The sequence below is a fragment of the Pecten maximus genome, chromosome 12 (genome assembly GCF_902652985.1).
Source record: "Pecten maximus chromosome 12, xPecMax1.1, whole genome shotgun sequence".
Classification (NCBI taxonomy): Eukaryota; Metazoa; Mollusca; class Bivalvia; order Pectinida; family Pectinidae; genus Pecten; species Pecten maximus.
The window spans coordinates 30,587,783-30,655,879 of record NC_047026.1 but is presented as its reverse complement, the minus strand read 5'-3'; the positions used below and the strand labels follow the sequence as shown (position 1 = coordinate 30,655,879).

The 68,097-nt window shown below is 36.3% G+C and overlaps 3 protein-coding genes across 3 annotated transcripts; 1 reads left to right on the top strand and 2 right to left on the bottom strand.

Moving 5' to 3' along the window:
* Positions 1–14,529: 14,529 nt before the first annotated feature.
* LOC117339786 lies at positions 14,530–40,533 on the bottom strand. Its single transcript, XM_033901496.1, has 11 exons — positions 40,286–40,533; positions 39,510–39,909; positions 25,578–26,812; positions 24,491–24,564; positions 24,158–24,251; positions 22,867–23,085; positions 21,940–22,130; positions 21,604–21,751; positions 19,211–19,402; positions 16,635–16,792; positions 14,530–16,167 (listed from the first exon to the last, which is right to left on the bottom strand). The coding sequence occupies exons 2-11, from the start codon at positions 39,893–39,895 to the stop codon at positions 16,015–16,017; spliced, it is 2,850 nt and encodes a 949-aa protein (XP_033757387.1). The 5' UTR covers positions 39,896–39,909; positions 40,286–40,533; the 3' UTR covers positions 14,530–16,014.
* Positions 40,534–44,758: 4,225 nt separating this feature from the next.
* Positions 44,759–52,056, top strand: LOC117339163. The gene is made up of 4 exons (XM_033900597.1): positions 44,759–45,098; positions 45,912–46,148; positions 46,692–46,820; positions 47,206–52,056. Exons 1-4 carry the CDS (start codon positions 45,083–45,085, stop codon positions 47,307–47,309), a joined length of 486 nt encoding a protein of 161 aa, XP_033756488.1. The 5' UTR covers positions 44,759–45,082; the 3' UTR covers positions 47,310–52,056.
* Positions 52,057–61,583: 9,527 nt separating this feature from the next.
* On the bottom strand, positions 61,584–66,527 carry LOC117339859 (cytochrome P450 26A1-like). The gene is made up of 5 exons (XM_033901566.1): positions 66,254–66,527; positions 64,489–64,687; positions 63,732–64,229; positions 62,996–63,418; positions 61,584–62,847 (listed from the first exon to the last, which is right to left on the bottom strand). Exons 1-5 carry the CDS (start codon positions 66,376–66,378, stop codon positions 62,479–62,481), a joined length of 1,614 nt encoding a protein of 537 aa, XP_033757457.1. The 5' UTR covers positions 66,379–66,527; the 3' UTR covers positions 61,584–62,478.
* Positions 66,528–68,097: the final 1,570 nt, after the last annotated feature.

The window sequence follows — 68,097 nt, the reverse complement described above, 5'->3', positions numbered from 1 at the left end:
GCATATAAAAAAATCGTCCCCAATGTATTGGCAACAACAGTCACACAATATTTATATCATCTCTTTGAATGTTGTTCCTTTTTCAATGGAGAATTTTATATTTGGAATGCAGAGTTTTATAATGGGGTTCTATTCTGGGCACATTTTAGTTAAATAAATTTCAAAAGCAAATTGTTTTAAATATAAAATAGAGTTGACCATTTGAAGGCATTTCCAGGTCTGAAAACCATTTTTGTATAAAGTTAACATATCGCGTAGACGTTGTTTAACCTTTCAAGCTTATAAACATTTATTTACTTAAAGTATTTGTAATTCGTTCTAAAATGCAAAGTTCAATCCATATCATTAAACATCTGTTTGACTCCGTTTCGGAGGATTTACCAGATAGTCGAATACCATCAGCTATTTATCTTTCTAAAGAAAGTTTGTGCCTATTCGACAAGCCTGTACTTAGCACTTGAAAAAAAAATCCGTTGAACTTGAGTGATTCAAGAATATGTGGAATAGTCAACAATATATAATTATTCATTTGGAACAAAAGTGTGTTCCCGTTTACATTTTCTTTTACTAAAGATAATTATAGTGTATTTCATTTTAATTGGCTTCCAATTTCCATGTCTCACAGTACTGCTGGAAAACAAATGTTATTTTTGCATACTCTCTGCAGTTTTCAAAAATATAGCTGTATCATCAGCATACAGTAATCGACTTTATAAAAGTTTGAATTTCACTAGTTCTTTTACCTAATGACTATAAATTCTTAGAACTTCACTGAAAAAGTTATAAAAGATAAAAATGGACAGATGTTTTCCCGCATGCCGAACCCTAGCTAAACAACAGAACTTGCGTAAGAATCGATATTGTGATGCATATTGTATGTTACTTTAAAACATTTAGGCCTACCTTTTATTCCGCTGTTTAGTTTGAGTCATAGCTCTCTCTTCAAACAGTGCCTAACGGAAGTCAACAAATCTACAGTGAAGCTTTTTACTGGATGATAGATATACAGATATCAACGACAACATTATGAAAATATAAAACATTGTAGAATGTATCTGATGGAATACTGACTGTTTTTAAATACGCTGTATCTGGCCAATTGCATCAGAGAAAGTGTTAAATCTATTACCAAGAACACGCGAAAAGTTTTACGAGACAGCTAATTCAAGTAAATGCTCTATTGTTATCGGAGATCTTCGCCTTTCGTTTTTGTTACTTTTTGTTTTATTAAGTAATGAAATTGGGAAAAAAATATGGTCTGGGTATAATGAACGTATATTCCGTGATGTAGATAATAATTTCAAATGTGAATAAGTCCGAATATTCTGTGCAATCTACCTGTATTGAACTACATTTTGTGAAAACTTAGTTGTACTCTTCTTCTTCTTCTTCTTTCTTCCTTCCGTCAATAGTGACGATTATGTGGAGTGTTTTGGGTGTTGGATGCACAGGGGCGCTAATTAAAAAAGAGAGGTTGGGGGGTTTTTTTGTTTTTTTTTAGTATGGTTAAAAGGATAAAAAAACTGTTTTGACCTAGTGTTTGTTTATGAGGGGTTCAAGGACTGAGTGTGGTATGTGTGCCTTGAAGCCCTCCAGTGTGGTGCACTGTACTGCTGCTAGAACGAATATTCATACCCTGCCTGCACTGCTCTCCGGCAGGGTATGAAGTCCCTCCCATTGCCGATAGTGTAGCAAGTCCCGATGTGATTCACATCGGGCAGTATTAGCAGTGGTAAAAATTTTCTCGGATAAAAAAACACATGTAAATTGATGATTCTGGTATCTATTATGAATATTCAAGCAACAAACCTGCACATTACTTCAAATGTTTGACAATAAATAGTAAAATCCAAAACGAGCAAGATACACGGAGATATCAGTTCAAACATACCGCCATCTTTGATACAAGTGTAAAGGTCAATTTCCTTATAAGGAAATCAAAATAAATCGGTGTACCTAATGAGTGACCAGGGAGTGTCCAGGGACATTTTGCACGCCCAGGAATTCGTTAATGAAGATTTTTTAATAATTTTTTCTGTAACATACTTATGAGACCATTATCTAACACCATGCAAAATTTCACTTCGATCGAATGATTACGTAATATGGAAATGCACCTCTGAAGTTGCAGTGCAGCGTGCACTCGGGTGTCGGGCGCGCCCAGGAATTCGTTAATGAAGATTTTTTAATTTTTTTTTCTGTAACATATTAATAACATCATTATCTAACACCATGCAAAATTTCACTTCGATCAAATGATTTTATAATACGGAAATGCACCACTGAAGGTGCATTAAAGCGTGCATTTGAGTGTCCGGGGCGTATTTGACACGCCCAGGAAGCCGTTATTGAAGATTTTTTTATTTTTTTTTCGGTAACATACAGATTATACCTATATCTAACATCGTGTAAAATTTCACTTCGATCAGACGATCGCATAATACTAAATTTTGCCATTAAATCTTACGAAGTTACGATGAAGATGGCCTGTATTACGGCTGCGCTCGGCACATGAGTACCAGGGAGGTTTGTACAAGCCCAGGAAGTCGTTGATTTATATTTCTTTATTATTTTTTCTGTAACATACAGATTATACTTTTATCTAACATCGTGCAAAATTTCACTTCGATCAGACGAGTGCATAATACTAATTTTTACCATTAAATCTTACGAAGTTACATGGAAGTTGCCCTGTATTACGGCTGCGGTTGGCACATGAGTGTCCAGGGAGGTTTTTACACGCCCAGGAAGCCGTTAATTTATATTTCTTTATTATTTTTTCTGTAACATACAGATTATATATTTATCTAACACCATGCAAAATTTCACTTCGATCGGACGAGTGTATATTATTGTATTTTGTTACTGAATCCAGCCTTAGGTGATCACTTCATTGTCCAGGCCATTTTATATCTACCTGTGATCTGACAAATTAATCCCGGAGCGCCGCCCACCTGCGGTGTGACCGGTAATTGTATTGGTTTACATAACAACTTGACATGTCCCTGTTAATTGATATATAACATATTGCAACCCGGAATAAAATACAAATAAAAACTTACTATTTCATCAGTTACGATTATTCCTTCAGTTACAGTTTCAGTTCCGTAATTAGAACGTTTAATAACATCGTAAACTTTGAGTTCTAAAATACATTATTTTTTTACAATATAAATAGTTTTAATGAGTGACAAACCCGCGTGTTCGGCTAATCTAGCTAGACACTCGCTAGATAACGTACAATCAGAGGCAAACATATATTGTTTTAGTATTCTAGTACAATTAACGACTTAAAAATAAATATAGCAATTATTTATCAATCTCCTGCAAATCAAATAGAATATAACGCATTATGACAGAATTAATTGTAACGTTATAACTCCGTTGCCATACCTGATAAATGTATTAAAATCGGCTATAGACTTATTTAACATGCCCGTATTCTGGTTCGCCCAATAGGAGAAAGTCGGAGGTTTGATTTTTGCGGAAAGGTTATAACAATGTAAATTGTAAATAGAAAAACAACCAAGGACCTTTAAGGGTCGTTCAAGGATTACCACACATATAATCAGGAGAATTGATTTTAAAATTTGCTCTGAAAAGGTCATAGTTAAGAGAGCTAGCACGGTTCTTCAAACGGCTATGCAGTATTTTTAACATGCGGGAGCCACACACCAAGATGCCTTTATTATTGGACACTTCCTAGGTATATTTCTTTTAATGAACTTCTAAGTAGACGAATCCTTTAATATCTGGATCGTTCCAGTTTGATGGACGACGGAAAGAAGGAAATACGCATATTTTCTAATCGAAAGTTAGGTTGTCTCAGATGATGGGAATCTAAAATATTACGGATTTCTGCTAATCTTTCTGGCATGATGTCACAAAGAATATTTATATCTATACCATTTTTGGTAGAGAAGAATAAAGACATTCTCTGCGTTTCTTCTATAAATCGGCAAAAGTTCCAGCCTATCACAAGGAGACTTAACACGAACACACCACAGCCTCCCAAAACACACATACGCACTCACCACACGCATTTATGTCGCACGCACGGGAGGCTGTCCTTAAATCACCTTAGCTGTTAATAGGACGTTAAACAAAATAAATCAAACCAAATGATGTACACGTCTCTAATATGTCAATTGTGGAATTCCAAATCTGATACCTGAAATAAAATAATTCTAAAAACGTATTTTTCATCAAAACCATGAATACATTCTTACAATTTCGAAGTGATCAATAAATGCATTAATATTTTATAAAACAATAATTGACCGAGTCAAGTGAAAAAGATCATCTATCGGTGACTCCGCCCACCTGCGGTGTAGTCTAATTGGATTAGTTTATATAACTTTGGCGCCTGTCTAGCTGTCAACTAACCCGCGTCTCCGCCTCACTTGTGTTCAATGGAAGACGAGTGACAGGTAACGAAAGCCATCAGTAGGCGGAGTCACGTAACTAACAAATTAGGTGTCGTGCTGTTTGTCCCTCACCATCAGTTTGCTTATTTCTATTCTAATATAAAAAGAATATTTTGTTGCTACCAGAAACATGAAAAAAACAAGTCATTTTATTACCAAATGTAATTTTCTGCATCTTGTACTGCTGCAACAACACGTGTACAAAAATGACCGTTTGTTGCCCGAGTGAATAATCATCAATTACTGTTATTGATGACTACGTAATACCACCAATTGGCTTTTTGAAGTGTAATTCTATCGATTTAAGTTGTGCATTTTCGAGATTTTTTAACACATTTCGTGAAGAGGTCGGCTTTGAAAAGGGCCGTTTTTAGAGGTACTGATCGTTTATTGTCGGAACAATGTGGTAGGGTAGGGTTTATCTAGATCCCATGAAGATGGTTCTAATCACACTAGGTATCAGCCCAATATGGTCGGATAAAAAATAAAATCAGTGGCCTTTTTATTTTGGATATAAGGGACTTAAGATTTTTAATTGATCTGTCCTTGGTTAAACAAATGTAGGAGTATAGTATGTCCCTGCATGTACAAACTTGTACACATTTATCTTCCCGAAATGGCACGAATTATCACCTTTTATTTCAGTTAAAATCCATCGACCGTTTTTTCTATTATTTGATACGAATCTCGTATCATGATTCACAATTTGGTTGCAGACTCTAACTTTAAAATACTGCAATACATTTTGACAGATTATAATATTTTTTACAGCGGACTCCTCTGTACACTCCATGTAAAACATTTATTTCATACAGTTTTCAATACCATTTCACATTCTTATCCCATATGCACGTTCTTTTTATCATTATATCATTATATCAACAAGTTTTTATCAGTATTTCATTTCAAGTTTCAAACTTTGAAATAGATTTTGAAGAACTGTTTATTGGATATAGGACAGTTTCCAATGCCAGTTGACTGTTTTATTTGTATTTCATTTCAGATTTCAAACTCTCTAATTTATATGATTATAATATACACGCATTTCAAAAGAATCATTTGTTAGATATGATTTTTTTTCTTCCTTTAATTTCTCTTAAAAGTCTGTTGTCTAATACCTTTATTTAATACATTAATGTATCATTTTCTATGTTGTACTACTTGTACTTATACTTCCTTGCTGTGTTAACAATCAATGTTTGAAATGAGAAAAAAAAAAAATATACTTACACGAAAGAAACATCTACATATGTGTACATGTATTTGTTTTAATTTACTTGTATACTTTAATTCTTACGACGTTGAAACAGAATCCAATTTTTTAGGCAAATATATCTTTTATAACCAAGAACATCAAAAACTTTATAATCATGACAAAACAGTGAATGCTGACTTTCTAAATTACTGTTATGATTCTAAATTTTAGTTCTTAATGACAAAGGAGGAAGTTAAGAGGAACTCTTATTGCTGATTTAACCTGGTACGGTCCTGTTAATGTAAATATACTTTGCAATGGTGACACGAATATCGCCTCAACTGACAATGTAAAAATCGCCAAAGTTGTGCAAAACTTCTTGAGTAGGTCGGGAAGATTCGACTAATCATCACTTCCTATCCCCCACCCCCTTCTTTTCATACTATTTTCCTATAATAAAAAAACTTAATCCAAAATGCTCCATTTATCCATATAATATAAAAATGTTTTTTCTTCTAATCGATCAAGTATATTTGAATTCATTCCAAACATTTATATGTCGTGATCTTTCCTGATGCAGTCATTTAACTTTATATGTACCTATCTCCTCTTCCCTCCTGCCCCCCTCTCTCTCTGTCTCTCTCTCTCTCTGTCTCTCATTATATTTTCGTTTCTTTATCGAATTTCTGAATATTTGTATATGCCATCATGTGACTATGTTATTGTTAATTATTTTGTTATTATTATGGGAGAAGTCGTCCATAAGTTGGAAAAACTTGCTGACTAATCCCTTTGTCATTATTATATGTCAATAAAATATGTTTAAACTAAAAAGGAAGAAGTACAGCCGGTTTTAGCTAGCACAATATTTAACCTTTTAAAGAAGAGACAGGACAGGAAAAAGGGTAAGAAATTCCAAGACAACTGCCAAAAAAATGAAAGTTTAGGATACTCTAAAAGTAAAATTTGTTTTTTTTCAAAAGGTTTCATACAAAGTTTAAACACTCTAAAGGGAATATTGCAATAGAAAAAATATATACAAAATAAATTGATTGTAAGCTCTTATAAGATTTGTAATTATACTGTTAAAAGAAATAATGCTACATATTAAAAACAAAAATCACACTGTACATAGCATTATTATCAGGCAATCCTGTCAGAATTTTTCACATCAGAATAGTTTTACAGCAGTTTATTAAAAAATGTAATTATATAAATATCCAATTGAACAATTTATCAATAACTAAGTAACTAACAACAACAAAAATTAACTAAAAGTCTAAAACAGTTAGTATATATAACTCATGTAAAGGCATTCAATAAATAAATATCATAAAAAATAATACATTAATAAAGATGAATAGATCATGACTTACAATAATTACTATGCAAATTAAAATGCATGAATTGGTTAAGATATTAAGTTATTATCAAACATTTAATAAATAAATATCATAAAAAATAATACCGGTACATGAATATAGATGAATCAATTATGAGTTACAACAATAACTATTATGCAAAGTACAATGCAGAAATTGGTTAAGATATTAAATCATCATCAAACATTGTGACATTATTCAGTACAAAATACACATAATATAAGTTTTATAATAAATTACATCTTCATCTATAATCAAATAAATAATGTTTTAATGCAAAGTGAGGAAATTATTCCAAATAGTATATTCTGATTTTATACTTGAAAAACTTTATCATAAACAATATCTTAGTGTTAAGAAATAAAATAAAATTATGGAGAGTCAAAAAAATAAAGTAAATGTGTTACATATAGCCAATATATTAGTTATACTCGTTATAAAATAAATAAATAATGGACTCTTTGTAGAACCGCGTCCTCATCGCAGTCTGGTAACATTCTTATTTTAACAATAGAGTTACTTCCCTTCCAATCTTTGGAGTACACTACTTCGTAAGATTTAATGGTAAAATTTAGTATTATGCACTCGTCCGATCGCAATGACATTTTGCATGGTGTTATATAAAGGTATAATCTGTATGTTACAGAAATAATAATAAAAAATATAAATCAACGGCTTCCTGGGCGTGTAAAAACCTCCCTGGACACTCATGTGCCAACCGCAGCCGTAATACAGGGCAACTTCATCGTAACATCGTAAGATTTAATGGTAAAATTTAGTATTATGCACTCGTCCGATCGAAGTTAAATTTTGCACGATGTTAGATAAAGGTATAATATGTATGTTTCAGAAAAAATAATCAAAAAATATAAATCGACGACTTCCTGGGCGTGAAAAATACGCCCTGGACACTCACGTGCTGACCGCAGCCGAAATACAGGGCAATTTCATCGTAACTTCGTAAGATTAATGGTAAAATTTAGTATTATGCACACGTCCGATCGAAGTGAAATTTTGCATGATGTTAGATAAAGGTTTAATCTGTATGTTTCAGAAAAAATAATCAAAAAATTTAAATCAACGACTTCCTGGGCGTGTAAAATACGCCCGGGACACCCGAGTGCACGCTGCACTGCAACTTCATCGGTGCATTTTAATAATATGCACTGGTCCGATCGAAGTGAGATTTTGCATGGTGGTAGATAATGGGACAATATGTACGTTACAGAAAAAAATTTCAAAAAATCTTCATTAACGAATTCCTGGGCGTGAAAAGTATCTCCCTGGACACTCATTACTCCCTGGTCACTCATTAGGTACACCCAAATAAATTGATGCTAATGAGGTTTCCCGCGAGATTTCAACAGAAAAACAGATTCGGAGTAATATATCTCGGTAAGGAAAGTCAATTCATTCTGAAATTATTTAATTACGCAAAGTAAGATTCGCTTTCTTCACAAGAGTTACAAAAGAGTGGTTAAATATCTCTGATTATGTATTTATTTATCGTAGTAGCTTCATCCATATATGGATCACGGGTTCCATATTTGGGTTAGAATCCTCGCGAGAGTTCTTCGAGAAGTATCATGGCGGATCACGGAGACAACTCCGAGCAGTATGATATCAGAATATGCGAATTAAAGATTTCTAGATTAGACGGTAGGCTAATACATTGCAAAATTGTATTAGAAATGTTTAATTATACGAACTATTACTCCAAAGTTAAACGATATCCGCTATTTGTAGCATTTTCGAGGTTCACTTTTTTGCTACATTACGAGCAATGGGAGGGAATCGTAGCTCTGACGACGACCATCTGTCAGAAATTTCTGTCCGTCGTCCAGAGCTACGTTATCGCAGCTATACTGCTGCTACCGGGAGGAGGTTCCATTGTGTAATTGTGTGAGGAAAGAAGGAGAGTTCTCAGTCGAGATCGAACAACGCCGTCACACTGCCATGCTTACATAGGTTAGCTCGATCTAAAGCAGCAGATAATGTGTTTACCTTAGTTTAGTTCCAATTTGATGATCTTAGTTTGACACTGCAGATTACAAATAAAATGGCTTTACTTACATCAGTAAACATGGGATTGAATTCAAACTATTCTGACGCCATTAGTAGGTAATCTACCACATCAATACCTTTATATGTAGCATTCGCCCATTGCAATCGCAAACGTTATTCAATCAATTCTGTGCCGTGTCTATTCGAGCGTACTTTTCCCTCACTCCCTTAGTGGGCAATATTTTGTCTGATTAGTATTCGATTGATCCTCAATATCTAATTTGTTCAGTAATTAAGTATTCATCTAGGGCAGTGGAATCCGATAAATTACCGGTTATTTCATTTAATTCTCCGACCATAATAACGTTTTGTCTATTTCTTGAAAACCATCTTCTGATGAATATTTACTACCTTTGGGTTTTGATAAGATTTTATGATAAATTTATATTACGTACCTCGCCTGATCTACATTTTTTTATGTTTAATACACATATTAATTTACTGAAGAAACAAGTTACGATCGTAATATTTGGAAACTGGTTAATTTGGTACCCTCTCGTTGTACTTAGAAGAAAACATGGTTATACAATTCTACAAGATCGTTCAATCATGGTCAGTGTCCTTCCTTCCTTTCTTATTATTTCCCTCCTTGTCATGCTGATCTACGTTCTCATACAACCAACAGCGTCTGTCAAATAAACTGTCGAAACAATTCGTTTCAAGACTGTTCTCCATTCCTATACTGTCGTGTTCCCGGGTGCCTGTACTAACACCATACACGGTTAGCTAGTGTAGTGGTATCACGAGCCCGGTTGCCTGTCCTAACACCACACAAGGATAGCCAGTGCCGTGGTCCCACGAGCCCGGTTGCCTGTCCTAACACCTCACACTGTCAGCCCGTGTCATGGTCCCACGAGGCTAGGGATCTGTCCTAATACCACACACGGTTAGCTAGTGTCGTGGTCCCACGAGGCTAGGGACCTGTCCTAACACCACACACCCTTCAGGACGACAACTTCTGTAGCCGGGCGGATTTTCCACATATGACCATTCCCATTAAGAGCTCATTCAACGGCCCAGCAATCTTGTCTTTGATGAACTTCCTGTAATATCCAGCAAAGCCTAAAAAGGCACGTATCTGCACCGGAGTAGTGGACTTCGGTCAGTTACGGACCTTCTCAATCTTATACGGGTCAGGTGAAAATGCCTCCTCAAAAATCATATGCACAAGTTGTTCATAAAAGGAATCTAAAAAAAAAATTAGATCTAAATATTTCAAACAGGTATAAAGTTTGAAGTCTTCTATGCAACCTCCATCAATCGTTTGTACAATGCAGGTGCGTTCCACAGTCCATAAAATCCTAGAGACCCCCAGAGTAATAACTGTACGTACCTTATGAGAGTTATCCGCCTCTATCGGTGACACGCCGACGTCATTGTCAAGACCAACCTGTTTTACTCCAGACAAGTTTTCTAGGGTGTTCTCAATTCTTGGTAGATTATAGGAATCTTATTAATATCCCGGAAGTCATCACAAATACATCCTTCCTCTTCCATCAAGCATATCTAGCCTTTGTCTCATTGCATTGCATTAGTCATTCTGGGAGAAGATATCATGAAATGACATGATGATTTGTCTCCCCTACTCAAATGCTGCAGACGAGTCTTCGTCTGTCTTAATATTTGCCATCACCTTCCCCTTCTCCTCAACAATCTGATCGTCTTTGTCCAGAATGGTTACTGGAGTGACTTCATAAAGTAAGGCTCTTGGTGACAAAGGTATGCACCTGATGTAAGTTCCACATCAACATTCTGCATGATTACGTTTGTAGTGGTAAAAACACAATCCGGGAGTAATGCCTAGACCTTCTGGTGTAATACTGTCATTTACTGGCTGGGTTTTCCAAAAGTCGAATTTTACATACACCTTGGTAATAGGCTTCAAGTCGATCACTTTTATCCTCTGCACATTCAGAACACCATATCTTCAGGTCCTTTTCCCTCAACCTGGCTGGATTTTGCAAAAGTCGGATTTTTCATTCACGATCGTTTCCATTTGAAGCATCTGGAGAATCAGTAGGATGTTATATTATTATTCATTTTCCCCTGCTTACTGAAACGTTTTTTTTCTGTGAATTTTTCTGGTGATGCAGATTAGAATACCATGACTTCACAACATAAGTAATAGCTTTATCATTTCGTCGACATCCAATCGACTTCTATCTGATGCATTGCCACTTTATTTTTGAAGTTGCAGCTTTGGTGCTGCTACTCACTACCTTCTCAGCCTTCAATTCTCTTTCTAACCTTCCCAATTACACTTTCAGTTCGTTGTAGTTCTTAATTAGCTGATACTTACTGCAGTAGAAGATATTTCCCTCAAAGGTGACCAAAGTCCTTTCCACATACGGATATATAATATCTGGTTCCGAAAGATAAATGGGTAACAGAAAACAGCAGGGCTAGCTGCGTTCACCAGAACTTGATATCAGACGTAGGACTCTTATAAAAGTGGACACAGCAACTCGTCCATTTTAAGATATATGTACAACTTCATACCATATCAATGGTAAGCGTACAATCTTTGAAGATTTTGTTGTGACGTGAAATTGTCAACACGTGTGCATATTTTAAGTCACAGCTAGGGGGGCCATATAACTATCGTTAAAATTTACGTAACTATTCAGTTTTGCAATTTTTGCATTTTACATCATGGCAGTGGCACATGTGAAATCCTAAATATTGAAAAATGTAGGACTAGCTTCAGTCACCAGAATCCAGTGACAGATGTACCAATAATTTAAATCACAAAAGGCAAATTACTTCTATAAAACTTGACACAGCAACTCTATTTTAGTAAATACTAAAAGTATATGGGCTACTTCCACACTCATGTGAAATCACAAACGCTTAGGTTGAAAACTAGGACTAGTTACGGTCATCAGAAATTGTTGAGGGATGGGCAGACTGATATAAGCATTAAGCAGTTTAAAGGGGAAATAATTTATCAAATGCAATTTGCTCCAAATCAAGTTAGCAGGTTAAACTAGGCAAGAACTACCAGTTATTTTCAACACCTTTTCCTTTCAACAAAATTTAAATCTTAAACCTAAATCAGAATTGATATGCATGGAATGGTAAATTATTATAACCTTCGGATTCTTTCTTATTCAAGTAAAGTATTTTTTAAAGCTCTTATCCGATTTTTTTAAATGACACACACATATATAATGTAAAACAATGTACATGCAATATTATAATTCACCTTGCCCATTTTACAAATATTTAAATTCAGGTGCACATTTTCATAACCATAATTGGGTAACATTTAATTTGGAAAATGATAAGATATGACTGGTTCACAGTTTCAGCGATATTTGGCTATTGGTGGAAGAAATCATATTAGAAGGTGAAAAGACCGACTGTATATATCATATCTACAATAGTTTCGTGTCAAGCCGATGACACATGTGCTGTCATTGTATTAGACCAGTTGATCGCCATGAGACTGGAGTCTGCGCTGACTTGTCCCGAAAGTGTTTGTTAGTCATGATCAGCAATTTGTCAACAAACGTTTAACATTTTTTTTAGTCTTTACTTCTTGCAAAACATAGCGGGGGCATAAAAATAACAAGAGCTGTTGGAGAACAGCAAAGCTCGTCTCGCAAATGTTTGTCAATAAACAATTAAATATATTATGGTTTCGCAAATTGCATTAATAATATTTATATTGTTTACTTGATCAGATGTGTTTTGTGAATTCATGCAATTTTCAAAACCATACCAATTTACATAAACATATATTATTTATTGACAAACATTAGGGAGACAAGCTATGCTGTTGTAGATTGAATGAATATATTAAATACAAATGTAATTGCCTTTGGACATATTTCCTCAATTTTTTTTATAAAATATTATCCTTATGAGAGTTGTCTCCCTTGAAAAATGTGGACCGGTATAAATTGTCTAATGTGAGCATTTTCACATTGTTTTATTTTCAGTTTCACTTCAAGAAGGGATAGTGTAGTGTAACTCCAGAGGGACTCTTTTACCAAATATCAGCACCCTAGTACAATCATAAAATCATAAATGATGTGTTAACAGCTTTCAACATTTGCACAAAAATTTTAAAAATCTGTTTTTTTCCCCAAAGAAATCTTTCAGTTAAACTCCGGCAAGGGATAGTTTAACCCCCAAAGGGAACCTATTACCATGTATTACTATGCCGTTCTACACCCGCAACATAAACTTAACACAAAGTCCAAAGATTTAAAAAAAAAAAAACAAAAAAAAAACAGATTTAAAAAGAAACAAGAGCTGTTGGAGAACAGCATAGCTCGTCTCGCAAATGTTTGTCAATAAATGATTAAAATATATTAATTGGAATGGTTTTGCAAATTGCATCAATAATATTTATATTGTTTACTTGATCAGATTGTGTTTTGTGAATTCATGCAATTTTCAAAACCATATCAATTTATATATATATCAATTATTTATTGACAAACATTCGGGAAACAAGCTATGCTGTTGTAGATTAAATGAATATATTAAATACACATGTAATTGCTTTTGGACATATTTCTTCAATTTTTTTATAAAATTTTATCCTTATGAGAGATGTCTCCCTTGAAAATGTGGACAGGTATAAATTGTCTAATGTGAGCATTTTCACATTGTTTTATTTTCAGTTTCACCCCAAGAAGGGATAGTGTAACTCCATAGGGACTCTTTTACTAAATATCAACACCCTAGTACAATCATAAAGTGATATGTTAATAGCTTTTAACATTTGCACAAAAATTTTAAAAATCTGTTTTTTCCCAAAAGAAATCTTTCAGTTTAACTCCGGTAAGGGATAGTTTAACCCCCAGAGGGAACCTAATACCGTGTATTACTATGCCTGCAACACTCACAACATAAACTTAACACAAAGTCCAAAGATTTAAAAACAAAAACAAAAAAACACAGAATTAAAAAGAAAAAATCCATTTTTTTTTTAAGTTTTACTCCAGGAAGGGATTGTCTTACTCCAGAGGGACTCTATTGCGAATTATCAGCACCCTAGTACAATTATAAAGTGATGTATTAATACTTTTCAACACTTGCACCAAAAACTTAACGCAGAAATATTCCAAGTCCAAAAATTTGAAAATTCTGGGTTTTTCCCAAAAAATCTTTTAGTTTAACTCCGACAGGGGATAATTTAACCCCCACAAGGACCATATTACCATAAATTACTATGCCTTTCAACACTTGCACCAAAAACTTAACATTTGAAAAACCAACGCCAAAGCCGCAGTGACAACATAAGCTCTCATTCTTCTTCGAAGAGACGAGCTAAAAATTAAAGGGTAGGTGAGGATTTTTTTCCGATTTTTTAAATAGTTTTATCAAGGAATCGTACCTTGAATATTCCTTCTTTGAAAATAGCCAAAAACAGTAAGGTATTTTTCCTTATGCCTAAATCACAAAGTATCACTATTTTGATAATATATAATAATATCACAAACAATGGTTCAACATTACATATATTTAATCAACCTTGAACAATAGAACAAACAATCACTTTCCTTGTGGTTCAACACAACAAAATATTTCAACAGATTTTGAAATATCAAATCTATATACAAGTCTATAAATCAACCTTTGAAATAGAACATTGTATAAACCTAGTTAAGGAATGCAGGTGTTTTTTTTCTGTGATCAAAAATTCTTTATACTCGTTAACAACTTCTGGCGGGTGTCATGAACATGCAGTTTTCATACCTAAAAACAGATCCAGTTCTGGTAGATAAGATATCGTTAGGACTTCTGACCAAATTCTGACCTTTGACCCTTTAATCTAAACTGATGAATGAATTCTAATCGGTTGTAAAAACTGATGTTAGGATACTACACAGCGAATATAACTCAATTCATTGAGGGGTTTATGAAATACAATACCTTTTTCTCATAATGATATTTGCTCTGTGGAACAGACACTCACACAAGGACATATATTGCAATATATTACCACCTTTACTAAGAGTGCATGTATGCAGGGATCTGGAGCTCGAGATATAATGAATTATTAAAGCTAAATCAACATAAAAGAAGAAATGCACTACTTTCTTGTTGAACAAACAAATGAAATTCAATGAAAGATAATAATAGTATGCCAGTAAATCTTACTAAACACACATTAGTGTTTGCATGTCAAATTATTTCTCCCTTGTTGAATCTTGTGAAAGGACCAGAGTTGTACAAGTAAAGATAATCATGCCTCTTCTGGATTAGTACAATTATTTAATATTGTTCGCTCTGACTTTTCCATCACATAATCATCTTAATATTGTTCGCTCTGACTTTTCCATCACATAATTATCTAACTGCATGGTCATTTTGTTTGTAATCTATTCCTCCTATCAATGAACACTGACTGATACTCTACACTGACCCCGATACATTTTAACCGACCATTTTGCATGTATTCTGTTCCTCACTCATACACACAGATTGACTCCAATACAGAGTTGACTGTTCCTCCTATTACTGAATACAGACAGACATAGATATTAACTGGCCATATTGCCAGTAATTCCATCATTGAACACTGACTCCTGAACACCAGTCATTATTCCTTTAATATGTTCCTCACTTATATCACTTCATGCTCCAATATCTTTTCGCTGTATTGACACTGCACATTGTCTCAAATACATTTTAATTAATAACTGATCATTATACCTGTAACTTGTTCCTCGGTCAGTCATATCACTGGCTCAAATACATTTCAATTATATCACTTCACACAGATTTCAATCGGGTACCCAGTAAACTGTTCCTCCTATGGTTGAATGGAGACAGGCATATTACTGGTCATATTGCCAGTGATTCCAACACTGTATCATTGCACACTGACTCAAATACATTATAGCTGGCCAGTTAGCCTGTAATCAGATCCGCCTATCATTGAATACTGATAGATATATATTTACTGGATATACTGCCTTTAATTCCATCACTGAACACAGAGCCTGTAAACTCTGACCTCATGATTTGTAAAGTTTACTACAACAAGTCCTCTATCCCTTGTCAGGTGGATGCCGGAGGGACGAATATGTGGGTCACTCAGTGCTAGAACACCCAGGAATCTTCCATTAGGTCTAAAAATCTGGAAAACAGCACCAAATGCAATCTATTAGATCGCAATATATGGTTTTTATAGTCCTGGAGCAACATAATGATTTGTATTAATTACCAAACCATGTTTTTTTTAAGAAATCCAATCGCTAACATGGTCCCAATTAGCAACAAACATTATGTAGTAGAAACAATTGGGGAAAATTGAAGTCACACCACAGATCGATAGTGTTAATTTACTAACTTAATCTTATTTTACTATTGATACACAACAGTGAAATGATGCTGTCATCATCTTACACAACAACCAACACCTTAGGTTTAGTAATCATATACCAGCGCTCTGATATTTTGCGAGTTATATTATTCATCAATTATCTATCCCATTTTTGCATTCAATAATTCAAATGCACAACATTAATTAACACAGAATTACTGAAGATTGCAAAATGAAACAACAAATTTACTTAAAATCTGAAAAGATAATTAGTATGTTACCTGGATCCGTTCATTTCTGCTATCTGCAACAATGATATGACCATCTTTGTCCAATGCAATGCCAGCTGCTTGTGAGAAGAGGCCAAGTCTATGGCCGGAATGACCAATGGTTTGGAGCAGCCGGCCAAAAAGGTCAGTGATGTAAACACAGTTTAAACCTGTATACAGAAGAGTAAAATGAGACACTTAACCGTGTTAATGATTTAGAAGTTGATGAATGAAGCATCCTAACCAGCATCAAGAAACTTCAATCTTCACACTGCATCATCTCAATCAACTTCCTATTACGTTATAAGGTCTTCTTCAAAAAGGTTAAGGTTCTGAGATCTTTCAGAATTAACATATACAGTGCTCTCCTCAATCTATCACCACCTGATAATATCGCCACCCTCTCCTACGCCACCTAAACTCCCAGAACAGATTTCCTCGCTATATATAATTCCTTCAATAAGTTTGTAACCCTTGTATACTGTCATTCGCCATATGATAAAATATATAAAAGCTCCATATTGGCATTGTTATTGCCAATATTGGTTGTTGTGGAACTCCCTGAATGTTCTATTATCAGAGAGTGGAAATATTCCGTTTCTTCTGGCACAGGTAAATAGTAAGCTGAACAGATCAATAAGTATTTAGAGATATGTGCACAATGTTTTTGTAATAAAACAATTTGTGATTTCTACTCATATTGTGTCCATTTGTGTCATAATTGTCAATACTAGTCTCAGTATGTTATAATTATGTGTCTTTAAAAAGACTTACCGCTGCTCAATTTGTAATTTTTCTATGTATTTTACCCAAATAAATTAGGGAGTCAGATTATCACATTTTGATTGTATTTCATCAAATTTCGATACTACACATTTTGATTGTATTTCATCAAATTTCGATACTACAGTCACTTTTGTTATACTGCCAAAATTGCTGTGAACAAAAGATTACAGGATAATGACGGTAGACTGTATATATTCAATTCATACCGAACAGTTGCCTCTAAGGTTTCATGGACATCCATTGGCTATCACCCAGTGAAGAGACATGGTCATGTTAATGTGGTGTCTGTTTGTAGTAGCTGGTGGCTACCTCACTGTCAATTTTACAAGAGATCCCATAGGGATTTTTTTACACCCTCCATTGGATGAACTTCATTTTTAATTTGAACTCTGAGTACTTCAAGTACAACCAATCACTGCCACTGTAACACTAGTGGGATGCAGATTACTGGTTGTACATTCCAATATAATCAACACTCGTCCAGGTAGGGAAGTACTTTTGGCATCCACAGACAGAAGTAAACTGCCGCAATTGAAGTGAGTCAAAACCCAAGAATTCAAGCAATCGCAATAACAAGAATTGTTACAGACAGAAGACAGACCTCGGATGCAGGGTGATTTGAATAGCCAACCATCTGATGATGGTAGGCTAAAAAATACCTTACATATTGACAATTATTTTTTGCCTCATTGTTATGTAAAACGTAAACTTGATTCATTTTACAATAATTGAGAAACAAGTTATATCACTTATATTAATCCCGCTTGTTAGCCCCGATGGAAGTGCAGGACAGGTCTTACTGTGGGAGGAAGCCGGAATACCTGAGGAAAACCCCCGTGGTCGGGCAGGTGACGCCATATACCTTTTCCCGTCCGATCGGGGAATCGAACCCTGGCCGCCTAGGTGAAAGGCAAGTGTGTTACCACTGTGCCACCGGACCATGACTTATCATTACCATATTGATAATAATTATCGTCTACCGATTTTCAACATACAATAATAATTACATGTATTTATGTTTGTATGTTGCACATGTCCTAATTTTCAGTAAATTAAGTTTTAAGGAAATTCCAAAATTCACTAAAATTTCAATACATTTTCCAAAAACAACCAAAATGGAATATAAATATAAATTTTCATTTTTACCCCGAAACTAATTCTTTCTGAAATGTGAAAAATATCAAAATATTAGCCCCACTCGTGAAATATATTTGGTATTACTGAAAACACTGTTAGATATCCTCTATATATTTTACTTCAATGTATTAAAATGCAAGGTTTTTAACTAAAAAATAAAGCAAAAAATTGAAATTCATGTAATCTGTAGGGTGTGTTTTACGTCCATACTACTACTTATCTATATTCCAGGTTTGGTTTTTGAGAAACTGAGCTAAACATAATACTTTAAAAGTCCAGAATCCCAGCAAGCTTAATTTCTAGACACTAGACCGTAATTTCTGAAAAACATTCTGTAAAAGAAGGCTGTGTTGAGACGTCCACTATGTGATCTAACCATAAGCCAAGTTTGGTTAAAGTATGACTTTTACATTTTGAGCAACGAATCTGAAAGCAAAACTTCAAAGTGAACTGTTGGTAGCAATGATGATAATGGGGCAGTCACTGCCAAAAACAGTAACACTTTACACTATCGTCAGGCATTTCTTACGTAATATTCAAGGTAAAAGAAAGTTTCATGCCATCTTTCATTTCGCATTATAATATTTAACAGATGATGCTTTTCTGAAGAAAAAACGAAGATCCTATGGCTCATTTTAAAACTGTTAAATGTGAAATGGACTTACCAAGGTCAGACACATACAAAGTGTCATTGTGTACAGCTAAGAACCTGCATTTACTTTCATAGTTACAGTTCATGAGGGGTTCAAATGGATAACTGGTTCCATAGAATCCATCAGGAGAGATGACGAAAATCCGTGAGTTTCCTGGACATACGTCCAATGTTACAAGGTCCCCTTTCGAAGTCAGAGCCAATCCTGTTAATGAGCATTAATACTGTCTCAATATAAGTAAATTGTCAAATATTTTGTTAAGAACAGTACATATTTTAAGTGAAACACTTACTGCATTAATCAAATTCAGATTTCAGGTAAATATTTAAGATACATAGGACAAATACTACAAGAGATCCCAGAGGGATCTTGGTGCCCACCATTGAGTGATCTTTACTGGTTCTATGTCAGCCTGACATTCTTTTTGGTTTTCTGATCAAAAATCTAAATCAAATTGGCACAACTAGGGACCAAGGGGGACCTACACCTGAAGATTGATGAATATCTCTCCAGTACTTTTCAAGAAATAGCGATAACAAACTTCAACTCTCAAATTCAAGATGGCCACCAGTAGGCCATTTTGTTTTTCTGATCAAAAATCTAAACTGAAGTTGTACAACTAGGGACTAAGGGGAGCCCACACATGAAGTTTGAGGAATATCCCTCCAGTGCTTTACAAGAAATAGTGATACCAAGCTTCCACTATTCAAAATCCAAAATGGCTGCCTGTCAGCCATTTTGTTTTTCTGATCAAAAATATAAACAAAAATATTGATTTTGTTTATTTCGCTTAACTCCTATTACAGCCAGGGTCATTTAAGGAGATGCCAGGTTTTGGAGGTGGAGAAAAGCAGGAGTACCCGGAGAAAAACCACTGGCCTACAGTTAGTACCAGGCAACTGCCCCACGTGGGTTTCTAACTCTCGACCTAGAGGTGGAGGGCTGAGTGATAAAATGTTGGGACACCTTAACCACTCGGCAACCGCAGAACTATATTGAATTGGCACAATAAGGGACCAAGGGGAACATACACATGAAGGTTAAGAAATATCCCTTCAGTGCTTTTTCGAGAAAAAGCAATACTGTACCAAGGTTTACAGATGGATGACAAAAGGACAACTGACGGATTTCAGACGTACCACAGACGTGGCATCAGAGAAATTTGAATAGCCCACCATCTGATGGTTGGCTAAAACAATCCCAGGGGTAGAATTTAACTTTTTTAGTAACTCGCACGTTGTTGCGAGTGGATAAAATTTTAACTCGCAAAATTACAAGCTTACTCGCAATTTTGAAATTATGTGTTAACATTAAATATAACAGATGTTTTATGATAAATAATCTTTACTTGCTTCAAATAAAGTTTTTATTTGAGACAAAATACAATTAATCTTTTTGTTTTTTGTTTCCAATGAATATTAAAGGATTTTGATTCTATATATTTTTTTAATTACATGTTAATAATTTATTTTCAAGAAAAAAAAAATCAGTCATTTCATTTGATTTAATCATGTATGATTTGTCATAAAATCTTTGACTAATAATGAAATAAGTATTAATAAAATTCTATCTAATTAAAATGCTATTCCCTGTCCATCATGATTTTACAACATAGTCTACACGTGATTCGGAAAAAAAACGAATTTTTCGTTTAAAAATTTCATTTTGTTTTTGTCATATCTGAAGTTGACTTGTTAAATTAGAAAATGGACAAAACAGTAAGTACTGATAGAATTTCAAGTAAGAACAAAACATTTACCGATGATGTTGTATTTTCAAAGCGAAACGTGCTTTGTTTCTCGGAAACTCTTTCTTTTCCATTACAATATATTCATGTATATCGTAGTCTTTGAGACGCTTGAAACTAACGAGTGCTGTGTACAAGCGTCACCAAGATAATGCATTGTCTGTGTGTCGGTTTTTGTTTCAAGTTTTCGTCGATGTTTTATTATGTGTGTCGGTTTTACCAGGATTTATATGCACTCGCAGAAAAATGCAAGTACCACAATTTTCTACTCGCAAAATGAAAAATCAGCTCGCATTTAGCGAGTGTGCGAGCGTTAAATTCGAACGCTGAATCCAAAACAAACATTTAGAAAGTAGTCTACGAAGTAAATTCAATTCAAGCAACAAGAGCTCACATGTTTATTTTGCAGAAACAAGACTTCGTACAGACAGGTGTATCAATAATTATAGGGCTATATTTTCTAAATACTATACATTTCCATTATGGCACATTACTAAATTTAATCATATTAGCGCAATGATCAATCGGTGCAGAGCAACAATTTAGGGAATGTAATCAGCTGGTCATAATAGCGCAGTACTTCCAGCACAAAATGCACTGGTTTTTTTAACAGGCTGGTGAACCTTAAGCTGTTGGGTACCAATTCTGTAACACGTACCATACGGCATGCTGAACTTCCTTGCTCCAAGTCTACACAGGTACTTGCCAGTGGAGGTAAACTTATGGATACAAATATCATCCTTCACAAATATCTTTCCTTCAGCATTTACCACAATAGCAGAGGGACGTGTAAAAGCAGGTACCATCTGTCCAAAGTAAAAGCTATATGATTACCAATTATAAATACATTACAATGAATTTATTTTTGCAGTAATAATTCACAAGATACAATACATACAAGGATTCAGGAAAGTATTCAAATTTTTCTTTTTTTTTTTCATTTTTGCGTATGTACTTATGGTATGTATTTGCAGGCAGTGGCACCAATACTCACCGCATCGCCGATGGTATATTTGAAGATGCCATCTTTATCAAAAACTTTGACCAAATGGTTTCCAGTGTCTGTTACAAGAATGTTGCCTTCTAAATCTGTGGTCACTCCAATTGGGAAATGAAGGCAGTCTCCAGACCCTCTTCCTGGGTGACCAAGCCTTACTTCCAGCTTGGCTGGAACTGCAGCTCCACCTAGAGGTATAGGAACAATTAACTTCATAATTCATATATTCATTCACATCATCTTTTATTATACATATACATTCAAATACCAAGGTTTACTTTGAAATTTATGGATAGCAGGATACAATATATTTGACCTTAAAAACAACAGGACATACATGTATGTGATTTATTCAATTATGAGACTTTCCTTTAATACAATTTATTGCCACTTATTTAGATTTTTCAAATAATCAATGTAAGCTGGAGGTTATTCTGGGAAAAATGGATAGATTACATATGTACTAAATGTAGTATGAAATGAATGAAATTTTGCTGGGAACATCATTAACTGTATTCATACTACTTTCAAGACTGATCACTTACATTATGGATTTGTATACCAATCTTAAATACCCCTTCAAATTAATCACATTTACTATCTTAATAACAAGCCAAGACTGTAGGATATTCAGTGACATAAATGTATCTTGATACATTTGACTATCACTCCACTTCTTGACCTTTAATGTGGGTCAAGGGTATTATACTGAACAAACTTAACTCCCCTTCAACCCAGCATGCTACTGATAAAATATCATGACTTCAAGCTGACTATCCCTTTAAGCAGATAAGCTCAAATTAATGGCCAACATTGTACCGAATAAGTATAAAAACTTTAAACTTTATTGTAAAACATTTAATATTTGCAGTTCAGAAATACATGACTTTGCTATGTAGTAGTTTCTTTTGTGCTAGTAAATACCTCGATTTTCCACATTCTTCTGAATGAACTCTTTGATGGTTGGAATATAATGTGTGGATTCTATTTTTGGGTCACGTTTACTTTCCTGGACAATTTTTGGCTGATCGTACACTTTCTGTATTGGCTTGGAACCTGTTGGTGATGTTTCCTTCTCATTATTTCTCAGAGCATACTCAGAGTTGTCATGGACATCTGATATATGGAGAGAAAAGTCCACAGCTATAAAGATAAAGATAAAGTATAGTCACTGGTCTTACAGTAGCTATATTATGCATTTATGGCCCTGGATGCAGGGTAATATGAAGGTTTGTTTACCCGAAGGTATCATATTTCCTGAGGGCTTGCCCGAGGGAAATATGAGAGCTGAGGGTCCCTAAGTTGAGAGCTAGGAACCATCCAATATTTAACACAACATACCATGGGCAGGGTCCTTAAGTAGAGTTAGAAAACACCCAATATTTAACACAATATACCATGGGCAGGATCCTTAGGTTGAGAGTTAGGAACCACCCAATATTTAACACAACCTACCATGGGCAGGATCCTTAAGTTGAGAGTTAGGAACCACCCAATATTCAACACAACCTACCATGGGCAGGACCCTTAAGTTAAGAGTTAGGAACCACCCAATATTCAACACAACATACCATGGGCAGGACCCTTAAGTTAAGAGTTAGGAACCACCCAATATTCAACACAACATACCATTGGCAGGATCCTAAGTTGAGAGTTAGGAACCGTCCAATATTTAACACAACCTACCATGGGCAGGATCCTTAAGTTGAGAGTTAGGAACCACCCAATATTTAACACAACATACCATGGGCAGGATCCTTAAGTTAAGAGTTAGGAACCATCCAATATTTAACTCAACCTACCATGGGCAGGATCCTTAAGTTGAGAGTTAGGAACCATCCAATATTTAACACAACCTACCATGGGCAGGATCCTTAAGTTGAGAGTTAGGAACCACCCAATATTTAACACAACATACCATGGGCAGGATCCTTTAGTTGAAAGTTAGGAACCATCCAATATTTAACACAACATACCATGGGCAGGATCCTTTGGTTGAGAGTTGGGAACCACCCAATATTCAACACAACATACCATGGGCAGGGTCCTTTAGTTGAGAGTTAGGAACCATCCGATATTTAACACAACATACCATTGGCAGGATCCTTAAGCTGAGAGTTAGGAACCACCCAATATTTAACACAACATACCATTGGCATTTGGCAGGATCCTTAAGTTGAGAGTTAGGAACCACCCAATATTCAACACAACATACCATGGGCAGGGTCCTTTAGTTGAGAGTCGGGAACCACCTGATCAGTTACTGTTTCATTCATCTCCTCTTCCCAAACCATATCCTCCATTACAACCTAAAACATGAGTAATATTTAAATATTTTTGTTTTCATTTCAAAATAATTCATTATCATTTTTAATTTCAATTTGCAATTTGTTGATATTGTAGCTATGTTGTAATTAATAATCAGGGTGTTATTAGTAAACCAGAAACATTTTAGTATAAATTTCACAAGAATTACTTTATATGGAAATGCATTCATGGACACACTATGCCAGATTTTATAATAGACGTTACTGTTATAACTCCATACGTTTTCATCATGTGCAAGCATGATCTCCTTGTTTGGAAGGACAGACTGCATACTGGATTTGTCATTGATCTCTTCTAGAAAAAACAACAGCATTTTCTAATATTATGTATAAAAACTGGTGTCTGTTCAGAAGTCCTGATCATCATTCTCAATTTTCAAAACTGATAATTTGACAATATCTAAACAGTAGTAAAAGGATACTGTTAAATACAATCATTATTTTATATGATATATCCTATGCATTATATATACTGTATATATATAAAAAAAAAACAAAAAAAAAAACAGAGGGCCTGTATTGCTCACCTGGATATTTCAGTGAGGATGGCAAACACTTCCCATTGGACCCAAATGACCTTGACATTTGACTAGTGATCTTGATCTTTGGTCAGTTGACTCATTATTCGATTCCAACCAACAAAATATTCATCAGTGAAGACACAAAATTTACCTTGACCTTTTGGTTTAATGACCTTGGCCTTTGACCTTGGTTTTTGACCTCAGTATGTATTTTTGAGAATTTAAATATCTTGACTGAATTTTATGTAAATTGGTCAATAAATACTTAGTTTACATCAAGGAACCTAGGGATGCTTCAATCAAATATGAACGATATCCTGTGCAATAGTTCTAGAGAAGAAGTTGTTTATAGCTATAGACAATTGTTCGCTTTTGGTCAGCCCCACCATTTGTAGCTTTTTGAATCCCTCACCACTAAGAGATGTTCTAGTCAAATCAGGTTAAATTCCGAATCAGTAATTAAGAAGATGTTTTTGTTAAATTGTTGACAGAAGGACGGATGGATGACCGACGGACCAGGTGAACTAGTAACTAAACAAGATTTAGTGTTTTTCCTGGCCATTTTTGGAAAATTGCCAACTGAGAGAAATTGGGGATTTTGTGACATGTGTAGTTAGTGTTTGATGGGAAAATGGAGAACATTATGTTGCTGAATGTCATTCCCTTACAGATTGTACAGATTTCTGGAATTTTGATAATTTCATTGCGGAAAAACAACATTGCATACATGTATAATTGCCAGGATGAGGCCTAAATCTTATACTGGGAGAGAAAAACAATTCCATACCTTTGGCTTCTTTGGACAGGCAAATATTTGCAGTCTGTACCAAGAAGAGTTCTACATCAGAAGTTTTAGTAGCCTCCTGTTGCTGCTCCTCTCCCTCCTCTTCTTCTTCTTCCTCCTCCACCTCTTTATTTTTCTCATCAGCCTCCTGTGTCAACAGATCAGATGACTCCTTGCTATCTTTACTGATATTCATTAACAGCTCTGCAGCTACTTTGAAAGCTGGTTTTGGGACATTAGTCAACATATCATCCAGAGACTTTCTCCATCGCTTCCTGTCTTCTGAGCTGACATATTGTACTTCTTGTTCAGTCTCTTTGAGTTGAGAAGTTACAATTGGTTTTTTCATATTAAATTCTTCAACTTCAGTGTTATTCACATGGTCTTTATTGCTTACACCAGACACAACTTGAGCATTCTCACACTTGACCACAGACGAATATGTTAAAGGTTGACTAACTTCAATTTTGTCCTGTTCATCTGAAATAATCAAATCCTTTGGTCCCTCTGAGGATTTTTTTATATCTATAGTAGGCCTACCAAGATTTTTTAACTTTTTTCCAGCAAGTTTGAATTTTCTTTCTGGTATTTGTTCACCTTTTTCTTGTTTATCTGATATAACCATGTCTCTCTCCAATGATTTTTTCATATCTGTAGTACCAAGATTCTTTAACTTTTTACCAGTATGTTTTAATTTTCTTTCTGAAAATTGTTCAACTTTTTCTGGCCCGTCTGACATAACCATGTCTCTAGACACCTCTGATGATTTTTTCATATCTGTAGTGACAAGATTCTTTAACTTTTTATCAGTAAGTTTTAATTTTCTTTCTGAAAATTGTTCAACTTTTTCTTGTTCATCTGATAAAACAATGTCTCTGGATGATTTTTCACTATGAAGATTCTTCAATCTTTTACCTGCAAGTTTAAATTTTCTTTCTGTTAACTGCTCTGTCTTGGTTGTTACTGGATCAGTTAAACATGTAACATTTGGGCTCTTCTGATCACTTTCTGATTTGTTTGTTGTATTGGATAAGTCTAGATCGTCAGATTGATCCACGTCTGTTCCACTTTCATTTGGACTACCCGGTACAGCCACCTGGGGGCAGTTTTCTGGATTATATGATGACACAACCTTTCCGAGATTAAGTAGCACTTCTGCTTCCATGTTCTGAACAAAATCTAGACAGTCAATATCATCATCCACATCTAAATCCACAACGTTGTTGTTGAGCACCAAGCTGAAACATGTACATTATACATAGAATATATCTAGACTCACTGTATTCCTGCCATCATTAACAGTACTCCAGTTCAGAGGTTTTCTCTGTCACCAGATTGGAAAAAAGTCCTTTTACATCAATATCTGAAGAACACGCAAGAGTAAACTGCAATTGTGGGTAATTTGGCTTAATATGAAATAATTTTAATTGGGAATGGATTCCATAATCGGCCCCAAAAAGTATTTGGAAAAAAAAACATAAATATGCATTACAAACTCAAAAGGCTACAAATTCAGCCTAAAAACAAATAGAAATCATGCATTCAGGTCTTATTAATTACTATAGCAAGTTTCAATAAATTGAATTAGCTATTATTAAAAACTTATAACAAGAGGCCCAGCGGGCCTGTATCGCTCACCTGGTTTCATGAGATATGAAACAAGAATGATGCTTAAGTATATTTGTCGCTGGTATTGCTATGTCAATATATATCATAAGCATTTTATATGGGTACATGTACATTGGTTTTATTTTAATACTAAAAATGCCAAAAGGTGCATTAATCCATGAAATGAAATTGACTTTTGGCACGACCCCATAGGGATGCTACCACACAAATGTGAGTGATATCCATTACTTAGTTTCAGAGAAGATCTTGTTTAGACCAATTGACCCTTTTGACCCTGCCCTCTGCCCCCTGGGGGGTCAGCTCCTTCCTTTATACAATTTTGAATCCCTACCCCAATAGGATGCTAATAGTCAAATATGAGCTGTTTCAGAGAAGTTGTTCATATCAATTTAGCCAAATTGACCCCTTTTGGCCCAGCCCCTCATGATCAGCCTCCAAGGGGTCGGCCCCATCATTTGTACATTTTTGAATCCTTAACCCAAGTGAATGCTACCAGTCACATATTAAAGATATCCATTGCTTAGTTTCAGAGAAAAAGTTGTTTATATCAATTCTGCCAAAATAACCCCTTTTGGCCCCGCCTCTTAGGTCCCCTGGGGTCAGCCCTGTCATTTGTACAATTTTGAATCCCTACCCTAGGGGGTTGCTACCAGACAAATATGAGTATCCTTTGCTTAGTTTCAGAGAAGAAGTTGTTTATATCAATTTAGCCGAATTGACCCCTTTTGGTCCCGCCCCTCAGCCCCCAGGGAGGTAGACCCACCATTTGTACAATTTTGAATCCCTACCGCAAAGCGATTCTCACAGTCAAAATTGAGCAATATATATTGCTTAGTTTCAGAGGAGAAGTTGTTCATATCAATTTAGCCAAATTGACCCCTCTTGGCCCCGCCCCTCAGGCCCCCCATGGGTCAGCCACACCATTTGTACAATTTTGAAACCCCAGCCCAAAGTGATGCTACCAGGCAAATATGAGTGATATCCATTGCTCGGTTCCAGAGAAGAAGTTGTTAATATCAATATAGCTATATTGACCCATTTTGGCCCCGCCCCTCAGGCCCCTAGGGGGTCAGCACCACCATTTGTACAATTTTGAATCCCCACCTCATAGTGATGCTTCCAGGCAAATAGGAGCAATATCCTTTGCTCGGTTTCAGAGAAGAAGTTGTTTATATCAATATAGCACAATTGAACACATTTGGCCCCGCCCTTCAGGCCCCTGGGGGTCAGCCCCATCATTTGTACAATTTTGAATCCCAACCCTAAAGTAATGCTACCAGGCAAATATGAGTGATATCCATTGCTCGGTTTCAGAGAAGAAGTCGGTATTATCAATATAGCTATATTGACCCATTTTGGCCCCGCCCCTCAGGCCCCTAGAGGGTCAGTCCCATCATTTGTACAATTTTGAATCCCCACCCCAAAGTGATGCTACCAGGCTAATATGAGTGATATCCATTGCTCGGTTCCAGAGAAGAAGTCATTAATATCAATATAGCTATATTGACCCATTTATGGCCCGCCCCTCAGGCCCCTAGGGGGTCAGCACCACCATTTTTACAATTTTGAATCCCCACCTCATAGTGATGCTTCCAGGCAAATAGGAGCAATATCCTTTACTCGGTTTCAGAGAAGAAGTTGTTTATATCAATATAGCACAATTGAACACATTTGGTCCCGCCCTTCAGGCCCCTGGGGGTCAGCCCCATCATTTGTACAATTTTGAATCCCAACCCCAAAGTAATGCTACCAGGCAAATATGAGTGATATCCATTGCTCAGTTTCAGAGAAGAAGTCGGTATTATCAATATAGGTATATTGACCCATTTTGGCCCCGCCCCTCAGGCCCCTAGGGGGTATGTCCCATCATTTGTACAATTTTGAATCCCCACCCCAAAGTGATGCTGCCAGGCAAATATGAGTGATATCCATTGCTCGGTTCCAGAGAAGAAGTCGTTAATATCAATATAGCTATATTGACCCATTTATGCCCCGCCCCTCAGTCCCCTACCCATAGGGATGATTCTGACCAAATTTGGTCAAATTTTGATCAGTGGTTATGAAGAAGAAGTCAATTGTTGATGGACGGACGACGGACGGATGACGGACGGACGACAGACGACGGAAGACGGACGCCACGGTATGGCATAAGCTCACCTTGGTCCTTCGGACCAGGTCAGCTAATAAAATTGAAGTTTTAATACAGACAAACGGGATCACAACTGGTCAACAAGAGCTGTTGGAGAACAACATACATGTAGCTCGTCTCGCATATATGTTTTTCAACAAGAGGCCAAGAGGGCCTGTAACGCTCACCTGGACTTCATGAGATATGAAACAAGAATGATGATTAAGTATATTTGTCACTGGTATTGCTTTGTCAATATATCATAGGCATTTTATATGGCTACGTGAGGATTTGATGTCAAACAAGAGGCCCATGGGCCTTAACGGTCACCTGAGATTTGAAATATTTCAGTTTATTTAATTGACCCTTTTTGCCCCCCCCCCCCCCCCCCCCTATCAGCCCCTAGGGGTCAGTCAGGGCCAACATATGCATATTATCAAACTTTCATTACATGCTGAAAATGTTAACCAGAATGAATTCCAATAGAAATCAAAACAAGAGGCCCAGAGGGCCTGTATCGCTCACCTGGATTGTATGAGATATGAAACAATAAACAGTCCCTTCCTTTTTTTTGATTTTTTTTGCATCCCTACCCAAAAGGATACTACCAGTCAAACCAGTCAAATATGAGCTGTTTCAGAGAAAAAGTTGTTCATATCAATTTAGTTAAATTGACCCCTTTTGGCTCAACCCCTCAGCCCCCTGGAGGGTCAACCTCAAAATTTGTACAATTTTTAATCCCCACCCCATGACCATGCTACCATACAAATGTGAGTGATATCCATTGCTTAGTTTCAGAGAAGGAATTGTTTATATCAATTTAACCAGATTGACTCCTTTTGGCCCGTCCCTGAGCCCCCAGGGGGTTGGCCCTGTGAGTTGTACAATTTTGAATCCTTAACCCAAGGGAATGCTACCAAGCAAATATTAGAGATATCCATGGCTTAGTTTCAGATAAAAATTTGTTTACATCGATTCTGCCAAAATGCCTTTTGGCCCCGCCTCTTAGCTCCCCAGGGGTCAGCCCTGTCCTTTGTACAATTTTGAATCCCCACCCAATAGTGATGCTACCAGGCAAATATGAGCAATATCCACTGCTTAGTTTCAGAGAAGAAATTGTTTATATCAATTTAGCCAAATTGACCCCTTTTGGCCCCACCCATCAGCCCCAAGGGGGGTCAGCCCAATCATTTATACAGTTTTGAATCCCCACCTATAGTGATGCTACCAGGCAAATATGAGAGATATCCATTGCTCTGTTTCAGAGAAGAAGTCGTTTATATCAAAATAGCTAAATTGACCCCTTTTGGCCCCGCCCTAGAGGCGCCCAGGGGGTCAGCCCCATCATTTGTATAATTTTGAGTCCCCTACCCATAGGGATGCTTCTGACCAAATTTGGTGAAATTCCGATCAGCGGTTATGAAGAAGAAGTCAAATAAGTCAATTGTTGACGGACGGACGGACGGACGGACGGACGACACGGTATGGCATAAGCTCACCTTGGTCCTTTGGACCAGGTGAGCTAATAAAAGTCAAAAATGTTATTTCCCTATATAAACTATAGTAAAGTTTAGCCCCGCCCCAGGGGCAAACTTGAGACCCCGGGGTAATGAAATTCACAATTTTGGTAAAGAACCTTCAAACCCAGCCATCTATGAAGTGTATTTGATTCTATCATATCTGAGAGTAGAGAAGAAGATTTGTGAAATTTCAGTCAATTTGGCCCTTTTTAGCCCCGCCCATCAGCCCCTGGGGGTCAGTCAGGGCCAACAGGTGCATTCCATCAAACTGTCATCCCATGCTGACAATGTTTACAAAATTAGAATGAATTCCAATAGAAATAAAACAAATTAAAGTCAAAAATGTGATTTCCCTTTATAAACTATAGTAAAGTTTAGCCCCTCCCCAGGGGCAAACGTGAAACCCCTGGGTCATGAAATTTACAATTTTGGTAAAACACCTTAAGACCCTTCCATCTATGAAGAGTGTTTGATTCCAGCATATCTGAGAGTAGAGAAGAAGATTTTTGAAGTTTTAGTCAATTTGACCCTTTTTGGCCCCGCCCCTCAGGCCACTGCGGGGGTGGGGACCATATAATTTACAATTTTGGTTGACCTTTAGCCATAGAAGCTTCCTGCCAAATTTTATAGAATTTGGTTTGTGGGTTTTGGAGAAGAAGTCGAAAATGTAAATTGTTTACGGACGCACGACGGACGACGCACGACGACGGACAAAAGGGGATTAGAATAGGTCACTTGAGACTTTGTCTCAGGTGACCTAAAAATGCATTAATCCATGAAATAAAATTAACTTTTGGAACAACCCCATAGGGATGCTACCACACAAATGTGAGTGATATCCATTGCTTAGTTTCAGAAAAGAAGTTGTTTAAACCAATTGACCCCTTTTGACCCCACCTTCTGCACCCCGGGGGGAGTGGGGGTCAGTTCCTTCCTTTATAAAATTTTGAATCGCTACCCAAAGGATGCTACCAGGCAAATATGAGCGATATCCCTTGCTTGGTTTCAGAGAAGAAGTTGTTCATATCAATTCAGCCACATTGACCCCTCTTGGCCCCGCCCCTCAGGCCCCCGGGGGGTCAGCCTCACCATTTGTACAATTTTGAATGCCCACCCAATAGTGATGCTACCAGGCAAATAAGAGCAATATCCATTGCTTGGTTTCAGAGAAGAAGTCGCTAATATCAATATAGCCCAATTGACCACATTTGGCCCCGCCCCTCAGGCCCCTGGGGGGTCAGCCCCATCATTTGTACAATTTTGAATCCCCAACCCATAGTAATGCTACCAGGCAAATATGAGCAATATCCATTGCTTTGTTTCAGAGAAGAAGTCGTTTATATCAATATAGCCAGATTGGCCACATTTGGCCCCGCCCCTCAGGCCCCTGGGGGGTCAGCCCCATCATTTGCACAATTTTGAATCCCCATCCCATAGTGATGCTACCAGGCAAATATGAGTGATAGCCATTGCTTGGTTTCAGAGACGAAGTCGTTTATATAAATAGTGCAAAAATTACCCCTTTTGGCCCCGCCCCAGAGGCCCCCAGGGGGTCAGCCCCATCATTTGTACAAATCCGAGTCCCCTACCCATAGGGATGCTTCTGACCATATTTGGTCAAAATCTGATGTGTGGTTATGAAGAAGAAGTCCATTGTTGACGGACGGACGGACGACGGACGCAACGGTATGGCATAAGCCATATCAATTGGTATAGTTTCGGAAATTGCATTAATAATATTTATATTGTTTACTTGATCAGATTGTGTTTTGTGAATTCATACAATTTTCAAAACCATACCAATTTATATATATATATATAAATTATTTATTGACAAACATTAGAGAGACAAGCTGTGCTGTTGTAGACTGAATGAATATATTAAATACAAATGTACAGTCGAACCTGTCTATAAAGGACACCTAAGGGACAAGACAAAAGTGTCCTTTATAGAGAGGTGTCCTTTATATAGAGGTTCAACGAGTTATGTCCCTTATAAACGAAGAAACAAACTAAAGTCTGTTTATAGTACACTATATGTCTCCTGATTTATTATATTTAAACACTTAAACAAATGAATAAAAGACAAAAAATTAAAGATAAATGCTTAATTTTCAATCATTCATCTGACACAAAAATTGAAGTTGATATTTCTAATAATTTATATTAAGCCTATAGTTTCAAAACAAATCTTCACAATATCATACTATACTGAATATCTATTCAGACAAATACTCAACATAGTCAAAAGTGTAAAGGTAATTCTTATCAGTGTAAAACTATTTTTGTTAATCCTCAATATTTTGGAAAATAAATATGTTTGAAATATCTTTTCTATTACAACATTAACTCTTTATAAATGAAAGTGCATTTTCCTCTGATGATTATAATCCCTAAGCATTTATTTTGAGACATATTTTCTGAAATCCATGTAGGGATTTAATTTAATAAATACCGTTTTCTGGTTCAGTCAATTAGACAGTATAGTGTATACAAAGACACTCGGAACTCTTCAGCTGTTCTTAATATGTTACGTAGTCATATTCAGAGGAGTTCCGAGTGTGAGAAAATGGCGGCTGACAACCATGTGCCTGCCTTGTCAGATTTGCATACGGTTGATTTTGTAAGTAAAACAATTATGACAGACATCACTATTGCTTTGTCCCTCTTTTGTTGGTCTTGATAATGATTTAATTACCCCCTGACCATTCTTGTTGTCTAGGCTATGGTTGAATGGCTATAAGCTTCGCTGTCACCGGTGGGGTTGAGTAAACAAACACCTCTGCCGATGGCGATCGGTCACTCTCTTGTAATTACTGCCCATTGTTACAGCAACTTACAGGTAACAGGACAATTAGTGACTGATGAAGTGGCTTCCTAAGTTAGCATTGCTGCCAGGGGAGTTGAGTAATTAAGGCTTTGCTTGTTATTTAGAAACGTTTTACACACAAATATCAACACGGCTATGGTTTCACGTGTCCGTTATACAGATTTTTTAACAACTTTACGGACAAAAATAAGTGTCCGCTGTCCGCATTAGGAAAGTGTCCGCTATATACATGATATTTATATAGTGATTTTCATTGGGGATTCCTGGAAATGTCCGTTATGGACAGGTGTCCGCTATATAAGGGTGTCCGCTATTACAAGTTTGACTGTAATTGCTTTTGGACCTATTTCTTCAATTTTATGATAAAATATTATCCTTATGAGAGTTGTCTCCCTTGAAAAATGTGGACCGGTATAAATTGTCTAATGTGAGCATTTTCACATTCTTTTTCACTCCAAGAAAGGATAGTGTAACACCAGAAGGACTCTTTTACCAAATATCAGCCCCCTAGTACAATCATAAAGTGATGTGTTATTAGCTTTCAACACTTTTGAAAATTTTAAAATCTGTTTTTCCCCAAAATAAATTTTCTGTTTAACTCCGGCAAGGAATAGTTTAACCCCCACAGGGAACCTAATACCATGTATTATTAATTAACTTCTTGCATATTGGTAAAAATATGAAAAAACGGCCCAATCAATGTAACTGGAAAACTTGGCCAATATGGGCAAAACTGAGCCAATATCATATTGGCCCAGTTTTCTCGTATTGGCTCAGTTTTTCGATAGCATCCAGTAGTACAGTATCAAATTCTGAACAGGGTTATCTGCCCTTTTCTCTCTCTTATCTGGTGCAAACATATCAGGAGGTAACATTACCATCACTCTTATGCCGCCACAGAAACAAATGAAATATTCCCATCTCTAGATCTCTATCGTCTTAGCTCTCAAGAATAAATTAAATCAATTGAATTGACTCATTATAACGATTCTTGTTAGAATGTTTTTATTGAATTAATTGTTGTCATTAAATTTGTTGAACTGATTATTACATGTATTGTTGTCATTAAATGTTATTTGGCAAAAATATGCATTTTTCCATATTTTTACCAATATGCAAGTAGTTAATTAATAAAAGAGTCATTAATCAGCCAATTCCTTAATTGCCCTGTTATTAGGCCTCGGTCTGTCAAATTGGCCTGCGGCCTCGGGCCAATATGACAGACCTTGGCCTAATAACAGGGCCAATATGGAATAGGCTGATTAATAACCCTATATTACTATGCCTTTCAACACTCGCAACATAAACTTAACACAAAGTCCAAAGATTTAAAAAAAAAAAACAAAAAAAAAACAAAAAAAACACAGATTTAAAAAGAACAAGAGGCCCATGGGCCTTAACGGTCACCTGAGATTTGAAGTATTTCAATTAATCTAATTGACCCTTTTGAGCCCATCCATCAGCCCCTAGGGGTCAGTCAGGGCCAACAGGTGTATACCATTAAGCTGTCATCCAATGCTGATACTGTTAACAAAGTTAGAATGAATTCCAATAGAAATCAAACAAATAATAGTCAAAAATGTGATTTCCCTATATAAACTATAGTAAAATTTACCCCCTCCCCAGGGGCAAACTTGTGACCCCAGGGTCATGAAATTCATAAAATTAGTAAAGCACCATAAGACCCTTCCACCTATGAAGAGTATTTGATCTTAATTGGGTCTTGAGAAGAAGATTTTTAAATTTCAGTCAATTTGACCCTTTTTAGCCCCGCCCATCAGCCCCTGGGGGTCAGTCAAGGCCAACATGTATATACCATCAATCTGTTTACCCATGCTGATAATGTTAACCAAGTTTGAATGAATTCCAATAGAAATCCAACAAATTATAGTCAAAAATGTGATTTCCCTTTATAAACTATAGTAAAGTTTACCCCCTCCCCAGGGGCAAATGTGAAACCCTTGGGTCATGAAATTCACAATTTTGGTAAAGCACCTTTAGACCCTTCCACCTATGAAGAATGTTTGATTCCATCATATCTGAGAGTAGAGAAGAAGATCTTTGAAGTTTTAGTCAATTTGACCCTTTTTAGCCCCGCCCATCAGCCCCTGGGGGTCAGTCAAGGCCAACATGTATATACCATCAATCTGTTTTCCCATGCTGATAATGTTAACCAAGTTTGAATGAATTCCAATAGAAATCCAACAAATTATAGTCAAAAATGTGATTTCCCTATATAAATTATAGTAAAGTTTACCCCCTCCCCAGGGGCAAATGTGAAACCCTTGGGTCATGAACATCACAATTTTGGTAAAGCACCTTAAGACCATTCCACCTATGAAGAATGTTTGATTCCACCATATCCAGGAGTAGAGAAGAAGATCTTTGAAGTTTTAGTCAATTTGACCCTTTTTAGCCCCGCCCATCAGCCCCTGGGGGTCAGTCAAGGCCAACATGTATATACCATCAATCTGTTTACCCATGCTGATAATGTTAACCAAGTTTGAATGAATTCCAATAGAAATCCAACAAATTATAGTCAAAAATGTGATTTCCCTATATAAACTATAGTAAAGTTTACCCCCTCCCCAGGGGCAAACGTGAGACCCCTGGGTCATGAAATTCACAATTTTGGTAAAGTACCTTAAGACCCTTCTATGAAGAGTGTTTGATTCCACCATATCTGAGAGTAGAGAAGAAGATTTTTGAAGTTTTAGTCAATTTGACCCTTTTTAGCCCCGCCCCTCAGGCCCCTTGGGGGTGGGGACCATATAATTCACAATTTGGTTGACCTTTAGCCATAAAAGCTTCCTGCCAAATTTCATTGAATTTGGTTTAGGGGTTTTGGAGAAGAAGTCGAAAATGTAAATTGTTTACGGACGCACGACGACGGACAAAAGGCAATTAGAATAGGTCACTTGAGACTTTGTCTCAGGTGACCTAAAAAATCCATGTTTTTTAGTTTTACTCCAGGAAGGGATTGTCTTACTCCATAGAGACTCTATTGCCAAATAGCAGCTCCCTGGTACAATTATAAAGTGATGTATTAATACCTTTCAACACTTGCACCAAAAACTTAACGCAGAAATATTAAAGTCCAAAAAATTTTTAAAATCTGGTTTTCCCCCCAAAAAATCTTTTAGTTTAACTCCGGCAGGGAAAGTTTAATCCCCGCAGGGACCATATTACCATGAATTACTATGCTTTCAACACTTGCACCAAAAACTTAACATTTGAAAAACCGACGCTGACGCTGAAGTGACAATTAACATTTAAGCTCTCCCTCTTCTTCGAAGAGAAGAGCTAAAACTGTAATGCATTGAAGGGTATCAAAACATCATTCAGACCAGATGTTTGGGTGTTTTAGAGACAGGACCATCAGTCAGCTATCAACTCTTAACAATCTACATGTCATGCATGGTCACTGCAAATTAAATCAAAGATTCATCAAAGGTACACTCGAATTTACCAAGTATACAACCCGACTTCTCCTGAACCAACCCAATAGCTTCTACAACAGTTAATATATCACATGGATCTGTGTTACAACATGCATAGTTTTCCCCACATCCACAGAATAAAGATATTGTTTATTGACTATGATAGAGAGGTACAAGGATATACCCCTCCCTACAAAATGACAGTTGCAATATATATGCAATTAAATAATCTAGACAAGCTCTACGACAATGCCATATATATTGTATTGACAGCCATGACTGATGAAGGGAGAGTCTAGCAAGCGCACTTGATTATCATCATAGATATATTTGACCCTGATCTTCATTTCATACATAATTGCTTGGGTTGTTGGATATTTAATACGAGGTAGTAGTGGTTTGATGGCCAGGAATTTGTAGGGGGTACATAATTTATCACAGACATGGATTTAACATGTATATAGGCCTATTTGACATAATATGTGATCTAGAAAATATTTATTAATGTTTTTTTATAGGAGAGGCTTGGATATCATTGCCACTAATGGTTTAACAATACATCGTAATATTGATAAATTGCACTTTGATAAATTGATGACAAATTCATCAAGCTGATAGCAATCGTCAATAGTATGCCATTGCTTACTATGTTCACATATGTTCACATATAAGGGGAAATAACTCTAAAACAAAATATTAACGCACCTGATAAGCAGACCACATTGCGGCCGAATTTGAGTCTAGATTCCAATACTATAAAAATAGTCAGTTTTGATGGTAAAAACTTTTTTTCTTTATTGATTAAACAGCGAGAGATTTCCGTTTTATAATCATTAAAACAGATCTTTATGTATATATTTCAGTGAAATCAAATTGTCACTGTTCATAGGGTGATACACTTGATATATACCTGGAAATACTGGAATGGAAAAAAAAGTGTGAAAAAAATAATGTTCTACAGTGATAACTTTTATTAGTAAAGCAAACAAATTCAAAATTAAAATATCTGTAATAGGAATCAAGGAGTAATAAAAATACCCTGCCCATTCTGGGCTACGAACCGGCGACCTTTCGATCTCAAGGCAAACGTCCTACCACTAGGCTTAAGGGAAATTCCCACTGAGCTAGTAACGTGACCTTATCAGTGTTTTTGTTTGGCCCGTTTTACCACCGAATATCGGCTGTTTCCCCAAAACGTCAACATAAGTGTACATTGTGCTTCATTTGCTTTATCTTTGAAACGCGATATAATTGTTTTGTAAACGAAACATCGTTTGTTTAATTAATAAAATGCTTAATTGATGAAAAATATTTTTTTTACTTTGATGTGTTTGAGGTAAATTGACTAAACTTTTCGATGTGAACTTGACATGAAGACACCGAGGACATATAACGTTAACTTAACAGCTACGGTAATTATCAAGAAAACAAAGATCTATTGTCAACCATGAATAATTTTGAAGTCCCGCTGTTTCGACGTTTTTCTGTTAGTCCCATTAACTTCGAAACATTGAAGTTTGACTGTACTTTCTTTTTGAAAATAAACAAGCATTCTGTGAGTATTGCTAAACCAATACATGTCCCCTACCGGTGCCCCCAAGTTAAAACTTTAGCTAAATTTGAGTAAAAAAGTTTAGCTACAACTGAAACATGATCATTTTATGAAAATAAGTTCATTCCAAACAATGTATAAATTCAACTCTATTGGGGTGATTAAACAATGTTTCCTGCCCATAAAAGATATTCAGGTATTCTTTTGGTATGTCTACTGTAAAGAGTAAAAGAATCTAAAGTGAATTTAAATTGAAATGTGCAATAACAGCCTTGGATTGAAATATAAACATAATTCTGCATAGCACAGCATAGTAGTACACTGATTGTATTCCAAAAGAATCTCACATCAGTGAAGCATTCAATACAGAGAAAACAGTTAATTCCATATTATGGAAAAAAAAAAATTCAAAAAAATGAAAATATTTTTTTCATTTTCAACTTACTGTACAGTAATGCCACACACCCAAAGAACCTCTATGCAAAGAATCAGCATGCTAATACCATTATTAAGTGAATGGTGTGCCATATATAAAACTTTAACCAAAACTTTAACCTGAAGAATACAGAGCAAAAAATTAAGTTCATAATATGGCAAAAATTTTAAAAAATGAAAATATTTTTTTCACTTTTAACCATAAAAAAGTAATGCCCCACATCCAAAGAACCTCTATGCAAAGAAACAGCATCCTTATACCATTATTAAGTGAATGGTGTGCCATTATAAAACTTTAACCAAAACTTTAACCAGACGGACGGACGGACAGACAGACGGACGCAGGCAATACCTATAGTCCCCCCGGTTTCACCGGTAGGGGACTAATAATGTAGTGATACCTGAACACTTCAATTAAGCGTTTCGCATGCACTTCATGGTTTTTCAATGAAGGACCAGAGGTGAACCTCAGCAGACTTTCAACTTCACTGCTCAAACTGCGTAGGGACTCAATGTCACAAGTCACCGATTCCCTGTACATGTCTAGGTATTCTGACTTGGCACTAAACACTTCCTCCATTTCATCCAAAGCCCTCTTCTCAAATGCAGCCAGCTGTTCTTGGAAACTGTGGATGGTATGTATAATCTTTGACCTTGTGTTGTCACGACGCATCATCAGCAGTATTGAGATAGCTCGCAGTCTGCGAAGCATGCTCTCTAACTTCGGTACAAGTTTGCTGGCATCTAATAATCCACACAATAGCTTTGTGCGTGTGTTTTCTTCCATCTTTTTTGTTTTATCTACAATTATAATCCACAAATTAATAGAAGAAAATTGACAGTATATGGGTATATACATGTATGCATGAATATTTGTGCAGGAATGAAATAGAAATCTTTATTCTAATAATTAGGTCATCCTGATTAAAAAGACATTTTTACAATGATTAAATTGGGCTCATAACTACCCTTTTAGCCTACTGGAATCACAGATTCATAGGCTTACCTGCGGGCAAGTATGTAACGTAACAATATGCGCATCTTTCTCAAACGTAAATAACACTTCAGTAGGCCTATAATCTTTTGTTGAGCTACCGGATCTATATATATATATGCATTGTGTTCGTTTGCATAGGTTCTGTAACAAAGTTTTCTGAAACTGACAAGTTGAACATACCTCTTCACTTGTATTTTTTGTTAGTGATGACAGAGACCTGGTGATGAAACATCGACAGTGTCACTTTCAGGTTCGTTTTGGCTCCGTGCAGTAAATAAGGTCAGTCCATTAATTTGTCATGCGATGTTTTACTCGGAACGGGTTTGATTTCGAATAAAGACAAACAGCAAAGAGAGTTTCCAATTATTGATTCTATTGATGATCTGAATTATCGGTAAATAATCAGTTTTGATAGCTAAATTCATATGAATAAACTGATTCAGTTACTCCACCTGTAACTCCTATTACAAAATGAACTCGCCCAATTAGATTTTTAGGGCAGTGCTAATTAATCGATGATTTCATTGGCTAAAATATATCGACAAAAAAACACATGCTTGTAATATGCTTGTTATGCAATAGTGTTATCTTGTTTTTGATACTTTAGCAGGTTTTTTCCATCGATGCTTTCTTTTGTTGTTTTTTTCAAGTGATCTATGAAAAGTAACTTGAAAAAGTCCGAGACTGTGAATAGGAAGTGCCAATGGCGGTAAAATCTGAATAGTATATGCCTTGTTAAGCCAGTAATATGATAGTTTCGTTAACACTATGAACTTATGCAGTCATAACAATGACATTTAGTTAGTTTCTTTATGGAAAGTAGGCCTTAAACAGACATACGGGAACAATGGAAGGGAGGTAACTCTCACAACAGCACATGTGATTACTGGACTGCGAATCAATTAACTGAATGATCAAACAACTTTTCTTCAACAATGTATGTCATCGCAAGACAAATTATAGGTTACCAAAACTTGGCTTGGCTCACAAGATTCTTTGAACGCTGGGAACTTCGTGGGGGTCTTCGTAGACTGGTCACTACTCTTATAATTACTTTGAAAATCCATTCCCTGTGCAAATTACAAATTTCACAAGCGCCATAGTCATAATAATCAGTTTTTTCGGTGGCGACTATGCAACCATATGATACCAATGAAGAAGGACCGAATTGGAAATTCGCACCAAGTCCATGTAATCAAAACAGCTAACCAAGTTGTGTAGCTAGGCTTTTTTTTATTATTCATTTATGAACTGTTCTTTTATCTTGGAGATCTTTTCTGTGTGTTGTTAAATCTCGGAGCTGGTTCACTTTTAAATTGGCACTAGAAGCCTAACTCGATATTGTGTTGTTTTTTTTGGGGGGGGGGGGGGGGGTTCGTTTTTTTTTTTTTTTTTTTTTTGCAGTATGGCAGTTTACATATCATAAACTCGTACTGCTTCTTTGCTATTGTACATTCGTTACCATAATCCATTTTTTCACGTGTTATGTGGTTTTTGCAATGGTAATTCACTCCGGGTTTTTGCCGCGTGTCAGTACAGACGCCTACATCTGGTTAGCATTTATTCAAAAAAAAATTATGTAGAAACTGGAGGTTGTAAAGTCACCTTGCTAATTCAGACAATTTAGCTCAGTGGTAGGATATTTGCCTTGAGAACCAAAGGTCGCTAGTTCGAGTCCCGGCGTATTTTTCATTACTTCTTCCTATTACACAAGGGGTAAGGGCTAGTATTTGTCTATAAATACTATCCAAAAGCAGACACATGTGGTGTCACATTAATTTCTCTTCGATCATGACTAGAGTATCTAGGTAGCATGGATCACCGGGTTCAATCATACTGACCGGGCGCCGGTGCTTACACCTGAGTGTCGATGAATTTTACACTCGGGCAACGATAATTTCTATAGAAAATGAACGCCGAAGACGGGATCGGAAGAAGGGTTGAGGTATTTTTTTCTTTCTGTTTTTTTTTTATGTGATAATGCTGTCCTTCAAGGAAAATAACCCGACCACGGAACAATGTGATAAATTGGCTATTATTTGAAAGGACAGGAAAAAAAACTTGTAATGTTTTGCTAATTCGCCCACAGTGTAGGCGGGTATGACCAAATTGTGCCCCAATCCACGAATTATGCACATATACAGCAAAATCAGTACGATTGCACCCGATGTGGATGGGGAAACATGCACATTCCGAATGAGCTATCGCCCGAAGCCCCATTAGTCCTATACCCCAAATAGTCCAGGGACCGATAGTCCTAAGGCCCAATAGTCCGACAGTCCGAAAAAAGGAAATATTATAACGTGGATAAATGGTTATATTCATATGGTGTTCCGTTAGGGCCAAATTTCCATTATTGTTCCTTCGCTCCTTCGACCTAAACGCGAAGGAGCGAAAACACAATGCCGAAGGAGCAAACCAGGATGGCGAAGGAGCGATGGAACTTCGCTCCTTCGCCAACGTGTTTTCGCTCCCTTGTCATCGTGTTTTCGCTCCTTCGCCATCGTATTTTCGCTCCTTCGCTCCTTCGCATTTAGGTCGAAGGAGCGATATTGGAAATTCAGATATATTTTGACAGAAAATATCATCTTTGTATAATCTTTGACGTCATGTCCTTGCAACGTTACGCTTGACAAGACAGTGCCATTTCAGTGGCGTAGGAAACGGGGGGGGGGGGGGGGGGGGCAAACTTATCTTTTTGCCCCACCCCCACCCCCCACCCCCCACATACTTTTTGACATCCAAAATCTAAAAAAGGGGAAAAAAAGTAATTTATATATTCATTTCGATAAATATCTGTATATTTTCGAATCGATAATGTTTTCTTGAAGGCAACGATAAAAACTTTATCTTGTACATCCGGAACATTCCGACTTTTATACTAGTATATCAATCCTCAGACCTGTGTGTCGGTCGTCTGCACTAGCCTGGTAAGTCAATATTTATATCTTAATACGAAATTTTGCTTAACTTCATCACATAGATTCAATAAGTTGATGATAATTTGTGTAGTTAATTGAGTTCATAATGAGAACAAGACAGAAACACAACATGAATAAGAATGCGCGGTTTTAACGTGAATCGAGTGATACTAATTACCAACAGGTACGATGATATACAAAAAAAAATCGGCTCGCGCCTACGGCGCTCGTTTTATCACTAAATTACTGCCCCCCCCCCCCCCCTTTTCGATTGCAGATCCACAGGGGGGCTTTGCCACCCTGGTACCCGCTTGGCGGCCCCCAGACCTCTCACAAAAAGGGAAAAAATACCGGCTCGCGCCTACGGCGCTCGCATGCTTACTTAATTACTGGACCCCCCTTTCCAAAACTCCTGGATCCGCGCCTGATCCCGAATTATTGGAAATGTGCCATATTTCATTTTCCGCGGAAGGCTTAGACCCCCTTGAAACCCCTATCAGGGCGCTGCCCTGGGCCCACTGGGCGGCCCCTCACATCCCTCCTTAAAAAAAAAAGACAAAAAAAATCGGCTCGCGCCTACGGCGCCCGCGTTAATTTATTACTAAATTACTGGAACCCCCGCCCTTTCGAAAATCCTGGCCGGGCCTGGTGATTCATGTTTTGCCATAAATAAAATATCCTGATTTGCGTAAATAACTTATTTTGTTCTACATAAATTATCAAAATTGTCATGGGATGTTGAAATGATAATTATTGGCTAATTTGCCCCCCCCCACTTTTTGACGACTTCCTACGCCACTGCATTTTCAATGGCATACATGTACTCTGATAAAAAAAGAAATACCTCCAAGTGAGTCATTGTACAAAATTATTATTGATATAAAGGTAAATAATCACATGTTCTACTTTCGCTTTCTGCGCATGCCAAGCATGATTTTTCTCCTTTTGTTCGCGCCATTTCTGTTCAAGCATTTTTCCTTCCCAAGTCTTTATCTATGAAGCATTTGACATTTAATATATAATAAACTAGTAAGTGATTTTATACGCCCGCTGCGAAGGCGTCCGTCCGTTCGTCCGTTCCGTTCGTACGTCAACATTTACATTGCCCGGAGGTTTCCCGCCAAAGAACTGAATGAGTTCCAATGAAACTTCATACAGGTGTTCCTTGCAACAAGTTCTGGAGACGAGTTGAATTTCAAGGTCATGGTTTGTGAATCTAGGTCACTGTTACTATTTTTTAGAAATCTTGTATAACTTTCATTGTCCGGAGATTTGCCGTCTAAGTACTGAATGGATTTCAATGAAACTGCATACAGTTGTTCTTTGCAACAAGTTCTGGAGACAAGTCGAATTTCAAAGTCGTGGTTTGCGGATCATTCTTAAAGTTTACTACTCCCCACACAAAGTCATTTGGATATCTCTCGGTAGATAAAGGTAATCATACTACATCCAACAACAATTGATTTTATTTCATATTAGCTTGCACAAACAATCATTTTCGGACCTTCGGACTATCGGGCCTTCGGACTATCAGACCTTCGGACTAAAGGGCATTCGGAATATAAGGGTGTCACCTAAATCATAGAAACTTGCATATCTAATGTTAATTCAAGATAAAATATATGTCAGAAAGTTTACACGGTAACCAGACCCCTACTGCCATATCAAATTTGAATCTAAAGTTAAATTTCGCGCGTCATCAATAGATTGAGTTATTCCCCATGTTTGAAACTCTTCAACACAACACTTTCGCGTGTTGTTTACCAATCTGTGCAGGCCTACGAGGTGTTTGCTTGTACCATTTGCTTATTTATTTTCTTGAGGGTCATCTATAAATAGAAACACAAACAGGCCTGTTGAAGAAAGGACACTAAAGTGCTAACCTGGTGTCGTGCTCTGGAAATCCCGGAAGACATTGTCTATGGCAGAAGGTTCTGTAACTGAAGAACTTACCACAATGTAAAATATATAACTGTCATCTGCTGGATTGGAGTGGTATTGCACTTGAAGCAGACAGTACTGTACTAGCAAGTGGACAGCAACTGAGACAATCACGATGGATGTGAAACAAAGTAATGTATTATTACGGATCCATCAACAGTTCAATTGTTAATTTATGAACAGATTTTGAAACATTTGTAAAAAGTAGAGAATGTTAAGGCAGGGACGTATATATAATTATATATCCCTGGTTAAGGCCACCTTCCACTCAGGCTGCTGTAGACCAAGTTTCCTCTGACCCTGACACCATGTCTGGTGTAGAGGTCCTACACCAGAGGTGTACTGGGGGTCCTACACCAGACATGGTGTCAGGGTCAGAGGAAACTCCGGGTAAGGTACTTAAATTAATCTACTCTATTGTTAGGATACATCCGCTTATAAGTTATAATTATAGAGCGGGCGCTATTTTCGGACTCATTTCTATTGCACATATGATCTTAATATTTTTTTTTTAAATTCGTTCAGAAATGGGTTTGGTCAGTTAAAAGGGTTGTACATGCAGACAAATCAAATTACATTGAACATTAATAGATATATATATAACGATTGTATATAACAGGGTTTTTTCTCCTGGCTTTTGGGGGCCATTAATGGGCCCCATTCCCAATTCACGCAATTGAAATTATTTCATATTTAAGCCAAATTCCCAAAATTTGCTGTTTCCTCCTGAAAAAATCTTTCCCAATTCATCAATTTTCTTCCCAAAATGAGACAAAAAGGTCCCTTCCCAAACCAGTGAGAAAATGCCCTGTATAATCACCATCATGATCAACACAAAACAAATCGTACTTGTATAGTTTATTAGATAATACATACAGATGTAATTTTAACTTGGATAACATTATTACATTGTACATAATATACATCATCATGATCTATTGTAGATGGTGGAGAACAGGCACATGTTCACTTTGAGGCAGAACAGGTGAAGGCTCACAACCTTGAGATCCAGCTGAAATATGTGAATGAAGGTCGTATCGAAGTACACCTTGGTTTCCTTCAAATGTTCCACCACTATACAGTCAAATTCTGTATCCGTGACAATCTCAGTGAGGACATAGTGGCAGATCCGTCAAGGAATCTTTATGTCCACCTGAAAGAGTATAGTCCTACAGAAGATGGTAAGACAATATGTTACTAGTGTCATAAATGCATTAATTTCAATTAATTTTGATTCTTTATTTCTTTTAAGGCTAAATGTGGTTTTATACGGCTCTGCATGAATGATTTGGTATACTGAGATATATATACCGATATGTAATAATCCTAACAAGTGTTTAATACCAACTTTAATATTATTTCTATTATAAACAAATATAACATTTGTAAGATACATTTGGTTGGACATTATCTAATGTGACAGTGTTAGACCAGTTTTTTTTATTCATTTTAAACAATGGGTCAGGTACATTTAACTTTGATGAGAGCATCACATTGGGATATTTTTTATGTAGCCTATATATAGCATAGAAAAGTTATACAAAAAATTGTACAATCTGCAAATTGGATGTTAATTGAAATATTGATCATTTGAAATAAACATTCACCTTGGAAGATACATTACTAAATATGTATATATGAGAGATGTGAACTTTAAGCAGATAAACTGTCTTCACGAATTGTATAAATCAGAAATATAATCATTTTGTTTTCTGCCTTTAAAGGTCTTGGCCATAACATAGAGGTGGAATTCCACGCTATCAAAGAGAAGCTGATCAATGAAATATTGACAATCAAGAGTAGCACAGATCCAAATCAAACGCTAGACCTAATGTTTATGGCCAGAGTCTTAGGTATGGATTACCTCCCCTCATTCATGCTCACCTTTTCCAGTCTTAGTAAATAGTTAAAAGTCATAGATCATGTGTAAAATGAAAGCAAATTTAAAATCCTTTTGGTCCGATGGCAGAAACGTTTTGAAAATATTGCAGAAAACATGTCATGCTAAAGTCATCTTGGTGTACATGTGAAATCTATTGTTTCCATTGTGACATAGTTTCATTGTCCTATAATGACATCATAATAGGTTGTATTACATGGTATAACACACTTTGTATATTGATACTGACAGACAAATAAGTGGTCTATGATTTGGTACAACAGTTTTACTGTACGTAGGTTAGATAGAATGTATAAAATAACATGTTATAATATTATTTTGAAATCATCTGTTCACAGGAAAAGGAAAAGGTGTTCCTGCAATCAAGAACGGAATTCACTGTTATAAGGTGGACGCTGAAGATGACACAGATGCCAACAGTGACTGGCAAGGCTTTAACTGAATTTAAAACAACTACTGTAAAGGACAGTACAAGGGAATTTATTTGTCTGTTTTTATATTGGTATTGGAGTTGTAATCATATTAGGTGCATGCTACAGAGACTGTTTGCTGAGACATCATTACTCAACCAAAACTATTATGCTTTCTTTGGGAACCTCGACTTCTGACTTTTTTGCCCAATAAGTGACACTGTCTGTATCTTTAAGTGTACTAAAGACATAACATTTTAGGTATTAAAATGCCAGAGGCTTATGGTGTCTTCGATGTCAGTATTTACATCATTACCATCATCCAAAGTGCACAAAGTGCAATGTGTTGTCTATTTTATCCATGCACAGACTTATAAATTAATAGATATTCTGAGATCCAAGTTTTTATCTTCCCTCCAATTTTTCTTGAGTTCCCATATGTTATGTTATGGAAGTCACTCCTTCGTCATGTAGTAACCATGATTTCGAAGACCGACACAAGCCATGCTTCCCTAGCAACAAGTATGTGTTCTTATCACAACTCTTTGTTTGGTTACTATCTTTTTTGTAATTTATAGTTTTTATTCAGATTATCTGGTTTATTATCTTATGTTGTAAACATTTTTTTGCAAAAACTAAAAAATAAATCTTACGTCCTGGATGTACCTGAGGCAGAGTGTATTCTAATCCAAAAATACTTTTGTAAGGAAACATGATATTCACATGGTTGGATTTTAAGGTATTGCACACCATATTTATTAAGATGAATGTTGAGATATACTGTTTTATGTTTGTATTGCTGTAAACATACTTTTTTGACACACTAGAATTTTAACAAAGATACAGAAGTAGGATAGATAATTGGACTCAGGACCCTTACACATGTCCAATTAAATAAATAAGATAAAGGGTTTTTCTTGACAGATCAGTTGGTATTTTTTTTCAATATTAAGTGGTTATCAATTTTTAGCTGGTTAGCCACATTGACATCCATAGACAGCTAAAAGTTTTTATAAAACAGTGTTGTGTCAATACTAATGAGGATACAACATAGGACTTTAGCACGTGTGATCCTTGTGACAAGACCTTTCCATTGGTACTATATTCATGGAACTGCTGACCTTGACCTTGACCTTAACCTCTTGCATTTACCATACTTATTAACTAAACATGTATGTTTCCTTTTCACAAAAATCATCTTCATTATTAGGTTTCAGTCCTAGGACTTGGATGGTCAGTTGGCTCAGTGGTAACACACTTGCCTTTCTCCTAGATGGCGGAGGTTCAGTTCCTCGATTGGTCATGAAAAAGTCGATTTTCTCCGGGTACTCTGGTTTCCTCGCACAGTAAGACCCCTCACACACTTCCATCTGGGCAACCTAGTGTGATTAATATAAGTTAATATAACTTGTTTCTCATGTGCTGTAAAATGAAAAAAGTTTTATCTTAGTACTTTACATTGTAAAGCTGGGGTGATCTTTCTAGTAGGCTACCAGTCCTCATACTTGCTGTGTTTGATACCTTTCTGCAAAATTTGATACTGAGAATACATTCATGGGACAACTGACCCAAACTCCTGAAAAAAGCTGTGCAACCTAGAACTATGTTTTATATTCTGAACATCAATTTATATATGAGAATAAAACATCAATTTAATAAGTTAACATGGTTACTGCTCTTAGAGATGATTTTTTAGCATTGAATAAACAGTATTAAAATTCTTGATTTAATTAAGTCGCATGCCTGTGTTTATGGTATGTATTATTGCTAGTGATCATTTGTGTTCTTCCTTTTATAGAAATTATACAATTATTTTACTAGAATTGAATTTAAGATACTGACATAAAATGTATTAACTGCTGAATTGTGACTTTTTAGAGAAGAAAACATTGAATGTTTGATAAGATATGATTTTGATGTATAACATGTTTTTACCAAGGACCTATAATACATAGATCTATCACACGATCAATCTGTTGTCCAGTGAATTTACCTGTGTATGTTGTATACACTGTAGTATTTTTTATTTGCTGTGCCAGTAAGATATCAATTTGACTGTATGACATCATAATATGGACAATGACGGGACGCCATGAGTTGTGAATGGTTCAACAAAATGGTTGTCTCTTCTTGAATAACTGTCAAATTGTAAGTTTTCTGAGTTATGCACTGAAAGTATCTTAAATATTTAAGTTTTCATATTATGAAACTCATAAAATCTCATATGAATCAAAAACTCATTTGAGACTCTATATATGTATGTCCCTAATTTCACTTTATGTGTATTATGTTGCTGATTATCTTGATTGTGGTGCTGGAACCAATGAACAGTACATGTAGTAATTTTCGTTATTTGTTGGTATTTTGTATTTGCATATTGGTGCTTGTGTTAATTTTTATCCCTACCACAGAGACCTGAGAAATTTAGCCTCCCAAAACGTCAGAAAAAGTGCTATGTAATTAGGGAAGGTCCAAATCCCTACAACACTGTGACATGGTCGTTACACTTTAGTAAATGCCATACCAAGAGAATATTAATATGTGATTTGTTTTCTAATGACGTTTAAGGTATATAATATTATAGTCTCTGTGTTATGCATTAGTCTTCCAATGCTCTTGAAGTGTTTGCTTAATTTGCTGGAACTGATTTCTGGTCACTTTCAATATCTATAGCACTAAAGGATCAAATTAACCGGTATCTCCATGTCCAGCTATATAGCACTTAGGATCAAATTCCTGTATCTCCATGTCCAGCTATATAGCACTTAGGATCAAATTCCTGGTATCTCCATGTCCAGCTATATAGCACTTAGGATCAAATTCCTGTATCTCCATGTCCAGCTATATAGCACTTAGGATCAAATTCCTGGTATCTCCATGTCCAGCTATATAGCACTTAGGATCAAATTCCCGGTATCTCCATGTCCAGCTATATAGCACTTAGGATCGAATTCCCGGTATCTCCATGTCCAGCTATATAGCACTTAGGATCAAATTCCCGGTATCTCCATGTCCAGCTATATAGCACTTAGGATCGAATTCCTGGTATCTCCATGTCCAGCTATATAGCACTTAGGATCGAATTCCTGTATCTCCATGTCCAGCTATATAGCACTTAGGATCAAATTCCCGTTATCTCCATGTCCGGCTATATAGCACTTAGGATCAAATTCCTGTATCTCCATGTCCAGCTATATAGCACTTAGGATCAAATTCCTGTATCTCCATGTCCAGCTATATAGCACTTAGGATCGAATTCCTGTATCTCCATGTCCAGCTATATAGCACTTAGGATCAAATTCCTGTATCTCCATGTCCAGCTATATAGCACTTAGGATCAAATTCCTGTATCTCCATGTCCAGCTATATAGCACTTAGGATCAAATTCCTGTATCTCCATGTCCAGCTATATAGCACTTAGGATCAAATTCCTGGTATCTCCATGTCCAGCTATATAGCACTTAGGATCGAATTCCCGTTATCTCCATGTCCAGCTATATAGCACTTAGGATCGAATTCCCAGTATTTCTATGTCCAGCTATATAGCACTTAGGATCGAATTCCCGGTATCTCCATGTCCAGCTATATAGCACTTAGGATCAAATTCCTGGTATCTCCATGTCCAGCTATATAGCACTTAGGATCAAATTCCTGTATCTCCATGTCCAGCTATATAGCACTTAGGATCGAATTCCCGGTATCTCCATGTCCAGCTATATAGCACTTAGGATCAAATTCCTGTATCTCCATGTCCAGCTATATAGCACTTAGGATCAAATTCCTGGTATCTCCATGTCCAGCTATATAGCACTTAGGATCAAATTCCTGGTATCTCCATGTCCAGCTATATAGCACTTAGGATCGAATTCCCGGTATCTCCATGTCCAGCTATATAGCACTTAGGATCAAATTTCCTTAGGTTATATATCCATGCTGGATTCAGGCCCGATTTGAAGGTGTTCAGTGTAGGGGAAATACATCTGGAGAAGGACTTTTAGAACATAGTTATATAGTCTATACACAGGCGTCTACATCTGGATAGTATATATATAGGAAAAAAATATTAGCCCCACTCCTATGATATTAGTGACAGAAGTGGCAAATATACTATGCAAATGCCTGTGGTCTATTGGACTGTCTGACTGAAACCGGAATTCTAATTTCACTGCTGTATCTGTAGTACAGGGTGGTCGGGTGGCACAGTGGTAACACACTTGCCTTTCACTTAGATGGCCGGGGTTCGAATCCCCGAATGTGAAAAGGTTATAGAGGTCACCTGCTCGACCACGTGGGTTTTCTCTGTGTCCCCACTAAGACCCCTCCTCCGCTTCCATCCGACTAACAAGCGTGATTGATATACGTTGATAATATACCGAGGTAAGTTGAGTCTGAAGGGTTGTCTGTCTGTTAACGAAACCAACACTATGTTGGAAGATAGTTGTAGACTCGCAAATCCCCAACTCACCTTCCATATATATATTTAATTTCCATATATATATATTAAATTTCCATAATGTTAAATCAGAGACGTATATACCTGATATACAAGTCTCTGGTTAAATAGATCAAATCAACACGGAGGGTACAATTACGGTATGGCTATATGTAATGGTCGCGGATTAGGCTTGCGAAGTCCTTATGGTTGGAAATGTTACGTCGGTACTTCGCTGCAATTCATGTCTATTTTATATGATTTTGTAGTTTTATCAATTTTACGTATATTAACGCCATTGTGTGGATTTAAATAACTGAATAAATTTATCAAATTTTATATAATCATTTGCGATATTTTTGTCGTTCATTGAATTGGTTGGAATCATACCAGCATGCGATAATACCGGGCATGGTGGATATGGCTTCCAGCATTATTTTTTCGGGCATTATACAAATAGATCGTCAGAGAATTATAACCTTTCTCTTACTACTACAAGGCGATTCGGAATCCAACAAGAAAAACTACATTAATATTGCAAAAGTATATTTTTAAAAAGCAGCCACACTGTGATGAGTCATGATAACTTGCGTCCGATTAATTTCTTTTCATATTTTAAATTTAACGGGTCTCACAGTATCGGCTATGAATTAATGCTCAACGATTAATTACATATAGCTGCCTCATAGATCACATTTCTATGATTACGATTAAATGATGTGAGGAAATATTTCCTAACACTTTTCATTGTCTTGGCTATCTTGTCAAGTTTCTTGTGACATAATTTATCCGCCGGGAGAAACTATTGGCGTTGCTCCATTCATGAATACCAGAAACAATTACAATACAATGATATTGTGTTCGAGTGTCGCACATCATATTACAAATGTACAATGAGTTACAGTAAAAACATGTTAAAAATTAGCATGATGTACAGCCGTATTCGGCTTCTCCGCCGCTATGTAGGCTCTTTAAATGTAAAATACCAAACCTTTATCTTTATATAACAGTGCCTATGTAGACATTAAAATATTCACAAGTTTTGTTCTGATTATATATCATTGGAGTGCGCGTCTATGTGTCATCATAAAACATAAAGATTTCGATGAAAGTATTACAAACGCCTCCGCAGCGTCCTGACTTTAAAAGATATGTCAACTTTTTAAGGAAAAGATGATTAACAGAACCGATTTAGTTTTAAATCATACATAATTTACATCTTGACACATTTATCGTATCATATCAGTGATTCAGGGTTTTAAAAGTATAACACAGAATTCTCACTACATGAGTACACATGTACATGTAGTTATTATGAGCACAGGGTTAACAAGTACAGAAACAGAAATATCGATCCGGGAGAACTTTAGGAGAAATGGGGAGAAATTACAGAATGTATTGTGGTATATTTTATTATTTTTATAATACATGTATGTATATATTTCATGAACCAAGTCCCAAACGAAGATGTGTTTCTGAGATTTAATAGCTATTTTCTTGGAAATTCACATATAGATAGGTACTTCGTTTATACGAGAATAAAGTGTAAAACAAAAACAAAAGCATGCACTCCTACTGAAAAAAGAATAGAAATATAATAACATCATTTTTCAATTAGCGAAAACTTCAAACTATATTTTGATATAAATTTCACACCATTTGAACTTCAAATGAGCATACGAGGGGATTGAGTCACTAGTAATACCATATAGTAAAATGTTTAGTTGTTGGATTCCATGAAGATTTGAATATCCTGTCGTAATTGACCCAGGCAGAAAAAATAGTTATATGTAAGTGTTACGCAGACATTCGTATTAATTTCATTAAACCATATTATTATAAAAACCCTATTGTGTTTAAACTTATTCAATTACTCAAAGTAGAGATATAAAAGAACTTAACAATTTAGGAAAATATTTATCACTAGCAAATAAACGTAGGAAAGATTTGTTATCAAATTTTAATTAAAATATATTCATGTTCGACTTATTAGATTAATATTATTTTAATTGTTACATGTTGTTCTTTAAGACGGTTATATACACTATAATATATATCTGATTATCCAATAAGTTGTAAAACTTACGGAATAAAGTTGAATTGAAGTTGGGTCCTAAATACAGTTTCAGGGGAGTTATGATTATAAACCAAGTTAACATTGATCTATGACAGAGAATTGTATATCTGGTATAATGTCGATCATTTACCTATATAAGAATTTAATATTTTATTTATTTCATTGAGACCACGATAAATCATATCAATAGCACATTGCTTCTAAATTTAGTTTTCACAAGTGTTATGGGATACAATAGATGTTCGTAAAGTTTGGAAGAGCGTGGAGGTCAAGCGAATAGTTCAAACTGTCATCCCCGTTAGTCTTAACACTTTTAGGGATCTAATGGTCCCTTACGTGTCGGAACAGCAGGGGACACGATAGCCAGAGGTCATCAGCGGTCAGGCGTGATCACTATCATTGGAGTTGGACGGGAGTGGCCGGAAAGAGTGGTCAGTTTCATTGTAGAAATTTTGGAGGGGAACAGATGTTCTAACGGACGATCCTTTGCTGACCGATGGCCTGAGAGACTGGACAAAGGGGTTAACATACCACCACACAGGTTGACCCTGACTCACTGACCACAAGTATGCAGTCAAAAGATGCTATAATTATACATTTCACCATCCCAAAATTTACAGAACCATAAAATTGTAGGCAATGAAGTCATGTTCAATTTCTGTAAAAGAGTTTTACTTCATACAAATACCTGGGCATAAAATGTTCTAAGTCTGATTATTAGATAATTTTACAGCAGTATAGTATAAATACCAATTTGATCATGAAGGTGGTAAGACTTTGAGGGAGGGTACATATATAATTAATATACTAATGTCTGAACGGTATATTGGGAGACTTGTGATAATCAGCGCAGATATTACGGTAGCAAAATTTGACCCTGGTGGTGTGCTGCTGTAAAACGCCTATATGAATATGATAATATGTAATACATTTCATATATATTATGTAACAGATGAGCGATGCTCTGGCTTCTTTGGTAATTTAGTTTCCATGTCAGAATGGTTCAATATAAATATATTCTATGTACTGTTTCTGTGTATAGAAGTGATCAAGAAAAATATAGCCCGCGAAAATGTTCCGGCAAATAAAAAAAAATGGCATTTTTTATAAAATTTGGATGAAAAATAAACGCTGGCTGACTAGATTATCTAATATGATGTGCATACAGTTTTGAAATTATTAGTATTCACAAATTTGCTGCCATTTCATTACTTTTTTTATAAAAAAAAAAATGGGCTTCTCTGTGAGGTTGTGAATCGCCGTGGTAAAGGACGTGCCGGTGTAGTATCTAGACCTGATGTGACCTTACACTGGCCTTCCTATGACCCGAGGGGCCCTACTCCGCGAGGGTCCCCTATTGTTCTGATGACGCGCAACGCGGAAGTCGTCACCCTTTGTGTGTCCAGTTGTCACTCACGATCACTGACCATTGGTGATATAGCACGTCACACTGGTCAGTACTCAGGTGATATGTTAGGTAGCACCCACAAATGACCACCGGCCAGGCAGCGTAAAATGATACCCCACAACTTGATGTGGAGAGAAAATATCTAAATTTAGATCTTCTGATTTAAAGCTTCCTACAGACACAGGAAGATGGAATAACGTCCCTCGATACGAATGTTCGTTTTATGCAGAGAACAATTAAGCTACTCAATCAGAGACGTATATACAAGTCTCTGACTCAATGTAAAAAGAAATTAACCTAAATTAATAATCAGAATAATTAGAATTATACAATATTGTATGTTGAATTGCGTAATGTTTACTCTGTTCATACGATGTGTTTTTGTTTTGTTTACCTCTTGTTACACATGTGTACGTGTAGCGAGATTGGAATAAAAATCTTGGAAATCTTAAATTTTTGACAATCTTACTAATGACCACCAGCCGGCGTAATGTAGCACCCTAACAATTACAAACTGTGACATGGTATGGAATAAAGCCAAATGGTTATATGCAGGCAGAGACCTCTATTAACCCGAAACGATCTCTGATACAGGCTTTTATTGGAGAAAATTTCCCGAGTAGACATATTTTCAAGTGTACCACAAAATCAAATGACATTCTCCACAAACAATAGAAATTGCTGAACTTGCCTTTAGTTGAAACAAGAAATATCTTTAAAAAAGATTAACGGCATAGTTTTAATACTGGTGGTTATAATGTTAACCTGTTGGTGAAATAAATTAACGAACTAATTAATAAATGCACAGTTTCAGCACGGATAACAAAATTATATCAGTTTGAATCATTTTAGGCGACAATAAGAGTGCATTTGAATCAGGAATATAATTTTATTAATGTGTCATTTGAATAGATACATCCACTTATTCAGCTTGCATTCAATCTTAATTTTGCTTCGTCTTTAACTGCATATCTGCATTTTGCATTTACCGCTACATTGACCAATCACATACTTCATCTTGACCAGTAACGCCACCTTTTGCGTCATATCCGGGGTCAAAAGAAAATTATACGACTATGCCGAAAAAAAATCACTTGATTTTCGATTCGCCAGACCAGTACACAGGGACCCTCAAAAACAAGAAAACAAAAACAAGTCTGAAAATGTTCTATACCCAGTAGGGAAGGTCCAAATACGTAGACTGGAAGACATTCCCAGGTCCCTGTGGACCAGTGTTGTAATCTTTGAATGGCTTTATTTAGATTCTAGACTCTCCAATCGGATTAAAATACATGATATGATCTATGTTTTAATAACATTGACACTCTTGGATAGGAGGATGCAAACTAAAAAGACAATAAAGGACGGCGGATACAAGCATCGTTTACGTAAATAACAAAACGATAATTAACAATTATTTAAATAACCTTGGAGGACCAGCTAGGCCACTTTCCCTCAATATTATACTGACAATGTCTAAATAACCTTGGAGGACCAGCTAGGCCACTTTCCCTCAATATTATACTAACAATGTCTTAATAACTCGGGAGAACCAGGTCGGTTTCCCTCAGTATTACACTAACCAGGTCAGTTTCCCTCAATATTATACTGACGCTGTCTGAATAACTCGAGAGAACCAGATCAGTTTCCCTCAATATTATACTAACCAGGTCAGTTTCCCTCAATATTATACTGACCAGGTCAGTTTCCCTCAATATTATACTAACAATGTCTTAATAACTCGCGAGAACCAGGTCAGTTTCCCTCAATATTATACTAACAATGTCTAAATAACGCGGGAGAACCAGGTAAGTTTCCCTCAATATTATACTAACAATGTCTAAATAACGCGGGAGAACCATGTCAGTTTCCCTCAATATTATACTAACAATGTCTAAATAACTCGGGAGAACCAGATCAGTTTCCCTCAATATTATACTAACAATGTCTAAATAACTCGGGAGAACCAGGTCAGTTTCCCTCAATATTATACTGACAATGTCTAAATAACTCGGGAGAACCAGGTCAGTTTCCCTCAATATGGTACTAACCAGGTCAGTTTCCCTCAATATTATACTAACCAGGTCAGTTTCCCTCAATATTATACTAACAATGTCTAAATAACTCGGGAGAACCAGGTCAGTTTCCCTCAGTATTATACTGACAATGTCTAAATAACTCGGGAGAACCAGGTCAGTTTCCCTCAATATTATACTGACCAGGTCGGTTTCCCTCAATATTATACTGACAATGTCTAAATAACTCGGGAGAACCAGGCCACTATCCCTCAATAATATACTAACAATGTCTAAATAACTCGGGAGAACCAGGTCAGTTTCCCTCAATATTATACTAACCAGGTCAGTTTCCCTCAATAATATACTAACGATGTTTAAATAACTCAGGAAAACCAGGTCAGTTTCCCTCAATATTATACTAACAATGTCTTAATAACTCGGGAGAACCAGGTCAGTTTCCCTCAATATTATACTAACAATGTCTAAATAACGCGGGAGAACCATGTCAGTTTCCCTCAATATTATACTAACAATGTCTAAATAACTCGGGAGAACCAGGTCAGTTTCCCTCAATATTATACTAACAATGTCTAAATAACTCGGGAGAACCAGGTCAGTTTCCCTCAATATTATACTAACAATGTTTAAATAACTCGGGAGAACCAGGTCAGTTTCCCTCAATATTATACTAACAATGTCTAAACAACGCGGGAGGACCAGGTCAGTTTCCCTCAATATTATACTATCCAGGTCAGTTACCCTCAATATTATACTAACCAGGTCAGTTTCCCTCAATGTTATACTAACAATGTCTAAATAACTCGGGAGAACCAGGTCAGTTTCCCTCAATATGGTACTAACCAGGTCAGTTTCCCTCAATATTATACTAACAATGTCTAAATAACGCGGGAGAACCAGGTCAGTTTCCCTCAATATTATACTAACGATGTCTAAATAACTCGGGAGAACTAGGTCAGTTTCCCTCAATATTATACTGACAATGTCTAAATAACTCGGGAGAACCAGGTCAGTTTCCCTCAATATTATACTAACCAGGTCAGTTTCCCTCAATATTATACTAACAATGTCTAAATAACGCGGGAGAACCAGGTCAGTTTCCCTCAATATTATACTAATCATGTCAGTTTCCCTCAATATTATACTAACAGGTCAGTTTCCCTCAATATTATACTAATCATGTCAGTTTCCCTCAATATTATACTAACAGGTCAGTTTCCCTCAATATTATACTTACCAGCTAGGCCACTTTCCCTCAATATTATACTAACAATGTCTTAATAACTCGGGAGAACCAGGTCAGTTTCCCTCAATATTATACTAACCAGGTCAGTTTCCCTCAATATTATACTAACAATGTCTAAATAACGCGGGAGAACCATGTCAGTTTCCCTCAATATTATACTAACAATGTCTAAATAACTCGGGAGAACCAGGTCAGTTTCCCTCAATATTATACTAACCAGGTCAGTTTCCCTCAATATTATACTAACAATGTCTAAATAACTTGGGAGAACCAGGTCAGTTTCCCTCAATATTATACTAACGATGTCTAAATAACTCGGGAGAACTAGGTCAGTTTCCCTCAATATTATACTAACCAGGTCAGTTTCCCTCAATATTATACTAACAATGTCTAAATAACGCGGGAGAACCAGGTCAGTTTCCCTCAATATTATACTAATCATGTCAGTTTCCCTCAATATTATACTAACAGGTCAGTTTCCCTCAATATTATACTAATCATGTCAGTTTCCCTCAATATTATACTAACAGGTCAGTTTCCCTCAATATTATACTAACCAGGTCAGTTTCCCTCAATATTATACTAACAATGTCTTAATAACTCGGGAGAACCAGGTCAGTTTCCCTCAATATTATACTAACCAGGTCAGTTTCCCTCAATATTATACTAACAATGTCTAAATAACGCGGGAGAACCATGTCAGTTTCCCTCAATATTATACTAACAATGTCTAAATAACTCGGGAGAACCAGGTCAGTTTCCCTCAATATTATACTAACCAGGTCAGTTTCCCTCAATATTATACTAACAATGTCTAAATAACTCGGGAGAACCAGGTCAGTTTCCCTCAATATTATACTAACGATGTCTAAATAACTCGGGAGAACTAGGTCAGTTTCCCTCAATATTATACTAACCAGGTCAGTTTCCCTCAATATTATACTAACAATGTCTAAATAACGCGGGAGAACCAGGTCAGTTTCCCTCAATATTATACTAATCATGTCAGTTTCCCTCAATATTATACTAACAGGTCAGTTTCCCTCAATATTATACTAATCATGTCAGTTTCCCTCAATATTATACTAACAGGTCACTTTCCCTCAATATTATACTAACCAGGTCAGTTTCCCTCAATATTATACTAACAATGTCTTAATAACTCGGGAGAACCAGGTCAGTTTCCCTCAATATTATACTAACCAGGTCAGTTTCCCTCAATATTATACTAACAATGTCTAAATAACGCGGGAGAACCATGTCAGTTTCCCTCAATATTATACTAACAATGTCTAAATAACTCGGGAGAACCAGGTCAGTTTCCCTCAATATTATACTAACCAGGTCAGTTTCCCTCAATATTATACTAACAATGTCTAAATAACTCGGGAGAACCAGGTCAGTTTCCCTCAATATTATACTAACGATGTCTAAATAACTCGGGAGAACCAGGTCAGTTTCCCTCAATATTATACTAACCAGGTCAGTTTCCCTCAATATTATACTAATGATGTCTAGAAAACAGTCCTCATTACTTTTGAATGTATATTTCCGCACATACGTCTCTGATTTCCGTAACGTTTTTGTTTCTAATTACACATAATTACATTAGATTTTTGTATCTGTAAACGCTTTCTGCATTAAGTAATTATACTCATAGCTATAGTTTTTATGACGGTTTTATTGATAAAAAGTATATGTATCTTAGCTAGCAGAGAGCTGAAGAACTAATAGGTCACTGGATGTAGTACGGACGGGCGAAGATGAGGGGAGGGGGAAGGAGGGAGGGGGCGGTCAGTGAGTGTTATGTAGATATCCTGCTGAGCATCACTTACGGTCAGCGTCTTACTGATAATGACCGCTTCAATTACATGACCTCGAATATACTGACCACTCTGTTATGCTTGACCTCCCCAGCAAGATTGGCCTACTAAGGTCAAATGATAACATCTTGTGTTCGTCATCAGATAAATCGGCTTGTAAACAGACTTTTAAATAAACGGGTTGCCATGACATTCCAAAACACGCTACACTAGTTCGTTACCCTGAAACGTTAAATTTGATATTCAGTTTCAGTGAAATGTATCATTGTATGATTTCATCTTCAACATAATGTCTTATTAAAGTCAAATCTAATGATATTGATGTTTATAGTATACCTTCTAGTGTATCTTATTTTTGTTTGCGCAATATACATGTACCATTTGATAATAACATAGCCATATTAGTACCTTATAATAGTTATATATGACCATAGCTCGTATTTCTTTTATGCTTATTTAACCCAAAGGCCTTAACCTTTTACTGATATTTTTAGTAGTACACGTACAATAACTATATATGTTAACAAATAAACAAAACATACCTCGGAATAATAGCATACGAAGCCTTTTGTAAGTCAAATTGTAATTCATTCATGGATCAATATTCATCCAGTACTTAGCCAAATTATATAAGAATTCCTATCCAGTATTAAGATGTCTGATATGATATACAGTGTATAAAAATCTCATTTAATTTTCTTAATAAGATATCTTATATACTTTATGAGATGCCTTATATAAAATATAAGATATCTTATAAAGAAACGCATATAAGATATTTAAACGATATCTCGTAAAGGATACAATTACAAATGTCGAAAGAATACAAATAATAGGGAGAACGCTGAAAATTACTTTAGTTGATCCGTGTTACTAAGGGCCTCAAATGTGTTCTTGTACGCTGTGTGAATCAGTTATAGTTAGATATATTGAACTAAACGTAATTATCATCTACAACAGAGGATATCTACGTACGTACGAACGGACTTTATGTGATAGCAAAGTATGAGAAAACTTCGAAATAATTTTTTTTTTCAGGATGTCAGTCAAGGTCATGGTCATAGTTACTATTGATAAAAAAATCTTTTCACCCGCCTCTGTTGCGATTTGCTTTTTAAAACATTGTATATTGACCGGGTATGGGAATACTTTCGAACACCTTTGTGTTGATTGAAACCCATAGTACCATTAGCATACTCACAAGTACAGGCAGATACTAATTCATTATAGAGACAAATCGTTATGGGGTTGACTGTAATTTTAAAATTTAAGATAACAAATAGGTAGCATTCACAACATTTTATTACAAAAATACAAAATAACAACCATTTTCTATAAAGTGATAATGTATTAACAATGTAAAGTAGGGATAGATAGAGAAAGTATTAAGTTAGAGTGGATTTCTATACAAAATCTTAACAATTATCACCGGTACTCACAAACAAAAAGTACACGTATACGTTATGATTGCTGCCTTTGTTAATTACGTCCATCACATAAATGTACATATATTAGTATTTACATTTCCACTTCAAAGTCCTGTATGGACAATAACAGAAGAAAATGCAGTCACAGGGCTATGATTGCGATTGAATCAGTGTCATCTAAATGTGAGACTCCCGCTTTGTGTAACGCCACGCCTTCGTCAGAAGCAAACATTTTGATGATGGCAGATTGTTTCGGGAATGACGTCGACACTTGCGGTACCTCATATGAATTACCGCGTGTCTCCATTACCGGAAGTTAGCCATTTTGACAGACTTTAGTTTGGTCATGGAGTGGACCAGACAATTGTCCGTTAAAATGTCTAACGAGTGGTGTTAGGACCAGAGGAAACTCGGGTCAAAACACATTGTACAGAACATCGAGATACATTATGATCATGAATATATTATACATCATGCATACAGTGCAGATTGCATACATTGAATTGTCCAGACATTATTTACCTTGCATACATCGTATCGTCTGTATAATATGTATTGTATACTCCAGGATGTACTTGTGAGATATACGGAACACAATTAATATACAAACAAAATATTGTACATATTTAGAAATCACATGCATAATTATAATGAATATTTTACAAGTGACGTCATGTCTTGCATTAGGGGGCATTGCTTTTAGTCCAATATAATTGAAGTACATATAACGTAGGTATAATGTACGTATTTCTCTATGAGACGGACACTACACAGTGAGAGACCGCTGTCTCATCTGGTACAGTCCCTGAAAATTGCATTGGTAGATTGTCTGTAGGGTAGGGGATAGGCAGACATCTCATTGGGGGATCGGTGTTTGGGACTGTCCACGAGGATGATCGTGCAAGCTCTATTGCAAACGTCTTCAGAACCAGTAGCGCAAATTCTTTCCCAGCACACCCACGCTTTCCTCCTCCAAATACCAAGAAGTGTTGTCTGTCGTCAACATCAAGATGGCTCCATCTTTCGGGATCAAACTTCTCCGGATTTTCAATGAACTCTGAAGATTCGTGAGAATCTCGTATGGAGTAAACCACAGTCCAGTCCTTTGGTACTTGGAACCCCTAAAAACAAATCATTCAATTGTTACAATAGACAAAGCAATTATTAATATATTAAATCTAGTGACATTTGCAGCGTTCAATTATACCAAAACATAGTAATAGTCTATATATGTAATTAATATTCTTTAAATAAAGGTATGTTTCTTACCTCAATCTCAAATGTACGGAGAGCCTTTCGGTAACCTCCACCGATAGGTGGCGTTAGTCGCAATACTTCCTTCACTACATCCCTGGTATACCTGAGCTTGTTTATTGTTTCGTATGGAATGTCTACATCGAGGCTATCCGTCAATCCGTATCTAGCAAGTTCATCGACAATCTTCAGCATCACCTCTGGGTGTTTGGTTAGTTGTAACACTAACGTACATGCGGCGCTTGAGGTCGTCTCGTGACCAGCAAATAAAAGTTCAAGGCCAACATCTTTCGCCTCCTCCAATGTTAGTTTCTCCTCTCCTTCGATGTCCATCATCAGACTGAGAGCGTCCATGAAGCCGTGTGGTGACCCTGATCCTTGCTTCTCTTTGATACACTGTTCTATTTTTTGTAGGAGTGCGTCTCTCGCCTTCATACCCTGTTACACAAAAGACAACCGGGATAGAAATGTGCACCCAGGAAATGCATTGTTCTATGACATTTAGGGTGGGAAGACAGTTTCAACACCCGATTTAGTCAGCTAAACTTATTGATTTCTTTACGAAATAGGATTTTTTAATCATGCATGGGAACTGGTTGCACGGCCTTTATGTAACACTACATGCAATGCAGAGGCCATATTTCGCCTCCGAATGACCAATTACCACGTAATTTGTAAATATGCAATAGACATGTAAATTTTTCTTCAATATGTATGCATGTTTTTTAGGACTTGATAATTGAATACGAACCTTATATAGGCCAAGTCCAGGAACGCAAACAGGTAGACTAAACAGACTTCCGAGAAATGTCTCGAAATGTCCCATCAGTCTGGCTTTCTCTGGTCGGTCCATGTCGATCCCCAATAGTACACGACAGGTGAGTTCAAAGTTCATACTTCGGAACTCTTTGTAGCCTAAGATATTGGTCTTTTCACACCAACTCCTAATGTAATCCCGCACCACATCAAGAACGACAGGTGTGTATGAGCTAATGGCCTCGTGGGTGAACGCTCGCAGTATGGCCTTCTTTCGGATGGAATGAGTGAATCCCGTCGAAGATGATAGACTTCCATCTCCAAGTAACATCCGAGTACTTCTAGGCCATTCTGTTGTCACTCTGAAGTTCTCGCCCGCCATTATTTGCTTGACTCCCTTTATTCCAACGATTCGAATAGTGGGCTTCCCGAGCATGTGAGTCCGGTAAATGTTGCCGTGCTTTTTCCGCTTCTCATCAAAAAACTTTCTTCCCTGAAGAAAAAAAAATGGATTTTAAAAATAGTTATACTAATGCAACGCTATAGATCTACCATGGTATGGTAGAATCTATGTTATTTTATGCTATTGTCATTTTGATACTTAAATGGTTTTGCACTTTAAACAAATCTATTTTCCTTATGAAACAAGACATAATAAATTCTATGTTCAACTTATACCGTAGAAAATCGCCATTTCGCGTTCGATAGAATATGAATTAACTTGGGAAAGTATAATGTAATGACTTGCCAACCTTGAAGATGAAATGGAGCGTTTCTCCGATGACTGGGAGACCAGAACTTCCGGGAGGTAGCGGAAGTGAACATGATGGGTCACGTGAGCACCAGACGTTTATATTCCAAAGTAATGTTGAGACAGCAAGCAAGATGACTGGGCAGACAATGGGAAGGATGATGACGTCTAAAATGTACACCAGTAGTATGATCGAAGATCTGAAATATAAAGGCATGGTTGTTATAACAATTCGTGACGTCAGAGTGGTCAGTCCTCAGACGTTATTTAAGTATTAACTTCCTTCTTTGGAAATATATTGCCCTATAATTCTCACGGGATTGAGACAAATTGAATAACGCGCCAAGTGATTAATTTGTCTGCAATCCCGCGAGAATTGTATGACAATAACTTTCAGTTTGATATTCATACACCAATGGGAATTATGTGAAAGCTATGGTCTGATAACTTTCCATTAAAAAAAATTAAGATCATTTAGTGACAAAGCAGAGCAAATGGAAATTTATCATTATTTTCTATCTTATATCTTTTCAATGAATTTCAGACTCTCGACGATTTATACGAATACAATTTGGTATATCATTTAACACACTTATCCGAAAGAAAGAGAAACATATACATAATTATAGTACAAAAATATTTAAAACACATTCAATGTTAATCGGTCTTCATATTATAATGAATGAGATATATCATAAAGAAAAACAAAGAATATATCTTTTATAATTCGTGTATAAGGTTATGGTACCCTTCCGATTTTCCCTCTCACGAGAATATCGTCAGCTATCCTATTTAATTTGTTTGCATCAAGCAGGAAATTTAAGATATATATCATGAACTTGATACTATTTTGTTAAGTACAGGATCAACATAGGCCAATGAATGGTTACTTTAGGTTACCATTCTCTCTCTCTCTCTCTCTTTCTCTCTCTCTCTCTCTCTTTTTTCTCTCCTTTGGGGTTAATTTAGTCAAACAAGGTTGGGGTGGCGTATTCGCATTCCCAGACCCCCCTCAGAGAATGATCTTTGTGAATGATATGGCTGAACTGAGCATATCAAATTTACAATCAGCTGTAATTGAGCCGGAAAACTTGCATGTCCATTGAAAAAGTAACATTAACATACGTGTACAGTAAGAAATAAGTATGCGTTTGATGATATTATGCATGCTAGTTTACACATAACACTGACAGCAAAGTAGCAGTATTTACGTCACAGCTACGTCACTACCGAAATGATGAAATTTCCCCTTGGGCATCGCATGTAAACTGTCACCTTTGGCAGGTGACGCGATCGCATTCAGACAAACGATTTTTGCGTGTACTCTTTTGTTGACGTCATTGATCAATGTACATAAACTGAGGTGTGTAAACCGTGTTCTAGATGTAGACAGAAAAATATCCAGATCATCTGTTACATTATGATTCAATTTTGAAAAAAAAACAACTTTTTTTTTCACTATTTTTTCATATTATTAGGGAACTAGCATAACATAGAATATTTTCAATCGCCATCCTTGGTATTAAAAAAATGAAACCTAATTACCATAAAATGATTCTTATGTCTACGTTTTGTCGATTTTGAAACTAATTTTAAATGTCGATTTTCTTTGATGGAAATATCAAATTTTAAAATTGTACCTAATTTGAAATTTTCTTGAGTAAAACATATGCAAGAGTAAAACAATGTTGGTTTAATTTGAAAATAAATGATATCGTTATAGACAAATTTAATCAGATCTGTGTTATAAATGCATAGTAGCTTACCTTGGCGCGTCCAAATGATGGTTCGTGTTAATAAGATAAGTCCGGTCTGAACAGTTCCCCAAGCATCTGGATAACACAATACTGGAGTTCATTCTTGGGGTATAAAACAGAGAGACCTCGGACATATCTATGCTGGATTATCGTATTATACAAAACTGACTTGTAGACTAACTGTTGTTGGCCGGAGTAGTACAACTGTTGGGTGGCCGGAGAGATTAAATTAGCGGATCAACTGACCACTACTGACCATGCACTTTTACTATAATAACTGAACTCAAAAGACCGAAGTTCTATTTATATGGGGCTTTGGCCAGGTATTGGTCAGTTCGTGGCCTGACCGGGTGACAGTGTTACAACCAGCCCAGCCTACGTAATCGGACCAATCGTAAAACATTCATCATCGCTACCAGTGTGATGGGGCCCCCAGGGGGTAGTCTGTGGACACACACGCACGCGGTCTAGGTCTTCAAAGCGGTAAAAAAAATTTTTGTTTCTGAAAGGAAATTTAATATCAAATAATTACAAATAATAACTAAAACTGAAATGAAATTAAAGAGACCATGCAATCTTTTTATACGGGTCCTTTTCTTTCTTTCTTTCTTTCTTTCTTTCTTTCTTTCTTCTTTCTTTCTTTGATTTTTGATCACTTTGAATTTTGCTGCGAAATTTTCATATAGAAAATGATTCTTTCTTTCTTTCTTTCTTTCTTTCTTTCTTTCTTTCTTATTGTACGAAGCCAGTGATTGTATCTCTGTGTTTTCATTTGTTAAAACAGAGAGGTATATTACACATATGTAATATTTACGTCTTTGATTAAAATATCTTCTAAAGCATACTGTCCCTGTCGGAGCCCAATTATGTAAGCCCATCGATGCTGAGCGCGGGAACATGTGACCATTCTCTAATGACCCCCTGACCTTAGCTCGGGGACAACTCACTGCGAGCGTCCATCCTTCTCCCCCTCCCACTCACCAAACTGACAGGAAATGTGTTGTCCAAGGCGCATCTGTGAGATAATTGGCGGTCAATTGGCCTCTGCTATTTTTCGAATGTTATTAGGTAAATTAGAACAGACATGTCTGTATTGATATAACTAGCATACTCAAAGTCATTTTGAAACACACACGATTTCTGCACGAAATATACAGGTACGTTTAGGTAGGCGTTGTTTAATTTTGTATCATATAGGGTTTTAACAATACAATGAACTCAATTTGTTGTCCTCCTCCTTCTCCTCCTCCTCCCTCCTCCTCTTCCGCCGACTCAGAATAGACAAATGTGTGATATTTTGAAATGAGCAAATATCCAAAACATACCAAATTCTTATAATACAATCACCAAAATCTTACAATAAATTGATAATACAATAAGGGAGGAAGCTACAATAAAGCGATGTGGTAGTCAGAAAAAATGAGCCAATAGCCATATCAAACGGTAAGACAAAAACGTCATAAATGACTAGCCGTTCATAGGACGTTAAAAAATACAAAACGGTCATAAATGACTAGCCGTTCATAGGACGTAAACAATACAAAACGGTCGTAAATGACTAGCCGTTCATAGGACGCTGAAACAATACAAAACCGTCCTAAATGATTAGCTGTTCATAGGACGTTAAACAATGCAAAAACGTCCTAAATGACCAGCTGTGCACAGGACATTAAACAATACCGTGCTAAAACAATACAAAACCGTCCTAAATGGCCTGCTGCTCATAGGACGTTAAAACAATACAAAAAATGACCTTAATCAATACAATATTGACCTAAATGACTAGCTGTTCATAGGACGTTAAAACAATACAATATTTACCTAAATGACTAGCTGTTCATAGGACGTTAAAA

Bases quoted from the DNA above. Each gene is read 5' to 3' on its own strand.
- LOC117339859 (XM_033901566.1), bottom strand. From the start codon at position 66,378: ATGTCCGAGGTCTCTCTGTTTTATACCCCAAGAATGAACTCCAGTATT. The intron at 64,688-66,253 runs GTAAGCTACTAT...TTTATATTTCAG, and splicing joins CATCATTTGGACGCGCCAAG to ATCTTCGATCATACTACTGG. The intron at 62,848-62,995 runs GTAAGAAACATA...ATTTGTTTTTAG, and splicing joins TCCGTACATTTGAGATTGAG to GGGTTCCAAGTACCAAAGGA.
- LOC117339786 (XM_033901496.1), bottom strand. From the start codon at position 39,895: ATGGAAGAAAACACACGCACAAAGCTATTGTGTGGATTATTAGATGCC. The intron at 26,813-39,509 runs GTATCACTACAT...TACATGTTTCAG, and splicing joins CGCTTAATTGAAGTGTTCAG to CTTGGTGCTCAACAACAACG. The intron at 16,168-16,634 runs GTAACATACTAA...GCTGTTTTCCAG, and splicing joins GCAGAAATGAACGGATCCAG to ATTTTTAGACCTAATGGAAG.
- LOC117339163 (XM_033900597.1), top strand. The intron at 46,149-46,691 runs GTAAGACAATAT...CTGCCTTTAAAG, and splicing joins GTATAGTCCTACAGAAGATG to GTCTTGGCCATAACATAGAG. The intron at 46,821-47,205 runs GTATGGATTACC...ATCTGTTCACAG, and splicing joins GTTTATGGCCAGAGTCTTAG to GAAAAGGAAAAGGTGTTCCT.